General features: G+C 50.6%; 3 protein-coding genes across 3 annotated transcripts; 2 read left to right on the top strand and 1 right to left on the bottom strand.

The window, feature by feature from the left end:
• The first annotated feature begins 21,203 nt into the window (after window positions 1–21,203).
• On the top strand, window positions 21,204–31,690 carry RND1 (Rho family GTPase 1). The gene is made up of 5 exons (XM_022572336.2): window positions 21,204–21,648; window positions 22,423–22,510; window positions 25,143–25,252; window positions 26,119–26,253; window positions 26,934–31,690. Exons 1-5 carry the CDS (start codon window positions 21,529–21,531, stop codon window positions 27,177–27,179), a joined length of 699 nt encoding a protein of 232 aa, XP_022428044.1. The 5' UTR covers window positions 21,204–21,528; the 3' UTR covers window positions 27,180–31,690.
• Window positions 31,691–31,775: 85 nt separating this feature from the next.
• DDX23 (DEAD-box helicase 23) lies at window positions 31,776–46,778 on the top strand. The gene is made up of 17 exons (XM_022572271.3): window positions 31,776–31,858; window positions 36,166–36,374; window positions 36,782–36,886; window positions 39,381–39,474; window positions 39,585–39,650; window positions 40,177–40,315; window positions 40,601–40,734; window positions 40,871–40,983; window positions 41,228–41,371; window positions 41,467–41,692; window positions 41,949–42,094; window positions 42,431–42,608; window positions 43,346–43,588; window positions 44,029–44,180; window positions 44,384–44,492; window positions 45,278–45,452; window positions 45,890–46,778. Exons 2-17 carry the CDS (start codon window positions 36,166–36,168, stop codon window positions 46,111–46,113), a joined length of 2,457 nt encoding a protein of 818 aa, XP_022427979.2. The 5' UTR covers window positions 31,776–31,858; the 3' UTR covers window positions 46,114–46,778.
• Window positions 46,779–47,619: 841 nt separating this feature from the next.
• On the bottom strand, window positions 47,620–57,136 carry CACNB3 (calcium voltage-gated channel auxiliary subunit beta 3). Its single transcript, XM_022572312.3, has 13 exons — window positions 56,626–57,136; window positions 52,861–52,983; window positions 52,516–52,638; window positions 51,939–52,054; window positions 51,598–51,662; window positions 51,378–51,397; window positions 51,099–51,179; window positions 50,829–50,887; window positions 50,551–50,660; window positions 50,097–50,248; window positions 49,788–49,883; window positions 49,524–49,673; window positions 47,620–49,045 (listed from the first exon to the last, which is right to left on the bottom strand). Exons 1-13 carry the CDS (start codon window positions 56,668–56,670, stop codon window positions 48,731–48,733), a joined length of 1,455 nt encoding a protein of 484 aa, XP_022428020.1. The 5' UTR covers window positions 56,671–57,136; the 3' UTR covers window positions 47,620–48,730.
• Between the last annotated feature and the right edge of the window lie 12,129 nt (window positions 57,137–69,265).

Genomic DNA, 69,265 nt, shown 5'->3' with positions numbered 1-69,265 from the left:
TCCCTTCAGGAATGTGGCATTGCTTTTTCTTTACTATCTTCCTAGGTAGAGGCAGTTCTAGTGGCTTCCACTTGGCCTTTCCCACCATAATAGCCCTCAGTCCACAAGTCAGGGAACTAATGTCGGTATTCTGGCAGCTGCTGAGTATATGTCAATAATGCATTGCAGAACTGGGAAAATACCCCTAGGATGGGTTCAGGGACTCACTAGCCCACTGTGAGATAGACCTGATTGATCATCTTATGATCTCCGGAAGCCCCTACTCTGATTGGTGGACCACAGTGACATTTTGGGTCTCCTGGAATTAGTGTCAGTTCAGAGACAGTGTTCCTGAAAAGTCTGATTATTTCCTTTTCCCCAATGCACAGTAACCCTGGTAAAAGGCCTTTTGGGAAAGGCTAGGATAAAGATTAACAGTGTCCTGGCAGTGTACTGGGGTTCTTCCTCAAGAAGACCCAATCTCTTCTTCATTCAAAGGGCTCTGGGTATGTAAAGTGACTCAAGTCTGGGAATTGACTGAGGGGTTAAGACTCTGTTTTTATGATTCTGGTTAGAATTTTGTTCCCTTGACCTAGAACTTTTCTGCTTATACGGATCAAGTAAGAATTTAGTAGGCTTCCTGTTTAGGTCACTTCTAGGAACACCATGACCAACGTCAATCACTGTCTTTGTGAGTCAGATATTCTGATTTCTTATTTTATTTTGTTTTATTTTATTTATTCATTTATTTATTTATGGCTGCATTGGGTCTTCGTTGCTATGCACGGGCTTTCTCTACTTGAGGCAAGCAGGGGCAACTCTTCATTGTGGTGCGCAGGCTTCTCATTGTGGTGGCTTCTCTTGTTGTGGAGCGTAGGCTCTAGGTGCACGGGCTTCAGTAGTTGTGGCATGTGGGCTCAGTAGTTGTGGCGCACAGGCTTAGTTGCTCCGCAGCATATGGGATCTTCCCAGACCAGGGCTCGAACCCGTGTCCCCTGCATTGGCAGGCGGATTCCTAACCACTGTGCCACCAGAGAAGTCCTGATATTCTGATTTCTGCTTTGAATCTGCTCTCTATTGAGGTAGCCACTGTCACCTGACCTTTGATGGTTGAGTGCTGCTACTTGGCCCTTGCAACCCTGGGATCTTATTACTCCCTTGCATTTATACTTTCCAGTTCAGTGGTTTACCTTTCCACTTTCTTTACTTTTTAAAAAAATTTAATTTATATACCATAATATTCTTCCTTTTCCTTTTCATCACTTTAATGTTTTGCTTGTTTTTAACCAACACAATATTTAAAAAATTTAACATAGTCAGGGGCTTCCCTGGTGGTGCAGTGGTTAAGAATCCGCCTGCCAATGCAGGGGACACTGGTTCGAGTCCTGGTCCGGGAGGATCCTACATGCCGCGGAGCAACTAAGCCCGCACGCCACAACTACTGAGCCTGTGCTCTAGAGCCCACGAGCCACAACTACTGAAGCCATCACGCCTAGAGCCCGTGCTCTGCAACAAGAGAAGCCACCGCAGTAAGAAGCCCGTGCATCACAACGAAGAGTAGCCCCTGCTCGCTGCAACTAGAGAAAGCCCGCGTGCAGCAGCGAAGACCCAACACAGCCAAAAATAAAGAAATTAAAATAAATAAATTAAGAAAAAAATTTTAGAACACTTTCAACACTCCAAAAAGAAACCCCAAACCATTAGCAGTCACTCCCTTTTTGTGGCAATGTTTTTAATTATAGATTCAATTAAGAGTTTTATGCTTCCTTCATGGTCAAACCCAAGGCCCACACTTCAGGACTAGCTTTTCCCAGAGACTCCTGCTCCAGGATCAGTGTCAGCAAACAATGAGGCACTGACCATCTGTGTCACTGTGCTGGGATGCAGAAAGGATATGAGTGAACAGGGCAACGAACCCAGGCTCTATAGAGCCCTGAGTTTTAGCACCAGGTTAGAGCTGAGCTTTTGAACAAGCTTAAATTCTGAATCTGCATCTTTGCCTATCAAGTGGGGAGAGTAATCTCCTCTCTATTTTTCTGGATCGGGGTGGGACAAGTGAGAGAAATGTGTGCAAAAGTACTTTAAAAATTGTGAAGTATTCAAGTATTATTGAAGGGCTGGCAATTTAGCTAAGGAGACACAAATAATAATTATAGGGGGACTTCCCTGGTGTCGCAGTGGATAAGACTCCACGCTCCCAATGAAAGGGGCCCGGGTTCGATCCCTGGTCAGGGAACTAGATCCCACATGCATGCCGCAACTAAGAGTTCACGTGCCACAACTAAGGAGCCCACCTGCCATAACTAAGGAGCCCACGGAGCGCAACTAAGACCCAGTGCAACCAAATAATAAATAAATAAGTAAATATTTTTTAAAATATAGAATAGGGAGGGTGGAAGGGACATGCAAGTGGGAGGCGATATGGGGATATATGTATATGTATAGCTGATTCACTTTGTTATAAAGCAGAAACTAACACACCATTGTCGAGCAGTTATACTCCAATAAAGATGTTGAAAAATATATAAATATATAGAAACATAAGCGTGTGCAACAATACATTTTTGAGCACTCACTGTGTGCTAAGCACTATATTGAGTGCTGCGTATGCATTACCTCATTGGATTCTTACAAGAACCCTGTGAAGTAAGCGCTGCTATTATTTTTATTTTACAGATGAGAAAAGTGATGCTTAGAGGGATTAAGGAACTCACTCAAGATTATACAGCTACGAGGGACAGCCCGTGGAGGGATTGGTTAGTTTGAGCTGACCAGTAGCGCATGAGAGGACTGCCTTTATGGTCTGTCAAGGAAGCTGCTTCTCTTCACAGGGTACAAGTTATTCCAGTAACCCTTATAAAGCAATCCCTCCACCACCCTGATGTCTCTCTCCCTCTCCCCACAATTTTTGTGAACGTTTTCTCTTTGCCCTTCCTATGCACCCCACCCTGAAATTCAGATTCTTCTCTTAGCTTCACAAATCAGTTCTGGGATGGATGCAGAGGCTCCTGTTTCCATGGTGATGTGGGGAGGCTGGTACACCACACGCCAAGTGTAGGCGATGCAGAGAATTGGCTCCGGATCCCAAGGTGTCGGCAGTAGCCAGGCTCCAGGAAAAGAGATCGATGAGAAAGCCAAGTCTGAGTGACTGGACCTCCCTTTGAGCTCCAGAAGGACTTCCACCCCCATGGCAGCCCCTGCCCTCCCCAAGCTCCTAATTTGGGAGTAGACTGTAGGAGCCCTGAGAGGGGAAGCGGTGGGCGTTTCAAAGCAGAAGCTACCGCCCCTGACTTGTTTGAAGACAGAGCCTAATCTTGATGGGAGAGACTGCCCGGTTGGGGGGCCGCCCCCTCCCCTGGCCCCTCTGCCTCACCTCGCTCCCCTCTTCCCTGCTCTGACCTCATTCTTTGGAGGCGCGGCCGGGCGGCTGAAGGGGAGCAGGGCAGCCAGCAGGGGGCAGAGTCTCCCTCCGTCAAACCTTCTGTAGGACTCTGCTCCTGCCACCCCTGTTCTCACCAGGATTATTTTCAGCTGACAGGCTGCAAAGGCGCAGTAGGTGGATTTCAGGACAGGAGATGAGTTCTGGCAGGGGCTGTGAGCCTCTGAAGCTTTAGTCTTAGGCTGTGCGCCCGGGGAAGGGAGAGGGGGTATTTAGGGCCACCGAGTCAGGGGCTGAGGCAAGGGCACTTTAACTTTTACTGGCAAAGGTTTCTTCGGAGGTTTTTCTTGATCCGTTGAAAACATTAAAAGCACCCTAACCCTGAAGAGGAGGCTTAATCATCCATTCAATAACTGTTTATTGAGTATCAACGATTATATTCACAGATGAATGCATCCAATCAAAAACAAGCCTTTACGGAATGCCTACACAGTGGTTCTTAACCTTTTGCGGGGTGAGGGGATGACATTATATATCCTTTGAGGTTATGATAAAGAATACAGACTCTCTCCCAGAAAGAATCCACTACAAATCTACAAAAACTGCTATATGATTTGGGGAGCCTCATGAACTCCTGGGAGCTCATCTATGGGCCCCAGGACTTAAACTCCTGGCTTATTATGAGCCCTGCACTGGGCACTAAGGGTACGATACAAATTAGGTAAACATGATCCCCACCCTGCCTGAACTTGACAGGCTAGTGGGAGACACAGATGACAAAAGACATTTTCACATGTTGAGGTACGGGGAAGTCATTCTGGCTTATACGTGAGTTAACTTGAATCTGATGCTAACCAGAACAGTGTGTTTATGGCCTATCAAACATACATTGTACGTCTGCTTTAATTATTAAGGAAAAGGGCACATTGACCAGAAGTAAAGAACGTCCATGTTAAAAATAAAGATGAGGGAGGGTGGGAGGGAGGGAGACGCAAGAGGGAAGAGATATGGGAACATATATATATGTATAACGGATTCACTTTGTTATAAAGCAGAAACTAACACACCATTGTAAAGCAATTATACCCCAATAAAGATGTTAAAAAAAAAAGAACTAAATGGGAAATCAAAAAAATAAAATAAAATAAAATAAAAAATAAAGATGAAATACCTCCCTTCCCAGAAAGCCAATGCTGGTACTCTATCGATGATAAAGACTCCCTTCCCACGTGCCAAGGCCATACTGACTCACTGTGTATGTGCTGGTCTGGGTTTTTGTTTTGAAACCTTCAAGGAATGTATCCCTGACTTGTTTGATGTTCTTTGTTCTGTGCTGTAAACTATGCTTTTCTAGAACAGTTCCTCAGAGTTACCTGAGAGGCTGTCTTCCTGGCTCTAGTCCTCAGTTTGGCTCAAGTAAAACTTTATTCCTATTATAGATTGTTTATTGATTATTTTCGTCGACACAGATAAGTAAGGAAATGCTTAAAATACAATGGGGAAATGCAGGGGCTGGGAGACCCACCAGGACCTAGACCGGGGCCCTGACGGAAAGCTTCCTGGAGAAAGTGACAGGTAAGCTGAGACCTGAAGAAGGAACAGGGGCTGGTCAAGCAAAGGCCTGAGGAAGAACACGTTAGGCAGGGCGAAAAGCACACGGAAAGGCCCTGAGGAGAGAGAACAGGAAACCTGAGAAGCCAACAGCAGGGCTGTGTGGCTGGCTCAGAGATGCCAGGTGGAGAACTCATGAGAAATGGGGCTAGAGGATAAGTGCCATATGTAGCCCCTGGGATGCAACAGAAAACAGAAAACAGGGAGACAGCTGCCTCCCTCAAGGACACCGGCGGGAAAGCCGGTGGTTATGCTGTAGAAGTGCAAGTGCAACCCTGAGAGTGAACCTAGGGCAGCGTGGGAGCACTCGGGAGTAGTTTAACGCTCAGTCTTGGGGATCAGGCCTCGGGCCTAGGACACGAGGCTCAGGGATACATTCGGTGTATCCAGAATGCCCTCAGCCTCGGGAGACAGCTGGAGGATGAATGCTGAGGGAGCAATCACGAGCGCACCTGGGTTTGACTGCAGCTTACGGTTAGGAACGTCTTTTATTCTGGGGGTTAGAACGGCTGGGCTGGAGTGAGCTGAGCTCTGCCTAGTTTTTTAAGTACTGGAGTTGTGGCCAGAAGCAGCCCTGGCTAGAAAAGCAGGTGAGGAGAGCAGTAGACTTGGCCCCCGGATCCCTGCTGTGGACTTAGGGGTGCAAGTGGAAGAGCACGGGATGAGACAGGGAAGCAGATGTTGCAATGATTTATTGCCAGTGATTTATTTTATTTAACAAACACTCATCTAGTACTTACTACAGGCCAGGCACTGTTCTAAACGCTTAACAAATTTTAATTCCTAGCACTCCTAGGAAATAGGCATGATCATCAGTGTCATTTTACACATAGGGAAAATGAGGGACAGAGCAGTTAAGTGCCTTGGCAAGATCAAACAGCAAGTGACAGAGCCACCATCAGAACCCAGGCAGGCTGCCTGCAGTCTGTGCTCTTCACCACTGAGCTATGCTACCTTCCTGAAAGGAAGGCAGTGGCAAGAGCTAAGAATTGAACCTGGGCCTCCCACATAAGACAGGTGAGAATTCTACCATTCCACCTCCTAGGACACTGATAAAGTGCTAGGAGGCCTGCTCTGTGGGGGTCCCAGGGCAGTGGGAGGAGCCACGGGAAATGGTGGGCACTTGCAGCTTTGGGGAGCTGCTAGACTAAGGCCAAGGCTCCAGGACCAGGGAAGGGCAACTAGGTAAGCGAGAAGGTCAGGGGACCAGGTAAGATGTGCCAGCCCCTTCCTCCCTTACCAATGTCATCCCTTGCCATTGTCTCCTCACTCACGATGTTTTAGTCACACTGTTCTTTCCTGCCCCAGGCCACTTGCTGTGGCCTCTGCCAGAATGACCCCACCCCCTGCACACAGATACACAACCCTCGCCTTTTCCCAGGCTGACCCCCACTCATCCTTCAGATCTCAGCCTCACTGTGGGTTCTTCAGAGAGGCCCTCTTGGATCCCACCTCTGAATTAGATCCCTTCTGTTATTCTCTCATAGTAGTAACCGATTATTTCCCCTTATAACCTATATTATAGGTTATAGATCCAGTTGTGCTTAATGCTTGACTCTCCGATTAGACCGCAAGCTCCCTGAGGGCAAGGGCCCCACCCTATTCTCACTATAAATCTTGCTCCTAGCATAGTGCTAGGCACATATAGACACTCCATAACATTTTGCTAAACGAGTATACGAATTTAGAGGCCTTTCAGAGATCTACTGGTCCAACGCTTCCTTCCATCTACCGTGTGCCGAGTAGGCAGTCATCTACTTTCTCCTTGAATACTCCTAGTGTCAGAGAACACACCACTTCACCAAGACGCCCATTCCATTTTTGAAGAGATTTAATAGTTAGAAAGTTCTTCCTTTTTTTAAAAAAAATCTGACTCCCTGTTACAACTTGGTCCTAGTTTGGCCCTCTGGAGCTAGATGCAATCAGGACAGTCCTTTAAGCAGTTGTAGAAGCCATCCTGCTTGCCCCTCCACCCTCAAGCCTTCTCTGTGCCACTCAAACAGTTCTTTCAGCTTTGCAAGGCTTGGTTTCTTAACCCTCTCCACCCTGGGCCGTTTTCCCAAGAAACACCCACTTTGGTCAGCACTCAGAATGTAGCCTGATTTATGAATTGTCACCCACCAGCCTCAGCCACTCCATCAACTGGGAAACAGGTACAGCAGGATGATGGAGAGGGTGGACAAAGTGAGAACAGAAAGCTGTTTCTTTCTCTCCAGTGAACTGGGGATGTGTTTCTCCAGGAAACAATAATATTTAACTATGGTTGGGGCCCCAGGCTAGTCCTGAACCAGATGTACTTGTCAGCTGCATTCTAGGTCAAGTGGCCTTTCTGGACCCATTTAATACCTTTTCTCTGGGAAAAAATATGTTTGGGTTCCAAACAACCAAGTTATATATAGACCCTTTAGATAACCAGCTTACAAATTGGGAATTGCTTCCGGAGAAGTATTTAGGTAACACCGAGTGGGAGAGCGAAGGGACGAGAACAGAGTGGGCTTGTTCAGAAAAGTTTCCAAGAGGTTTTTGAAGCAAAGGGGGGGGGCAAGTGGGAAGGCACACGGGCTTTAGAAGCAGACAAACCTGGGTTCAAGTCCCAGCTTTGCTGCTTCCTGACTGCTGTGAGGCCTGCTTTACTTAACTTCCCCTCAGGTTCCTTTCTCTAGGAAAGGAAGACAGTCATTGCAGAGTTGCCTGACACGTAAGTGCCGATTAATGGTAGGTGTTGTACTGTTTTCAAACTGGGGATCTTTTCCCTCGACGTGTGGTAACAAGATCCACGACCCACTGAAGACCCTGACCCCAATATGCTGCTGCCCCACGTGCAGGAGGCCGGGCTGATTACAGAGGGCTGTCCACTGCCTTCCCTATGGAGACGCTCCAAAGGCCGGGGGTGAAGAAAGGGCTCCAGAGGGGAGCTGGGGGGACAAAGGCATTGGGGGTCTGAGTGTCCCCAAAGGCAGGTGCTTCAGTGCACACTGTTCCTGTAGAGGTGTGTGTCTGCGCGGGTCCCGTGTGGCTCTAGCGACTGTGTATGTCCAGATGACAATATATGCCAAGGTTCTGCCTGTCAGTGGGACTCGGGAACTTCCCCTCTGTCTCTCAGGCTCCCTTACTCAGCTGTTCGCAGTCCCCAGCCTTATCGCTTAGCTGTCTGCCCTCTGGCCTCTTCCCTTTGTTTACCAACTTGGCTGGCCTTCTCCTCTGGGAACAAAGGAGGTGTTCAGTTCTGGGCAGTGCCTGGCTCCAGCTAGCTGCCCCCATTCCCTTCCTCCCTCCCGGAGCCATGCCCCCACCCCCCACTTCCTCCATCTCAGGCAGACCCCTCGGTTCGGAGAGGCCCCCTCCCACAGTTCCACGGAGAGGGGAGGCTGAACTCCTTGGCTGGCACCCCCTTTTTCTCACCCTCTGGCCCCCATTCCTTTTCCCGACGAGGTCCCTGAAGCTTCACTTGTCTAGGCTGGAGGCAGCTCCTCTCCCCATTGTCTGACCAGGATTTGGAAGCTCTGGTTTCCATAGCAACCCCTGGGCATTTAATTAAGGGAGGAGGCCTTCATCTCATCTAGTCTGGGCAGTTCCAAATCTCTACCCGAAAAGGATACCCTGAGGGGGTGAGGTAAGAGCATTGTCCTCCAATATAGCACAATTCTGGCTTCTCCACAGAGCCCATTATAGCATTCCCAACCCCCTGGCCCTACCAGCCCTCTCCCCACCTCACACCAGAGCAGGCTGGGGAGACCTCTCAAAACAGCCAGGGCAAACCCCACGTCCCAGAAGAGCAGGGGTTGGGGCGGGCAGGCAGTAGCTATAAGCCACCCCCTCCCCTGGCTTTGTTTACTGGACTAGTGGATTGGAGATGGGATGGGGTAGAGTGGGAGCTAATTCAACACTGGCCCTACGACCCAACTGCTCTTCGAAGCCCCTGAAATTGAATATAAAATGTTGTATATAAGTTCATTTTAAGCTTTTTTCCTGGGTACTGGGTACTTAGCTTTCCTCAGATCCACAAAAGGGATCTGTGATTTCAAACTCCCTAGATCTGCCATTTGCTAGCTGTGAGAGCTTAGGCAAATTACTTAACCTCTCTGAGTTCTCACCTGTAAAGTAGGGATCATAATTCTTACTTCCTCCGCAAGATTGTTGATATCTGGTGAGCACTTGGTAAGGGGTTATTCTTGTCATAGTTATTACTACTATGAGAGGGGGCTAAATGGAGGACCCCACCCCCTTATTCATTCCACACCCACAGCCCCTCAAAGTGACAGGTCTGCCCTCTCAGTAGGAGGCACTCACCTCCTCCTTCCTCCTTCTTTCTCTGCCTGGCCCCAGGCTGGGAAAGTGCTCCAGACTCTGATGGGAAGCTGGCAGCTTTCAAGAGCTTCGTCATGAGGTGGAATTTCCAAGCTCAGGTCACCAAGTTATGCCAGTTCCTGAAATTCCTAACTCCGATTTCTCAGCTGTTGCCATGACCACTTTTTCCCGTTTCTGGTTAGGTTAGTCCGTGTGTGTGTGTTTCCTTTTCACTGTATTTTTAGACTTCGGAAAAAATAAACACAGTTCACACACTAGCACCTACCTGATCTTTTGTTTCTTCACAGGCATGGGGGTTGGGGCACTTCTTTCCATGACCATTCTTCAACACTGCCCCACCCCATCCATTCTTACCTTCTGTTGAAAATTTCCAGACTTATCCCACCCATCTTTCATCACTGCCTCTCCCATCCCCTCAGCACATATAAATGTCGATTTTAACATGATTCTGAACTGTATGTGTCTCTGGGTCTTTCATCCTTTCTATACTTTTGTCTTGTTTCCCTCCTGGAAACTTCTCCCACTCTGGCGTTTTTTTCCCTCCCTTCAGAAGAGGCAGCTCTATTTCTGCAGTTCTATTTCTGCAGTTCTTGGCTTGTCCCGCTGTGACAGCACCCTGATTCAGAGGAGGAGCTGGGGAGCCAGATGAACCGAGGAACCTGCACCCCACCAATTAGGTTTAGGCTTCGTCATCAATAAAACAGCATTTACCTAATAGAGTTGTAGAGAAGTTTAAGTGAAATAATGCAAGGGAAGTACTGAGCACAGTGCCTTGTAGGTGGCAAAGGCCTCCTTGATAATGGAGCTGTCATTCAATGAACCTGAGGGTCCTCCAGGACGCGGGGCTATTTCTCAGCCCTCTTTCATTCAACTCCATCCACATGCCAGTCCGAGTCCTGGAGCTGGACTTGGTGCCGCCAGTGTCTGAAGACACAGGTGATATCGAGAGGAGGCAGAGGAGAGGTGTGGGAAGGGCTGAGAATTAGATTTGCAAAGCAAGAGAAAAGGATTTGCATTATTCAGTCTGGAGAAAATCGGAAGGAGGAAGGCAAGCCTCTTAATAATAACGGACTTCAGGGCTCTCTGTGTCAAATTCTGTTTTCTCTCCCTCAGGGAAGAGGAAGTGTTGGGGTGGAGAGACTAAGATTGGTGAGCAGAAGAATGTCGCAGCTGTGGATGAAACCCTGGCTCAGGAAATCCAAAATCCCTGCCAAGGAAACCAAGGCTCACAGAGGTTGCCTAAGGTCACAAGGTAGTAAATGCTTGAGGTCTTGGACACAGACCTCAGCCCACTGGACACAGAGCCAAGGCTTTCAACCGGCTTGCTGTAGCCAGAGGCCAGGAGTCCCAGGGGGTCAGATGGGATGGCAAGCCCAGCGGAGACTCCTAGTTTGCTTAAGATTCCCAGTCCCCAGGAAGTGCTGGAAAGGATGTGAAGTAACGCAATTACTGGAGACATGAGAAATCTCACCCAGTTCACATAACTAGGAACTGCTGGGAACAGGATTCAAACCTGGGCCACGTGGCTTGAGCCTGGGCTCTCCACCTGTGCTGCCTCTGGAAGCATTGAGTCAGGTTTTGTATCTGGTGGGGCTGACTCCTGAGCGGAGGCGCTAATGAAGTCCTGTACCACCTCTTGGACGCTCAGAGGACTGAGGATTGAGTGAGACAATGCAGACAGGGCACAGCACACAGGAAGGACCAACATGCTTGTTCTCGTTATGTCTGGCTGGCTCCGGTTCTGCCTTTCCATGTTTTGCTCTGTGCCTGGGTTTATACCTTTGACCTTCACTAACCTAGAAGCAAGTTTCTGTCCTTCTTCAGTATCTGTCCTCAATAAACAGGATCGTGGGCTAACAGGTGACCGCCTGACCCTCTCCATCCCACCCACTGCCAGACTCTGGTTATCTGGAGCACATCCTTGGCGTGCCCTGGAAGACTGGACTGTAGGTGAGCCGGAAGGCATCCAGAGAGTAAGTCCAGCCTCGCATTTTGTAGATGAGGATGCTGGGGCCCAAAGAGAGAGAGAGGCTGGATCAGGGTCATTCCTTCGTTCTATTAACATTCACCGAGCACTGCCGTGCTCCAGGCACCATTCTAGACACTGGGGATACGGCAGGAAACAGTAGCGAAAAGACCCCACCAAGTCCACTTTATCAGAGTGGAGGAGAAAGACAGTCAAAAAAAAGAAAGATAAAAACATAGGCCAGAAAAATATCATAGCGACAAGTGCCAGAGAACATGAAAGGGAATGGGCAAGTGGCTACTTCAGTCGAGTTGACCTCTCTGGGCAGATGCCACTAAACCCAAGAACTAAGGGATGAAATGGTACCAGTGGGGATAATCAAAGAGCAGGGCACTCCAGACAGAGGGAATGCAGCGAAAAGCCCCCAAGTACAAGTAGAGTACATTGTACCCGGTAAAGGTGAATGTTTTGGGGAACTTTAATTTCAGCATGAATGTGTGTGTGTGTGCTGTAAATATGTATTTATATGTAAATGTATATGTACATAAATTGTGAGTGTGTATATGTTTTAGGCTGTGATGTAACATGTATTTCTTTTTTTTTTTTTAACATCTTTATTGGGGTATAATTGCTTTACAATGGTGTGTTAGTTTCTGCTTTATAACAAAGTGAATCAGTTATATATATACATATGTTCCCATATCTCTTCCCTCTTGCGTCTCCCTCCCTCCCACCCTCTCTATCCCACGCCTCTAGGTGGTCACAAAGCACCGAGCTGATCTCCCTGTGCTATGCGGCTGCTTCCCACTAGCTATCTACCTTACGTTTGGTAGTGTATATATGTCCATGGCTCTCTCTCGCTTTGTGTAACATGTATTTCTGACTATGACTTGGGACAGAAAAGTTTGAGAGCCATGATTGGAGGAAGCAAAAGTTCAGCATGGCTGGAGCATAGTAGGAGAGGGGAAAAATGCCAGGGGGCAAGGCAGGTCATGTATGGCTCTAAAAGAAACTGGACTTTATTCAAAGTGAACCTGACCCCACAGGAAGACTTAAGCAGAGGATGGACATGACCTGTGTAGTTTCTTGGTTTTGTTTTAATCTTAACATTTAGAAATAGAGAAACTGAGTCTCCTTACTTACAGTCATTTTCCCACCAAAACAGGTTTGCCTTGCTTTTGCAGGCAAGAAATTTGAGGGCAGGCAGAGGAAAGTTATACTTCTGTCCATCTTTGCCTGATCAAGGACCTCCTGGAGGAGCCTGGGAGAGTGGACACACAAAGATCCCCAGGGAGAGACTTCCCTGGTGGCGCAGTGGTTAAGAATCTGCCTACCAGCTCAGGGGACACAGGTTCGAGCCTTGGTCCGGGAAGATCCCACATGCCGCGGAGCTACTAAGTCCGTGCGCCACGACTACTGAACTTACATGCTGCAACTGCTGAAGCCCGCGTGTTCTAGCCCCCGCGTGCCACAACTACTGAAGCCCATGCGGCTAGAGCCTGTGCTCTGCGACAAGAGAAGCCACCGCAATGAGAAGCCTGCGCACCTCAAGGAAGAGTAGCCCACACTCGCCACAACTAGAGAAAGCCCGCGTGCAGTAACGAAGACCTAATGCAGCCAAAAAAAAAAAAAAAAGGAAAAAACAAACCCCCCAAAACAAAGGTCCCCAGGGAGGCTGTAAATGAAGGAGGAGCAGAAGGAACTGAGAGACTAGAGGAGGGTGAGGGATTTGCCACACTGGAGGATGAGGAAGTGGCTGGACATGGGAAACTGGACAGGGAGTATGTCTGGCTCAGGGTTCACATCATTTCCCAGCTGACTCCCATGTTCCTAAGGTCCTCTCCCCCCATAGAATTCCCCCTAGTATGAGGGCTCCCTACCACTCACTCAGCAAGCGGCCACCTTGGTCCTGACCAAGCCCTGGTGGTGGCAAGAGAAGGCAGGAAGCCCTACGTGCTGTGGTCTCGCCACTGTCCTGTGCTCTGAGTGCCTATTCCATGTATGGCAGCTGCACTCACTTTGGCCACATTCTGCTCCTCTGTTCCCCACTCCCACCCCCCAACTCAGCCCAAACCAGGCAGAACAAGGCTTCTTCAGGACCACTGTCCTTACCGCCTCCCCATTTCCCCTCCTGCCCCATCCTCAGCCGTCTTTTTCCTCCTAATTCTTAGTCTAGTTCAGGTAGCTTTTTATTTTTTTCTTTCTTCTCCTATATAAGCCTTTACACACACACACACACACACACACACACACACACACACACACACACACATGCATTCACTGGTTGTCTTCCTCCATTTCTTGCTTCCATGCCATCCCATTCCCCTAGAACATTGCCTATACCCTGGCCCACCTCTCAGCATCTTATTCTTGTTTTACATCATAGCTCAATGCTACTTCCTCCAGGAAGTTTTCCTAGAAAATTCTCTTTCCTTTTGTTCTTCCTTCCGATCTCTCACCAGATTCATATAACACCACCCAGCTCCCACAAAGAGGAGCACAAGAGCACAAGAAAGAGAAAAGCCCCAGGAATAGGCCTGGCCTTCATAGCTAGACTTTGGCTTTCTCCTGTAGAACGTAACACTTTCACAGAATACCAACATCAAACGAGGCCACCCAATGCCCATGACAGATCAAGAATAAGACCTTTTCATAGTCGCATCCAAACACAGGCAAAAACAAGAACATTGTCCAAGCCACAAAAATGAACAAACAGGGACTTCCCTGGTGGCGCAGTGGTTAAGAATCCGCCTGCCAATGCAGGGGACACGGGTTCGAGCCCTGGTCCAGGAAGATCCCACATGCCATGGAGCAACTAACCCCGCACCACAACTACTGCGCCTGCGCTCTAGAGCCCATGAGCCACAACTACTGAGCCCATGTGCCACAACTACTGAAGCCCGTGCGCCTAGAGCCTGCGCTCGCAACGAGAGAAGCCACTGCAAGAAGCCTGTGCACCACAACGAAGTGTAGCTCCCTCTCGCCGCAACTAGAGAAAGCCCACGTGCAGCAACGAAGACCCAATGCAGCCAAAAACAAACAAGCAAATAAATAAATAAATATTTTTAAAAAAAGAACAAACACCCCCCTATCCTAGCTAATATGAGTGGCTGCTGCTCCTTTACCAATCACAGTGTTAGCCCTGCTTCATTCTTTTTTTTTTTTAATCTGTGTTGGGTCTTCGTTGCTGCACACGGGCTTTCTCTAGTTGTGGTGAGTTGGGGCTATACTTCGTTGCAGTGTGTGGGCTTCTCACTGCGGTATCTTCTCTTGTTGCAGAGCGTGGGCTCTAGGTATGCGAGCTTCAGTAGTTGTGCCGCACAGACTCAGTAGTTGTGGCTCGCGGGCTCTAGAGTGCAGGCTCAGTAGTTGTGGCGCACGGACTTTGTTGCTCCGCGGCATGTGGGATCTTCCTGGACCAGGGCTCGAAACAGTGTCCCCTGCATTGGCAGGCGGGTTCTTAACCACTGCGTCACCAGGGAAGTCCCCCTGCTTCATTCTTATTTAAGGTACCCAACTGTAGAATCCTCCAGCTTCCTGACAGCCTCAAATCCAGAGCAACCTCGCTTTCCTGACCTCTCCCCCAATCAGAAAATATAAGTCCAAATCCTAAGCCCTTTTCCTGGATGCCCCATAGTTCCGCCATGGTGTAAGTTCTTATTGAAATGAGTCCACAAACCCAATTTTGTTCAGCTACAAGTGTCTGCTGGTGGTCTTTGGCTGGAGGGCGTTGACAATCAAGAACAACATACAGGGACTTCCCTGGCGGCGCAGTGCTTGGGAATCCGCCTGCCAGTGCAGGGGACACGGGTTGGAGCCCTGGTCCGGGAGGATCCCACATGCCACGGGGCAACTAAGCCCGTGTGCCGCAACTACTGAGCCGTGCTCTAGAGCCCGCAAGCTACAACTACTGAGCCCGCATGCCACAACTACTGAAGCCCGCGCACCTAGAGCCCGTGCTCTGCAATGGGAGAGGCCCCGCAATGAGAAGCCCGCGCACTGCAATGAAGAGTAGCCCCTGCTCGCCACGACTAGAAAGGGACCGCGCGCAGCAACGAAGACAAAACGCAGCCAAAAATAAATAAATAAAATAAAATAATTAAAAAAAGAAAAACATACAGGTATACTTGTATGTATTTTTTAAAACTACAAACTCCTATATTTCAGATTTTAAGTGTAGTTAATGATATTTTAGTACCAGATTTCCTTTCCTAATTATGTTCTCAGGCAAACTGCCTCACCCCCCCCAAATCACCTGCTCTAGCTGGTTGCACTGAGTATTCAGTCCTTGGGCACACTTAGCATTTTCCTGCATCTATCCTCTGCCCTCACCAATCTTGTATCAAAATTGAGGTCCAGGGACTTTCCTGGTGGTCCAGTGGCTAAGACTCTGTGCTCCCAATGCAGGGGGCCCGAGTTCGATCCCTGGTCAGGGAACTAGATCCCACGTGTATGTCACAGCTAACGATCCCACACGCAGCTGAAACAAACAAACAAACAAATAAATAACATTGAGGCCCAGGTGAAACCACCCTCTTGGATAAGCCTTCCAGGATCACCTAAGCAGATCTGACCCTTCCCTCCTCAGCACTCCTACTGCACTTGGTTTCAATTACCCACCAGGCTTTTGCTTTATCTCCCCATCATTGCTGTAAACTCCGTGAAGACAGGGACTGAGTCTTTTTTTTTTTTTTTGCGGTACGCGGGCCTCTCACTGTTGTGGCCTCTCCCGTTGTGGAGCACGGGCTCCGGACGCGCAGGCTCAGCGGCCATGGCTCACGGGCCCAGCCGCTCCGTGGCATGTGGCATCTTCCCGGACCGGGGCACAAACCTGCGTCCCCTGCATCGGCAGGCGGACTCTCAACCACTGCGCCACTAGGGAAGCCCAGGGACTGAGTCTTGAAAACTTGGTTAACACTGTAGTGGCTGCTCCAGCTAAACAGCCCAAAGGGTCAGGTATTCCCATGGCCAGGAGCCAGGGATCCCTGAGATCATGAGAAGTTATGGTGTAGGACTGAGAAGTGGAACACCTGAGTCATACTAAGGAGGGGAGAATGGGCCTTGCCCTGCTAGACCCCTGGCAGGGTGGCAGGGTGGCAGGGTGCCTGGGAGTTCTTTGTAAGGATCCCTAGGGCAGAGAAAGTACTGGGTTTGTGTATGCTCTGGTAAGAGTCAGAGTGGATTTGAATTTGCTACCACACTGAACACCTTGGTATATTATGCCACTGTCCCAGATAAGGACCTTATCACAGTAATCAGAGCCAAAAAAAGATAGGGCAGCCCTGAGCTTTGAATGTGTGGCACACACACACACACACACACACACACACACACACACATTATCCAGGCTAGTGGTTTTTAAACTGTGTTCCCTGGAGTTTGTTCCTTAGAGGTACGCCAGGAGGGGAGAGAAGGCTGAGTGAGCCCCACTGCAAGTCCCTAATTCTGATTCAACCACTGCAGTTTTGTTTTTCATCTTTTTTCACATTTTGGAATACTGCATAAGACTTAATTTGTAAAGGAGTTTACTATGAATACATGTTAACAACACCATGGAGATGCAATCAGCAAAATCCAGAATGTGGAAAACACTATAGAATAAACAACCTGGTTTCTTCATCAAATAAATTGAGAGGAAAAAAAAAGGAGATGGAACCTATGAAATAAAAGACACTTAAGAGCCATATCAATGAAATTCAACGAGTGGACCTTGTTCAGATTCCGATTTAACTAAACCAAGGTGTGACACAATTGGGGAAATTTTAGCACTGACTGGATATTTGGTGATATTAAGGAGTTACTTATTTTCAGTTGTGACAATGGTATTTTGATTATGTTAGTGAAGAATCCTTTTCTTTTACAGATGAGTACTGAAATCTCTATGGATTAAATGATATGATGTTCAAAATTTGTTTTAAAATCATCCAGGGCTTCCCTGGCGGTCCAGCGGTTAAGACTCCGTGCTTCCAGTGCAGGGGGCATGCGTTGGGGGCGTGGGTTCGATCCCTGATCCAGGAACTATGATTTCACATGCCACACAGTGTGGCCCCCCCCAAAAATCCTTTAAAAAAGTAAATAAAAAATAGAATCATCCAGTGAGGGGGCGTAGTGGGGAGAAGTGGCTGGGGGGATAGATGAAGCAAGATTGCGTGGATGATTATTGAATATTGAAGCTGGGTGTTGGTTACCTACGGGTTCATTGTATTATTCTTTCTACCTTTTTAAATGTTTGAACATTTCCACACAAGTTTAAAAAACAAAAAAAGTTAAAGGAGGACTTCCCTGGTGGCACAGTGTTTAAGAATCTGTCTGCCAATGTGGGAGACATGGGTTCAAGCCCTGGTCCGGGAAGATCCCACATGCCGCGGAGCAACTAAGCCCATGAGCCACAACTACTGAGCCTGTGCTCTAGAGCCTGCGTGCTGCAATGAAGAGTAGCCCCCTTTAGTCACAACTAGAGAAAGCCCACACGCAGCAATGAAGACCCAATGCAGCCAAAAATAAATAAATAAATGAATGAATTAAACAACAACAACAACAAGTTAAGGAGATTCCATAAAGAATATTTGGAATTATAAACTTATTTTTAAAAAAGTAACAGCTTTATCAAGATATAATTCACATACCATACAATTCACCCACTTAAACTGTACAATTCAGTGGTTTTAAGTATATTCACAGAGATGTACAATCATCACTACAATCAAATTTAGAAGTTTCATCACCCCAAAAAGAAACCCTGTACCCATTAGCAGTACTTTCCATTCCCCCAGCCCCCAGAGCCCCAGGCAACCACTCATCTACTTTCTGTTTCTTTGTTCTGGACATTTCATACAAATGAAATCATATAATATGCGGCCTTTTGTGACTAGCTCCTTTCACCTTAGGATAACACTTTCAAGTATAACCTTGTTTAAGATTTTTCTGGTCTTGGTGGGAAAGAACAATCTTATAAATTTATTACTCTGGCTTTGGATTTTCAAATAAAGACTCTTGGAAGAGGTTTGAACAAACTTGGGGGAGGGAGTCTAACTGCAAAAAAAAAAAAAAAAAAGGCTAAAAAACCCTTCTTTAGTCCAAAGCCCTCACATTACCTACAAGGAAACAGGGGCCCAGAGAGAGAAGAGACTCCCAAACACACACAGCTTGTTAAGGGCAGAGCTGGTCCAACACCCAGACCAGCTGAATTTTGGCTCCATCCTTTTTTCATGTTGCCACGCTGCCTTCTGAACACACACACACACACACACACACACCACAACTCATAAACTTGTGACCCACAAAATACCTTTGGAGACACATCTTGAGAATCAGCCATGATGGGGGCTGCTCCATCTCACGGCTCAGGCTTTCTGCTGCTCTTCCCTGAAATGCAGCCACTCAGGGAAGAAGCAGTGTTAGCACCAGCTCCCAGAATTTCTATCTCAGTGGACCTTATGAATGGCAAACTTATTAGAAGCCAGAGGAAGCTGTTTGCAGGGCAAGAACAGTTTTTACTTATTTGAATGTTTATTTGAAGTGGCTTGGGCGGGGGTATGTGTAGGCGCAGGCTGGTAGAGAACATGGGGGAGGGAGAGGGCTAAAGCCTTTGGGGCTGCCATTGGAGGGAACCCAGTTAAGGGTTAAGAGGCTGTATGGGAACCCCACTGATGCCTCCAGAACTGAGTCCAGATGAGACTGAGGGAGGAAGACACCAGGAAAAAGGCTGAGGGAGGGGACTCCAGGCTGAGGCAGACCGTGATCTTACAGCTGTTCCTGGAACGCTCCCAAACCATATTTATGGGCAACTCAGAGAAGCTGTCAGCCTGCTGGGAAAGGGCAAGAAGAGGACAAATTCTATAGGCAGAACATTACCTGAGGGCTGAGGATGAGGCCTGGGGAATGGTAGGGGGAAGAAACTTCCAGAGAGCCTGCCTGGGAAAGGAGGGTAACCAGCCAATGGTAGCACCTGGATAACTGTCCTTCTACCCTGGAGGTTCCCTGAGGTGATTCCTGATCCCTGGAAGGGGAGCCTTAGGAGATGGGCAGAGGACACTGCAGGACTTAGCCTCAGAGCCCTTAGCCAAGCAACTTGGACTTGGATGCCATAGGCTTTGATGGGAGGCACACTGGCTAGGCTTCATTCTCAAAATACTCTCCATTCTCCTGTCTATCGAGGGCATTGCAATCTTACCCTTAGAGATCTGTCCCTTTGGGTCCAGGGAAGATTTTTAAATTAATTAATTAATTTATGGCCGCATTGGGTCTTGGTTGCTGCGTGTGGGCTTTCCCTAGTTGCGGCTAGCGGGGGCTACTCTTCCAAGGTGTGTGGGCTTCTCATTGCGGTGGCTTCTCTTGTTGTGGAGCATGGGCTCTAGAGGCGTGGGCTTCAGTAGTTGCAGCACGCAGGCTCAATAGTTGCAGCACGTGGGCCCTAGAGCACAGGCTCAGAAGTTGTGGCACAAGGCTTAGTTGCTCCATGCATGTAGGATCTTCCCGGATCAGAGCTCGAACCCGTGTCCCCTGCCTTGGCAGGCAGATTCTTAACTACTGTGCCACCAGGGAAGTCCCCAGGGAAGACTTTTTTTTTTTTTTTTTGCGGTACGCCGGCCTCTCACTGTTGTGGTCTCTCCCGTTGCGGAGCACAGGCTCCGGATGCGCAGGCTCAGCGGCCATGGCTCACGGGCCCAGCCGCTCTGCGGCATGTGGGATCTTCCCGGACAGGGGCACGAACCCGCGTCCCCTGCATCGGCAGGCGGACTCTCAACCACTGCGCCACCAGGGAAGCTCCCCAGGGAAGACTTTTAAACATCCTTCGAAACAGGGAAAATACCCCTGGGTGGGGCAGCAATGATGGTGAATTAGAGTAAAGCTCAGATGGAACAGGACCCCGGCTATGCTCCAGAGGCACTGGGCTTGACGAGGTGAAGGGACCTAGAGAAGTCTGGAGTGCTCTCACTTTTGTCCAAGGTCAGTCTTACTTCAATCCCTTATCCCCAGGAGGCCTCGTCTGGGCTGTCTTTGTTCCTGAATAATCAGTGGGTTATTCAGGCTGTGGACGTACATCCCATGGGTCTGTCTAGCAGAGAGGCAGTAAGATGAAGGCCCTGAGGGCTGAGGGCTGGCAGGCAGCTACGTAGCTCATCTCAACCTCATCTTGCCCTCCAGCTTCCTAACCCCAAAGTCCCAGTCCCAGTCTTCCATTCTGGACTTTAACCAGGTGACACACGCAGTACCTCAGCGTCAGTAGGTGTCACCCTGAAACTGGACCTGTGCCTGATTCATCCAGGAAGCTGAACCCAAGCAGCAGAACAAACACTCCTAAAGCAGTTCCTGCCAGGCCTGGAGTGAGAGGTTGTCTGGCGGAACAGACAGCGACTTTGTTTGTTTTCTACTCCTTGCTCCCATCCCCACTTGCCAGACTCCCTCATTCCTTTCTCTCTGCCCATCTGTGGGTCAGGAGCTCTGTGGGTTTTTTCCAGATGATGCAAGAAAGTTTCTTAACTTATTTATTTTTGGATGAAGGTGATTTCTGAGAAAGAGACGGGAGTTGAAAGGGGTCCAGCAGGAGCTGATAAAGGGGTCCAGCAGGAGCTTCTGTGGGAACTGGTTTGGGTGGGGATTAGATAGAACAGAGGGGTCAGAAATTTCTGGGACCGCCCCTTCCCCAAGGGGTGTCACCTGTCTACAATTTAGGCAAGTCCTGTTCTTCTCCTGGGACAACTCCAGCTTGACCTCGCTATCCACATTCTTAGCTAGTTTTTGTTTTTTTTTTTTAACATCTTTATTGGGGTATAATTGCCTTACAATGGTGTGTTAGTTTCTGCTTTATAACAAAGTGAATCAGTTATACATATACATATGTTCCCATATCTCTTCTCTCTTGCGCCTGCTAGTTTGTTTTTGACACTAATTGGTGGCCACACAAGACCATTAAATTTTGCTTCATTCCCCCTCCTACTCCCAACCCCAATACAAATGCAAAACAACGTGGGAATCCCCTTTCAGAGGAAGCAAAGGTGCAGCTTTAAGAGAAAGGGAAAGAGCTTTAAGAGAAAGAGAAAGTGGGCTCTGACTCAGAACCTCCTGCCATTGGCTGCTGGAGGGGATCCCACCTCAGGGATTGGCTGTGGCAGAGTCCGCCCCCTCTTGTGATTGGCTCAGCCAGGGTGATATAAGGAGGCTGTGCCGGCCTCTTTTTCAGTTGGAGAGACACAGGGAATCGGGCTGGGTCGTGTGCTTAGACGCACCTGGCGCAACGTTATCCTCTCTGTATCCGAGTCCAGGTCCCGCGGAGGCTGCAGCAATGAAGGAGAGACGGGCCCCCCAGCCAATCGTGGCCAGATGTAAGCTCGTTCTGGTGGGGGATGTGCAGTGTGGGAAGACAGCTATGTTACAGGTGTTGGCGAAAGACTGCTATCCCGAGGTGAGTTGCTCGCCCGACGGCTGGCCAGCTTTCCTCCTTGCCCGCATGCCTGCTGGGGGTAGATTCCCACCCGCCCAGGGGAGCTGTCTCACCCCGCCCCACCCCTCCCCATCCTCAGCCGCTTTCTGGCTGGAGGACCGCCCTGCCTTAGCTTCCCCTGAGACCTGTTCCACTTCTGCCGCCCCGAAGGCTCCTCCTCACCTCTTCACCCATAGGTCCCCCCATCAAATCCCCTCCTACCTCCCTTCATCCTGGAGTCTGCTCTTGGGAGAGGGAACTGGAAGCATTTGAGAGTCTGGGGTTTTTTCTTGACGTAATACCTGTCCGTCCCTTCACCCATCCTCAAAGGTTCTATGCGCTTGTCCCCAGGCAGGCTTCTGCTGCTCCTTTCTGCTGCCCTGCTGGTCCAAGGGGCTTGTGGGGAAAAGATAAAGCGCTAGAATTGGCTTGTGGCTGTGACATTGGAAGACAGACAAATCTGGGGACAAGAGGAATCTTTGTGTGTGTCTCCGTGACCATCTAGGATATGGGGGGCTTGTCCCTGGCAGGCAGTCATTCACATTTCTTACCCTGATGGAGCAAACTGTCTGTGCCTCTACACTCCCCTCCCTCTGTCCCATGTGGTCCCTCCTGCCCCAGGTATCCCCTCCTCTCCTGATCTCCTGACACTTTAGCGTATCACTAGGATGAGCGGCTTCTTGTGTAGCCAGCACTAACTGGAGGGTTACAAGGGTAGGGACGCCCAGGGTGTGAATAGTTCCTCTCTTTTCACAGACGTATGTGCCCACTGTGTTTGAGAATTACACAGCCTGCTTGGAGACAGAGGAACAGAGAGTGGAGCTCAGTCTCTGGGACACCTCAGGTAAGACTGCTGGCCCCAAGTCCCCGCCTTCCCACCCCTACTGGTCTGCTGCAGCTGCTGTCTTTTAGAAATTGTTTCCCTCTTTGATGGGGAGAAGGAGTTTGGTGCTTGCTGGAAACTGAAAGAAGGGGACCTGAAGATTCTTTGGTTGGGGTTGTGGGGAGAGTTTGGCCAACTCAGTTGGCTGGTCCAGGGGTTCAGAGTGGATAAACCCCTGAAGCTACTCACTTCTCTGGGTCTGGCTCCATCCTTCAGAGGGCTGAGATGGTGAGGTGGATGGACCCCGGAAGACTACTGGAGGAGGCAGTTAGGGCTTCTCCATTTCCACTCCCTGCCACCCAGCACACGCACACACAGGCTTTACTGCCCCAGAGCAAAGCCAAAGAAGAGGCCGGAGGCAGTGCTGCTGGAGGCCGTTGTGGGTGAGGCAAGGAGACAAGCCTGCTTTGGGGGAAATATTGCTCCTGACTCAGTTTTCTCTCCTGCATTCCATCTCAGGCCACTGCTGCCTGCTTGCCTGCCGCAGCTCAGCCCCACTGTCATACCTCTGCGGCTGAGGGATGAAGCGATGCATCGTCAGTGTTTTGGAGGGTGGGGGCTTAATACGGGGCATGGTCACGTTGTACATAGCTGGGGGGGCTGTTGGCTCTGACTGGGCTGAGGTAGAAGATGCTCTGTCTTTCTGGATCGTAGAAAGCAATATGTTTCAAGCCTCTCATCCCTAAACCTTCAGTGCTAGTCTATCCATTGCTTTGATTCTGACCCCTTCATTATCTCTTTAGCCCAGCCCTTTTTTTAATAGACTGAGCTCAGAGTCATAATTAAGGACTAAAAGCCAGGAATAGGAGAAAGAAAATAAAATCCACTTCTCTCCAAAAAATGCATATTCAGGCTGAGTTTAAGAGGAACTATAAATCACTAGGGGTTTCCTGTTACATATAAAGATGCCATCCTACTCCTCCAAAGAGCTGTTATTCCCAGCATCCAGTTTTGAGGTCTCGAAAGATTGGAGGTAGGGGATGGGTAAACAGAAAATGAGACTTCCTTTTGCTCCCCACTCCCCGAAACAAAACAGAAATTCCTCAACCTCAACGGAGGTATGCTTTCCTCCGTTGCAGTTCCAGGGGCTGGGAGGCAGGATTCTGGTTATCCTGGACTGCGCTGTGCTGGCTGGATTGGACTGGAATGCAGCTTGGCTGCATGATGTATGGTTTTTCGTCTGCTGTGCTCTGCCCACCTCTCAATCTTCCCAGAATCTTACTGCAGCTCATCTCTTTTCACTACCACCACCCCAAAGAGCCCCTCCTTCTCCTCCCACAGTCAGAATGCAGCCCTTGAATCCCAGTCCAGATAATGGAAAGTCAGCAAGGTGGTCGCTATTCCCTGTGTCGCATCCCCCCAACCCGTCCCCCACCCCCCCAGTTCTGGAAGGATGCAGGCTATCAGTCATCCTCAAACTCCCTCTTTCAAATGAAGTGCCCACAAGGGAGAAGGAGAAGCACGGGTGTGTGGGATGGGGCTTCCCAGCACTGGGGCCAGGGTTGAACCTGTTCCCATTATTCACTTGCTGGTCTTAGGGGAGGGGGATCGCTTGGAGCCAGAATGGAGGCCTCCTCCCCTCCCCCTTCCCCAGTGCTGCAGTGCTCCCTTTGCTCAGTGATGCTGTGATAAGACCCCACCTCAGAGAGGGATGGGGACCAATTGCTGAAGGAGCAAGCAGCTATCCCAACTCCCCTTTACTCCTTTTTTTTTTTTTAACAACTAACCCGCCCCCCCCCCACCGCCTCAGCTTGGATTCCCCCCAGTTTCCATGGCAATTGCAGTTCAGGGAGAGGGGCTGCTTGCTATTCTGAGCACGGATTGTCTGGGTTCCAAATCTGCTACTCTTCCTTCCCCAGGGTGGAGGGGGGCAGGTTCAACCCCTAGCATTCTCCCGTATTGGACCACCTGAGTCTGCATTGCCTACTTCCCTCCCAGTGAAGGACCCTTATTCAAGCCTCTAAATCCCAGCTGTTGGTGCTGCTGTCTCTGAGAACGCCTCCCTGAGATCTTGGGATAGGGGCTACAGCTTTCCTTTTGCCCTTTACAGCGTAAGCTGATTTGGGTGGGAGGAGTGGGACACTGAATTCTTGATGCTCTCCCTCCCCTGCCAGCCTCCTAGAGCTCTGACCCCACGGCAAAGAAGCAGGGCAGCCACTTATGTAACAGGCAGATTTGTTCCTTCACTGGGGAGACCCTAGAGCAGAGGTTGGGCAGCAGGCAGACTCTAGAAAAGAGACCTTAAACAAGGCCTGGTCTCTCTGTAGGGGTAGGAGCAGCTTCCCCTGGGACTCAGAAAACTGGCGGACCTTCAACTAAGCCCACTGTAGGAGATCCAGACAGGGCCAAATTATACTCCACCTCCCTTTTATTTTGCCCCCTTTCCCTTTTTTAGGACTAAGGAAGATGATATTCTTGTACCGCAGAAGGCGGTCAGGTCCCAAGCTTCGCACTGGAGCACATTCCCCCGGGGCATGGGTGGGGCCATCTCACCTAAGGGACCAAGCATGGTATTCCCAGGGCCCTTTTGGTTTAGGCCTGTAGGGAGGGAGAATGCCATGGCTCACCATCAGCTCTCTCTCCTCTCTACCAGGATCTCCCTACTATGACAATGTCCGTCCACTCTGCTATAGCGACTCAGATGCAGTATTACTATGCTTTGATATCAGCCGTCCAGAGACAGTGGACAGTGCACTCAAGAAGGTAAGGCTGGATAAACTCTGCTATCTCTAGCTCAGCCTGAGAACAAAAAGGAATCTTGGGGACCTTGTCATCTAATCCCCTCTTGTGTAACAGGAAGAAACTGAGGCCAGGGAAGGCAGAGATTTGCCTGAGGCCACATTAGCTACAGCTCCAGGACTAGAACCCAGATCTCCAGTCCCCTCTGCATCCTGCCTCTGCCCCTCTCCTGCACTGCTCTGTCAGAGGCCCAGCAAGGGAGGGAAGTGTTGAGACTCAGGAAGTGAGGGATTGAGAGTAGAGAACCGTCTGGTGATACGGTTTGAGGGTCGGGGACGGGGCCTTTTGGTGGCAGCTTTCATTGACCTTGATCCCAGGCCTTCTGGACTGGGCAAGCCAGGCAGGCCTGAGCTGAACTGCTGGTAGGAAATGCCTTGGTCCGAGTAGCAAGGTCTGCCCATACTGAGGAGTCCCAGGAAAACTTGTGGAACTAGCCTAGTTTCCCAGAAGACTCTGGGATTATTTCCTTCCCTTGGAAAGAGACCGGTTGGCTTCTTCTTGGCTTTCTGGACTTGTGAAGCCCTTTGGGTTGAGGGGGCAGACCCATGCCCCATACGCTTGGCAGAGAGTGGGAGATTTGCCTCTGTGCTCTCTCTGGTGACTGGGCTGTTGAATTTGGGGACAGACTCTTGGAACAGCATTCCTGTGGCCCCAAAGCCCTCATGGGCAGGAAGATGATGTAATTAGTGCAGTGGTGGTGCTGTGACTCAGAGGGAGGGCTGAGCTGGTGGTATACTGGATGGTGTGTGTGATGTTGCCAACTGGGTTTCTCCGGGTGTCCGTCAGCCACTGACTCTCCCTCCTTCCCATCTTCTTGCACGGCTCTTCAGTGGAGGACGGAAATCCTCGATTATTGTCCCAGCACCCGCGTCTTGCTTATTGGCTGTAAGACAGACCTGCGAACAGACCTGAGCACTCTGATGGAGCTGTCCCACCAGAAGCAGGCACCCATCTCTTACGAGCAGGTGTGTGGGTGTGGTGTGGGGGGGGCCCTCGTGTGTGTTGGGGGCTGAGTGGGGGAAGGCTACAGGAGAGGCCTTGGAATATGGCCCCTGCTCACACTCGCTCACTATGGCAAGAGAGAATTGGCGTTCTGTGGGGCCATCTGTAATCAGGAGACTAGTTACCTGGATAGAGGTGCTGGGTGCCAGTTTACCCAGATTCATGCTATAGTTTGGCAGGTGAGCCATTCCTGTGTGTGCCACCTGCATTAGAATCACTGGAGGTGCTTCTTAGAATTCCTGACTCCTTATCTATAGAGTCACTCTGGGAGAAAAGTACGGGGATTGCATTTTTAATTAAGTCCCTGGATAACTTCTTATGCACATGGGAGTGTAGGGATCGTTTCTTTTAAACCAGTGTTTCACATTACAACCATCTGGGGAGCTCTTGAAAATCCTAACGCCTCGGCATACCCCCAGAAATTCTGATTTACTTGTTCTGGCATCCGTATGGTTTAAAAAGTGTGCCAGGTGACTTAAGGTGCAGTCAGGCTTCACCTTCAGAAGATAATCAGCAGAGGGTGGTGGTGGGAGGCTGGCAGTTGGGTCCATCGGAGCAGCCCTGGGGAGGACCACTAACCTTAGAAGGCAGAGTTTCAGAGCCATTTTGGGTCACTGCATTGATGACCTCACTCCTCCTGCAGGGCTGTGCAATAGCCAAGCAGCTGGGTGCAGAAATCTACCTGGAAGGCTCGGCTTTCACCTCAGAAAAGAGTATCCACAGCATCTTCCGGACGGCGTCCACGGTGTGTCTGAACAAGGCCAGCCCAGTGCCCCCGAAGAGCCCTGTCCGAAGCCTCTCCAAGCGACTGCTCCACCTCCCCAGTCGTTCCGAACTCATCTCTTCCACCTTCAAGAAGGAAAAGGCCAAAAGCTGTTCCATTATGTGAAGTTGGGGTTGGAGAAGGGAGACAACCTCCCACTTCCCCCCTTGGGTTGCAGAGGCATGGGGAGAGGGAGGAGGAGACAATTTAGGACACTGGACGTGAGGTTTTCAGACGGCCACGGTGAGGGCTTGGAAGGAGACAGGAATGGGACAAGGAAAGAGCCAGGCCCAGCTTGAGGACCTGACACTGCGAAAGAACCATCACACCCCAAGCCAGGCACTAGGTGGTGGAGGGGCCGGCTGCCCCAGTGCCCTCCGCTCCAGAGGCAGGAAAGGTGTGGGGCTTTGGGGGGGCATGCTGGCCTCATGGCTTTGGTTGGGGGCCTACAGGAGCCTCACCTTCAGCATCATGCCTCTTCCACACAGCGTTTCCATGCAGGCCAGGGGATGGGAGGGGTCCCTGAGCCCTTCCCTTCCCCTCCGAGGAGGCCACAGAGGAATGGAGAGTGGGGAAGCCAAGAGGCAGCTCCTCTGGGAGCTGAGCCCAGGTGCTTCGTAACTGGTAACTGAAATCAGAAGAGCAGGAGCTGGTCAGAGCCAATGAGAAGGAAACCTCATCTTTGCATAGCCCATGCCTCACGGAGAGGTGACATCATACATTCACATGCTTCTCACCTAAGTCCCCAGGGCCCAAGGGAGAAGCCCCAGACCCCCTTCTCTTGCAGCATGGGGGTGGTGGTGCTGCAGGACGCAGGGCTGGGTGGGGGTCACCAGACTTTTTCTGCCCTTAGGGCAGTATAGCTGGCATTTGTTTTATAGACTCTTGTCTTTGGAACCGGGGGGAGGGGGGAGTGTTTCAGTCTGTTATATGTTCTGTGTTTAAAGAAGAAAACCTATTTATTACTGAACAATATAGTACATATAAAGAAGTTGGCTCCGTATTCTTAGTTCCTGTCTCTGTTCCCTTTGGTCTTCGATAATGAGGAAAAGCTGTCTTGAGGTCCTTTCTGTGGGTTGCAGAGTGGCTGCCTCCACTGTTCCCTGGCACTTGCAGCAAGGATCTCCTCCCTCTGCCCCACCCCCTGCCTCATCCCCTTCCCCACCCAAGTCCTGCTAAGCCAATGAAGATCTCCTTAGCCCTAGAGCAGGGTTTCTCAACCTCAGAACAAATGACATTTTGGACTAGATAATGCTTTGTTGTGGAGGCTGTCTTGTGCATTGGAGGATGTTTAACAGCATCCCTGGCCTCTACCAGCTAGGTGTCAGTAACACCCCTAAGTTGTCACAACCAAAAATGTCTCCAGATATTGCTAAATGTCCCTCAGTGCAAAATCACTCGTGGTTGAGAACCATTGCCCTGTGGAGAGTCTAGAGGAGAGAGACAAGGTTCAGTGGAATCATCAGGAGATCCAAGCTGCTGAGATCCCAACCCCTGCAGAAGATAGACAGACTGAAGCCAAGGCTGGGAGGTTCCAAGGGTTCTGGTCTCCTCTGAGTTCAAGGCGAGGTGATGCCTTCTGCTTTCTGCAACTTCCAAGTCCATGGCCTGTTGATGGCAGCTCAGGGGCCTTAACATCCCTTCTCTTCAGCTGCTTACAGCTCTTTTTTCCAACTTTCATAGTGTACTGGAAATAGTTACTGTGTATTGAGTACTTACTATGTCCTCAGTATTGTGCTGAGTGTTTTACCTACATTATCACATTTTTTTCAATTTAGTATTTTAAAAAAATTTTATTGAAGTATAGTTGATTTACGATGTGTTAATTTCTACTGTACAGCAAAGTAATTTAGTTATACCTATACATATATATATATATATATATATATATTCTTTTTCATATTCTCATCCTAAACTGCCAATCCCAAACTCCCGATCCTCTCTACATTATCACATTTAACCTCATAAATGAAAATAGCTAACATTTGTTAAATGTTTACTATGGGTCAGGGCTGCTTATAAGTTCTTTATATGTTACTTATTCCTGTGATAACGCTATGGGGTACTACTGACGTCATTCTACAGACAGGGAAACTGAGGTTCAGAGAGATTAATGTGCCTCAGGTCATACAGCTAGAAAGTGATAGAACCTGGATACAAATCCAGGCAACCTGGCTCCAGAACATGCACTTTTTTTTTAAGTTTAACCATTTAATTTTTTTTTCACTTTTTAAAAATTGAATGAGTCTTCACACTCTATAGCGCTTTACAATTTTCAAAAATTTCACACACATGATTTCATATAATCCCATAATAACTCTCTTTTCCCCCTACCCCTATATTGCCCCTTCCCTCTCCCCACTGGTAACCACTAGTTTGTTCTCTACAGAACATGCACTTTTTACTGCTCTGCTATCCTAGCCTGTGTGGCAAATGGTATTATTATCCCTCTTTTATAAAAGAAGAAATGGAAAAGCCAGAGATTCCACATAACTTGTACAAGATCATACTCTGGTTAAGTAGTAGAGTCGGGATTCAAACCCAGTCTCAATGTTAACTGTAATTCCATGGGCCCCTTACTGCTAGCCATGTGGTACCTAACTAGGAGACTCTCTCCCTATGGTCCTTACTAGAATGTAGTCCCTCTGTCTCCATCTCCAAAGATGCATATTTGTGAAAGAACTAGCAGGGTAGGAAAAACCATGCAAGTATCCTTTAAGCTCAATGTCTTACATGTGCCGTGAGAGAGGTGTGCACCAGTACTAGGGGAACTCTGCCACTCTGAACTTGGACAAGCTTCATCAACTTTCTGGGTCTCAATTTACTGATCTTTAAAGACGATTGAGAATGGTAGCCTGGAAATGGAGAAAGAGTATCTACTCTGAAATTAAATGAACTTGGAGTTGAATACTGGCTCCATTCTTTTGACTATGTGGACTTAGAATCTTTCTGGGCCACAATCTCCTTATCAGTAAAATGGAGATAATGCCCATCTTACACTATTAGAAGAACAAGTAAAGTTAGGGCTTCCCAGGTGAGGCAGTGGTTGAGAATCCGCCTGCCAATGCAGGGGACACGGGTTCGAGCCCTGGTCCAGGAAGATTCCACATGCCGTGGAGCAAATAAGCCCATGCGCCACAACTACTGAAGCCCATGCGCCTAGAGCCCGTGAGCCACAACTACTGAGCCCGCGTGCCACAACTACTGAAGCCCGTGTGCCTAGAGCCCGGGCTCCACAACAAGAGAAGCCACTGCAGTAAGAAGCCCGCGCACCGCAACGAAGAGTAGCCCCCACTCGCCACAACTAGAGAGAAGCCCGCGTGCAGCAAGGAAGACCCAACGCAACCAAAAATAGAAATAAATAAATTTATTTTTTTAAAAAAAGTAATGTAAGTTAAGTGTCCAGCACAGAGTTGGGTACTAGGAGGTATCAGTACTTAGTAAATACAACTGCAGCTCTACACCTTTGGTCTGATTGTTAGCTCCATTCTGTGAGCGGATAGCCCTCCGGTGTTCACTAGGTGAATTACACCCAACAGACCTGAGACAACTTTTCCATTCTCTCTGTGAGGTCCAAGTGGGCAGCTCAAAGGCTGCAGAGTTCTAAGAGCAGAAATGTGCCTATCCCAGGGTTAATTTGGGCCTTTATGCTTGAGGCTCAGAGCTTTAGGATTATCTGCGCCTATCCTAGGCTCTGCTTCAGTAGAACTGAACACATTCAGAGAGAAAAACCAGAACTAAAGCTATGTGGGATTGAAACCAAAAAGCTGGTGATGGGAAAAAGGGAAGGAAAGAGGCGTTAGTTACTTCCTGGTATCTATCTAAACCGTCCTAGAAGTTGCCAGAGTTTTTGTTTTTGTTTGGGAGGAAGGGGGGTAGAATTATGAGCCATATGACCAAAGAGAAACAAAGTGAAAGTACAATTTTGGGGGAAAAAAATCTCATTGGAGGACTGAAAAGAGGGAACTAGGAGAAAGAAAGAACAAAAAAGTATTAAGATAACCCAAACAACTGGCCAGATTCCAAACAGCCAAAGAGTGAAGAAGGCAAGTCCTATCTGGAATGTTGAGAAAACCAGGTGCCACAGCCCAGGAGATACCATCCTTCCAGGAGGCCTTTGGAATCCATTGTGTGGGCTCATTTTGAGTTGTCACGCTAACCAGGGTGCTACCGCCTGGCCAGGGTTGCTAAAATGTCCTCCTAAACCTGGGATAGTCTCACACCGCGAATTGTCCTACCCTCATTGGGAAATACTAGGCTGCTCCTGTAACTTAACTTTTAGTTTGTCCACCCGTAAAATAGGGCTAATAATCTATCTCAAAGATTTTTTGTAAAAACGCTTTTCCATAAACGGTATTTATAGTTGTCACTGTAGTTGCCAGTTATAATTACGTGCTATTGCTATCTAAGGAAGGCCTTAAATTTCTCCGTTGTAAGCCACAGGCTATGATGTCATTAACTACAGTTTCTAGGAAAACCAGCATATTCCAGGAGGACTGCGCCCGCGGAGAGAAAAACCTTTTGAGAAAAGCCGGCCCACGAAAAACTCTTCCTCCCGCAGACTCAAATGTTTGGCGAACCACATTGCCCAGCGGCCCCCGCGGCCAGGGGCCGACGCTCTCACCGTGCGTTCTGGGATTGGTAGTTTTCAGGCCCTCGCTCTCGGCCTGCGCTGCCCAGCACCAGGAACTCGACTTCCCAGCTTGCCGCGCGGCCTGGGGAGCAGCCCGGCGACCAGGAAATGGGGAAGATGGCGACTGCTCGGCGACGTTGAGGCCGCGTTGGGCGGTTCGGACTCAAGAGTGGTGAGTCTCGGGCGATGGAAGCGTTTTCCAGGAGCTTGCAGAGAAGGCGAGAGTGAGGGCACAGCGGTGGCTCCTGTCTCCGGGATAAGACGGGAAGAACGCCTCAGGGAAGGGGCACGAGCTTGGAAAGCTCTGGCGGGCAGGAGCGAAAGGGCGCGGGCCCCAGCGGGAGTGTTGGCTCCTGGGGGCACAGGGCAGGTCCCTGGACGATGTTCCAGGTCAGACCTTTTCCCACGCGCACAGCACCTGTGATACCCTCAGTCCGACTTTATTCCTTCATGTTTCGAGTAGCCCTTGCTCCAGCCAAACTGAAACTCTGGTTTTTCTCCCAGAACCAGTCATGCTTTCCCGCCTCTGCGCCTCCTGTATTATTTCTTTTTCCGGGAATGACTTCTTACTGGCACCTTCAGTTATACATCTTCAAATTCTACCTATATTTCAGTGCTCAAGAGCTACTTCCTCTACAGTCTTTCCAAATTCCCTTTTACAAGTGAAAGTAAACTTCTTTGAACCCTTGCAATAATTCATTTGAGCCTGCATCTTGCTATGTGTCTCATAACCCTCTATTGTTTTGTAAGCTTCCTGTGGACAGGATCTTCCTGATTTCCTTCTGTAACTCACACAGCGCCTAGCATGGTGCCTTGCATATAGTGGATGCTTGATTAGTACATAGTTCATTGAATGAAAAAAAGACTCTGCCCCTGCCCTATAAGAACTGAGGAACTCAAAGATGTGGAGGTTTGTGATAAGTGGAACCTATAATAAAAGTTTCCTACGTTTACTTTCTTCTTATTTGCACTTCTCATTCTCTTCTAAGCTCACTCCACTCAGCCTTCTACTCCCTCCATGCCACTGAAACAGCTCTTGTCAAAGGTCGCCAAGCCATCTCTGTTCTTCCAAATGCAAGGGTCACTCCTTTATCTTCTAGTCTTTCTCCACTTGACACAGGTAACCCCTCCCTCCTTGAAACACATTTTTGACTTCTGTGATGCTGTACTTTACTATTTTTTCTTATTTCTCTCTGGCTGTTGTTTCTTTCCAGTTTTTCCCTCTGGCTCCTCCTGTGCCTGACTTCTAAATGTTACAGTGTTCCGGAGGTCAGTCCTGGGTCCTCTTCTAATTTCTTCTTTAACTAGAATGCCTACTTAGGTAATATCATTTAGCGTCCCATGGCTTTAAAAGCAATCTATATATTGATAACTCAAGTTACTGTCTCCAGACTCTCTCTCGAGTTGCAGAATTACATTTTCAACTGCCTTTCTGGAATCTCCACTTGGTTTTCTTATTGACATCTTACACTCAATATGGTCAAAGTGAAACTTTTGATTTCTTCTAAGTCTTTTCCTTCCCCGGTCTCCTCTGGTCAGTAATGGCACCGTGAACCATTTAACCAGTTGGTCAGACCGTAAATTTAGGAGTTACGTTTGTCTCTCCTCTTTGTTTCCTCCCTTCATCAGTAAGTCCTATCAGCTCTGCCTTCAAAATGTACCCTGAAGCCCTCTACTTCTTTTCATCTCCATTGCCACTTTCCTAGAACAAGCCACTGTCATCTCCTGTGTAGACTACTATAATAGCATTCTCAGTGGTTCTGTGTCCACTGTTGCCTCCCTACCATATATTTTCTTGCAAGTCACCAAGTAATTCTTTGAAAATGTAAAATAAGACCACATCACTTCCTGTTTAACACCTTTCTAAGGTTCCCACTGCAGTTAGATTAAAATCCAAGTTCCTTTACCCTGGCCTGAAACACATTTCCATGATCTAACCCCTGCCTACCTCCCTGAACTCATCGCGAATCAGTCTTCCCCCTTGGTCACTGCCACTGAGCCACATGAGTCTATTTGTTTTGGCCCTGCTGTGCAGCCTGCAGGATCTTAGTTCCCTGACCAGGGATCAAACCACGCCCCAGCAGTGAAAGCGTTGAATCCTAACCACTGGACCACCAAGGAATTCCTCACACGAGTCTATTTTATTTTTTTTACTTATTTTTTATTTTTATTTTTGGCTGCGGTGGGTCTTCGTTGTGGCACGCAGGATCTTCGTTGCGGCACGTGGGCTTCTCTCTAGTTGTGGTGCACGGGCTCCAGAGCGCGTGGGCTCTGTAGTTTGCGGCACACGCGCTCTCTAGTTGAGGCGTGCGGGCTCAGTAGTTGTGGCACACGGGCTTAGTTGCCCCGCAGCATGTGGGATCTTAGTTCCCCGATCAGGGATCAAACCCTCGTCCCCTGCGTTGCAGGGCAGATTCTTTACCACTGGACCACCAGGGAAGTCCCACACGAGTCTATTTTTAATTGGCAAACATGCTAAGCTAGTTCTTGCCCCAGTGCCATACTGTCCCTTCTGCCCAATAAATTCTTCCTCTGATTTTTGCAGACTCTATTTCCCATCATTCAAGTCTCAGCTTACATGTCATCTAAAAAATTCTTTCCAGAGCCTTCTATCTCTTGTTCATACTGCTCCCCATCATGTCACCCTGTTTTACTCTCTTCATTAGCACTCATTACTGTTTGAAATTCTCTTATCTTTCTGCCTAACTGTTGTCTGCTTCACTGGAATTTAAGCATTATGAGATCAGAGACTTTGTTTTGTTTACTGCTGTATCTCTAGTACGTAGAATAGTTTCTGGCACCTACCAGGTACTCAGTGAATATTTGTCGAAAGAATGCTGATGTCCAGGATGCTTTATAGAGAAGATGGCCTTTCCTCTGGATTGTTTTCTTTTTTTCTTTAATAGAAGAGGGCTATTTTATTTTATTTATTTATTTTTATTTTTGGCTGCGTTGGGTCTTCGTTGTGGTGTGCGGGCTTCTCGTTGAGGTGAAGCATGGGCTAGAGCACGGGCTCTAGGCTCATGGGCTTCAGTAGCTGTGGCTTGCGGTCTCTAGAGCACAGGCTCAGTAGTTGTGGCCCATGGGCTTAGTTGCTCTGCGGCATGTGGGATCTTCCCAGACCAGGGATTGAACCCGTATCCCCTGCGTTGGCAGGCGGATTCTTAACCGCTGTGCCACCAGGGAAGTCCCTGGATTGTTTTCTTAGGGCTATAAGTGGACGAGACATAAGTATAATTTCCATGTGATATGCATGATGTACTGGCAATTTTGAGGTAAAATGGGTTGTCTCTGCCTTTCGAAAGTGCTACTTGTTCATTTTTTTCCCTTCTTTACATACTCTCCCTTCTTAAAAATATATGGCAGGAATTACATGGGAAAGGGGGACCGTAAGCTAAAGCTTAGGGAACTGTTATTTCCTTGGAACCATTTGGGGTTAAAGTAAGTTCTGAAAAATATATCCTGAGGCTTAGGGATGGTGGTGGTGATGGTGGAATAGAGGCAGATTCAGACTTGCTGTCTGAATTTAGCACCTGGCTGAAGTAGATTTTGTAGTCTGAAGGACAGTTGACAGTGTGGCATGGTGTTCAGTGTCCCCTAGGCAGTATGGGGACAGAACAAATTCCTGCTCAAACTTTTCATGGGACTGGATCATAACCAAGCCTGTGAAAATCTGAGTAGGGAACATGAGTCAGAACGTCTGTGATCTCTAGTTTCTGGTACACTTCTTCCTCCCTCTTCCCCTCCTTCCCTCTCTCCATTCCTCCCTCCCTTATTTTAAATTCTAAAATAATTGTAGATTCACAGGAAGTCGTAAAACCAAAGTGTAGGGAGTCCTATGTACCCTTCACAAAGTTTTTGCCATTGTATAACTAGAAATACATTTCTTTTAATCTGAGTAAAAGTGAGTTTCTCTATTTGAATTTAGGTTTCCTTGAGGTGCTGATCATAATCCCAAATCTCTAAGTCAAACTCCTTTTTTCTCTTTTGAGCTTTCTTTGTGAGCTCAGGAGAACTTATCTCCCTTAGATGTATATACGTTGACTGATCCTGGTGGGCTGGCAGACACAATAGACTCCTAAGATAAGCAAAACAAGATGTTTCTAGAGATATAGCTAGTATACTATTCATTAACTAACATTTCTTTTAATACTCTTGCAGTCTAATTATAAAAATAAGGTATATTCATTGTATACTTTTGGAAATGAATATATACAAAAAGAAATCCCAGAGAAATAACATAGCATCAATGAATAAGAATGGGCCTCTGGAGCCAGACTGCCTAAAAGTCTGACACTTAACACCCATGTGTCCTTAGGCAAGTTACTTTATACATCTGAGCTTCAGCTTCTTCATCCATAAAGCATGCATACCAATATATATCTACCTCAGAGGGTTGTTTTGAGATTAAGTAAATTATTTGTAAAAAGTTTAGAGCAGTACCTCGTACATAATAAATGCTCCTCTTACCCATGACAGATGGCAGGAGAGCTGGCTGATAAGAAGGACCGTGAGGCATCACCTTCCAAGGAGGAAAGGAAGCGATCTCGGACTCCTGACAGAGAACGGGATAGAGACCGAGACCGGAAGTCTTCCCCATCTAAAGACAGGAAACGGCATCGTTCAAGGGAAAGGCGTCGAGGAGGCAGCCGTTCTCGTTCCCGTTCCCGTTCCAAGTCTACAGAAAGGTAAAGTAATTTTCTGTTTGTTACGTGAAAAGGGAGTGTACATTTCAAACTCCTTTATTCTTGGTTCCTCTGATGCCTCCATATTAGGGCGTTAGTCTTTCATACATTTCTCTTAGTTCTTAAAGGTTAATAGGAACTTGTAAGATGAAGGTCCAGATGATCGAGGAAAGTAGTTCATCTGTTCACATAATCCATGGCCTGTCATTGCCACGGATACTTAGCACTACAGCTCTGAGCTCTTAGACCTTCTTAGAATTCCCTCATAACTTCTTGGGAAACACATTTTCCAATTTGTAAAATATTACTTTGGGGAGAAAAGAGCATGGGAACCTTCTTAGGGCTGCAGTGAAGCAGGATACTCAGGACTCAGGAAGTGTCATGTAATTTCCTAAATGTGCTGTCTTCAGAGAACGCCGGCACAAAGAACGAGAGCGAGATAAGGAGCGTGATCGGAATAAGAGGGACCGAGATCGGGATAAGGATGGGCACAGACGGGACCGCAAGCGATCCAGGTACCTGAGGGAGTGGGAGTGGGCTTTAGGGCAACACTCTGGTCGCTTCCTCTCTGCATCTCAGCTGGCTCAGCTTCGGGGGAAAGTAAATTTTCCATAGCAAATCCTATTGGCAGTTAGAGTAGAAATGTCTTTTTTAGAAGGCACACACCTTCTTTAGAAAGTATAACCAGTTAGTGAAGTCACCACTTCTTGAGGGTCAGCTTGTTCGTAGAATTTAGTTTGAAAAGGTTACCAGCCAGCAGAACAGCTCCATCGGACCATTCAGTTTTCTAACCAGAATGTACAACATATATTTGTTGGGGTAGCTTAATGCACCAGTATCTTGATCTCTTTGTTCCGGAAATTTTTATTTTTTTAATTTTTTTTATTTGTTTCTTATTTATATTTTGGCTGCGTTGGGTCTTCGTTGCTGTGCGTGGGCTTTCTCTAGTTGTGGTGAGCGGGGGCTACTCTTTGTTGTGGTGCGCCGGCTTCTCATTGTGGTGGCGTCTCTTGTTGCAGAGCACGGGCTCTAGGTGTGTGGGCTTCAGTAGTTGTGGCACGCGGGCTCAGTAGCTGTGGCTCGCAGGCTCTAGAGCGCAGGCTCAGTAGTTGTGGCGCATGAGCTTAGTTGCTCTGCGACATGTGAGATCTTCCCGGACCAGGGCTCGAACCCGTGTCCCCTGCATTGACAGGCAGATTTTTTTTTTTTTTTTTTTTTTGGTACGTGGGCCTTTCACTGTTGTGGCCTCTCCCGTTGCGGAGCACAGGCTCCGGACGTTCAGGCTCCGGATGCTCAGGCTCAGTGGCCATGGCTCACAGGCCCAGCTGCTCTGCGGCATGTGGGATCTTCCCGGACCGGGGCACGAACCCGTGTCCCCTGCATCGGCAGGCAGACTCTCAACTACTGCGCCACCAGGGAAGCCCCTGGCAGGCGGATTTTTAACCACTGCACCACCAGGGAATCCCTGGAAACTTTCTATACAAAGTTTTTATTAGGCCCTGAATCTGTAGATTAGAATTCAGGGCAAAGAATAGAATTCTTGCAACAAACGCAGTGGGGTTGAGATCTCTTGCATATTAAGCTTATAGCAGGTGTGGGGAAAGATTGCTGGGGCTGGTAGGAAGGAGAGATGAGGAAAGGACATATATAGCAGTATCTGGGAAGGGTGTATGTGGGTGGCCATGTTGGCTAAATTTATTGTGTATTCTAAAGTAATGCAGGATTTTTTTTTTTTCTACTGACATGCATATGCTGTTTGGAGGAAATATTTTTTTAATCAAAATATAGTTGATTTACAATATGGGGTTAGTTTCAGGTGTATAGCAAAGTGATCCAGTTTCGTGTATGTGTATATATATATATATATATATATATGTATATACACATATATATACACACACACACACACACACACACGTGTGTATATTTTCTGGTTCTTTTCTATTATAGGTTATTACAAGATATTGAATATAGTTCCCTGTGCTATACAGTAACTTCTTTTTTTTAAGAAATTTTTTAATTGTATGTTTTTTATTTTTTAAAAAGTTTAATTTATTTATTTTTGGCTGCGTTGGGTCTTCGTTGCTGTGCGCGGGCTTTCTCTAATTGCGGCGAGCAGGGTCTACTCTTTGTTGTGGTACGTAGGCTTCTCATTGCCGTGGCTTCTCGTTGCGGAGCACGGGCTCTAGACGCACGGGCTTCAGTAATTGTGGCACGCAGGCTCAGTAGTTGTGGTTCGCGGGTTCTAGAGCACAGGCTCAGTAGTTGTGGCTCGTGGGCTCTAGAGCACAGGCTCAGTAGTTGTAGTGCACGGGCTTAGTTGCTCCGCGGCATGTGACATCTTCCCGGATCAGAGCTCGAACCCATGTCCCCTGCATTGGCAGGCAGATTCTTAACCACTGTGCCACCAGGGAAGTCCCTACAGTAAATTCTTGTTGTTTATTTTATATATAGTCATGTGTATCTGTTAATCCCATACTCCTAATTTAGCCTTCCACGCCCCCCTTCCCCTTTGGTAACCATAAGTTTGCTTTCTGTGTCTGTGAGTTTGTTTCTGTTTTGTAAATAATTCATTTGTATTATTTTTTAGATTCCACGTATAAGTGATACCATATATTTGTCTTTCTCTGTCTGGCTTCACTCAGTGTGATAATCTCTAGGTCCATCCATGTTGCTGCAAATGGTAATATTTCCTTCTTTTTTATGGCTGAATAATATTTGGAGGAAATAATTTTTGGTATCAGTAGTGAAGATCCACTTCCCAGAAGAGAATAGTCTCAGAAAAGGAGATTCAGGTAGAATGGGGCCAAGATAGGGCCATCGTTAGGTTTCAGAGCAGGCAGAGTGACCATGTCTGCAAAAGGAGCTTCAGGACATGTTGGATGACTGTGGGCCAGTCTTGCTGAGTCGTGGGAAAACTTCCATCCTCTTTTGGCAAGCTCAGTCTGAGCCTCATCCAGGGGCTAGGCTAAGAGTGATATGGACTTTTCCTGTTCCTTTGCCTTTAAGTTTATCTCCTGGCCGAGGAAAAGATTTTAAATCTCGGAAAGACAGAGACTCTAGGAAGGATGAAGAGGATGAACATGGTGATAAGAAGCCTAAGGTAAAAAGAGGAAGGATTTTTTTCCTCATCTTCCTCTTCAGTTCAAGCCCAACTTTGTTCTTCACAGGGAGAGAGCCTCTATGGACTGAAGTCCTGTGTTTTATCTTCAGGCCCAGCCATTATCCCTGGAGGAACTTCTGGCCAAGAAAAAGGCTGAGGAAGAAGCTGAGGCTAAGGTAAGAGCTTGAAGGTCTGTATTAGTTGGCTAGGGCTGCCATGACAGAACACACGGACTGAGTGACTTAAACAACAGAAATTTATTTTCTCACAGTTCTGGAGATTAGAAGTCTGAGATCAGATGGGGTTGTTTCTTCTGAGGCTTCTCTCCTTGGCTTGTAGATGGATGTCTTTTCCATATTCACGTGCTCTTCCCTCTGTGTGTCCAAATTTTCTCTTTTTATAAGGACACAGTCAGATTGGTTTAGGGCCCAACCTTGGAGCCTCAGGTTACCTTAATCACCTCTTTAAAGGCTCTGTCTCCAAATACAGTCACATTCTGAGGTACTGGAGGGTAGGGCTTCAACATGTGAATTTTGAGGGAGACACAGTTTAGCCCATAACGGGGTCCTGGGCCTATCTATGTTTTCCTTAACATGTTTAATGCCTGAGCAAATATTTTTGGGCTCCCTGCCATCTTGCCATCAGTGGTTTGACTATAGCTTGTTCCTAGATCGTTGTTTACAGTTGTAATCTGTTTTGTAGCCCAAGTTCCTCTCCAAAGCAGAACGAGAGGCTGAAGCCCTAAAGCGACGGCAGCAGGAGGTGGAGGAGCGCCAGAGGATGCTTGAGGAAGAGAGGAAGAAAAGGAAACAGTTCCAGGACTTGGGCAGGAAAATGTTGGGTTCGTTTTCTTACCCTGTAGCCCCTAGACAGGGTAGGGAAGGGTGGGAATGGGATTGTGGTGTAACTTAGGAGAGCTAGAAAGCTGTTTGCTCTGAGTTTGGAAGAAGGAAGGATGGGGCAAGTTTCTGAGAAAAATATCTTTCTGTTAGGTCTCCATTTCCCTTGTATCATAAATCTCCCCCCCATTTTTTTACTCATTTGGTGTCTGTTGTCTGGATCTCCTCCATGCCCTCTTTTTTCTTCCACTGAGTTCTTCTGCAGCTTTGCTTTCTTTGGTCTACAGAAGACCCTCAGGAACGGGAACGTCGGGAACGCAGGGAGAGGATGGAGCGGGAGACCAATGGAAATGAGGATGAGGAAGGGCGGCAGAAAATCCGGGAGGAGAAGGATAAGAGCAAGGAACTGCATGCCATTAAGGTGCAGGCCTCAGCTCTGTCTTCGTGGCCCCACGCTCGTCACACACTAAGGAGGCTTGGTTGTTGGGCCAGTCTGATCTCTGTATATGAGATTTGGGCCTCCTGTTTGATGGGCTTTGTGTTCTGTGCCCGGGCAGGAGCGTTACCTGGGTGGCATCAAGAAGCGGCGCCGGACGAGGCATCTCAATGACCGCAAGTTTGTCTTTGAGTGGGATGCATCTGAGGACACTTCCATTGACTACAACCCCCTGTGAGTGTCTTCAGGCCTCAGTGCTAGGTCTTTTAAACTAGGCAGTTGCTAGAGAGAACCAGTGACTACAGAGATAGAAGTAAGATAGGCTGGGATGAGGAGATGGGTAAAATAGTAGTTAGCCAGCCCTCTGGGCGATGAAGGACCCTGGCTGGAAGGGGAACTGGTAATGTTGGTAGTCTGCACCTCCATCCTTGTGCTTAGCAGCTCCTTCTCTTTTCCTCTTCCTCTGTCTCAATCCCAGGTACAAAGAACGGCACCAGGTGCAGTTGTTGGGGCGAGGCTTCATTGCAGGCATTGACCTAAAGCAGCAGAAACGAGAGCAGTCACGTTTCTATGGAGACCTAATGGAGAAGAGGCGGACGCTGGAAGAAAAGGAGCAGGAGGAGTGAGTTGGCAGGGCTGCGGGTGGTTGGGCAGAGCCGAGTCTACAGGAAGGAGATGGAAGATACGAACCCCTTCATTCCCCATGTCCTGCTCCAGGGCAAGACTCCGCAAACTTCGTAAGAAGGAAGCCAAGCAACGCTGGGATGATAGGCATTGGTCCCAGAAGAAGTTGGATGAGATGACAGACAGGGACTGGCGGATCTTCCGTGAGGACTACAGCATCACCACGAAAGGTGGCAAGATCCCCAATCCCATCCGATCCTGGAAAGACTCTTCTCTGCCTCCACACATCTTGGAGGTCATCGATAAGTGTGGCTACAAGGTATGAAGGAGCAGATTGGCCCAGAAGGCCTTACGTGTTCCCAGATTCTAGGGGGTATGGATTTAATTTGAGAACAGAGAACTTTGTTCCTAGACTGTTCGGTGCCTTCTCTGCCAGTGGGCACCAAGGTGACGTCTCTCAGTTTCTGGTGGAAGTATTGTTTGTTGATTGTGTTTCTTCTCGGGTCCCGTTCCTGTTCACTGTGCTTGGTAGTATAATTTTGCCTGTACACGTTACTGTCTCTGGGTCACTACAGGAGCCGACACCTATCCAGCGTCAGGCAATTCCCATTGGGCTACAGAATCGTGACATCATTGGAGTGGCTGAGACTGGCAGCGGCAAGACAGCAGCCTTCCTCATCCCGTTGCTGGTCTGGATTACCACTCTCCCCAAAATTGACAGGTGGCCTCAGCTGACACCAGTTGGTGAAAATGGCACATGCGCGTTTGGTTTTCTTTTCAAGTCTATAATCAGAAGCCTTTAGTCTGGGTCAGATATTAGGTCAGATATCATGTATCATGGTATCAAAGAAGTGTATGATTTTATTGCTGGCAAGGACCACTCCCTGGAGAGCTTGGCTATCCCGGAGTCTGATTTTTAAGAGCAATTGTTACATTCTTTTCCCACCACCCTCCTCATTCCCTTTAGTTGCCCTTAAGAGTGACTTTGTCTTGCTCCTGTTTGTGGTTGGATGAGAACCAGAGCTCATGAAACTGTGGAATGTCCCATTTACCACAGGATCGAAGAGTCAGACCAGGGCCCTTACGCCATCATCCTGGCCCCCACTCGTGAGCTGGCTCAGCAGATTGAGGAAGAGACCATCAAGTTTGGGAAGCCGCTAGGCATCCGCACTGTGGCTGTCATTGGCGGCATCTCCAGAGAAGACCAGGGCTTCAGGCTGCGCATGGGTTGTGAGGTTTGTTCACCTAGCCAGCATCCAGCCCGCCATTTGGGAGGGCTCTCTGTCTGGGGGCTCTGTTTCTAGTTTCTGCCATAGATGTACAGTAAATGAAGAAAGGGGCTGGTATGTATATATGTGCCGTTATTTATGGAGGACTTATGCACCAGGGATTGTACTCTCTATATCATTAATTCTCACAACCACCTTAAAGAGAATAGATAACGGTATTTCCATTTTACAGGTGAAGCTGAGAATCAGGTTAATAACTTGCCCAAAGTCACAGCTGGTGATGGGCAGAGCTGAGATTCATATGTGAAGGCTGTGCTCTTAATCGCTCTGAAAGACCATGTCGTTGATTTTGTGTTGCCTTCTTCTTAGGGTAGGGGAGGAGAGCTTTTTACAAGAAGTCTGCTGTAGGAATGAAGTCTTCTGCAGGCTTCTTAGTGCAATCCCTTTATCCAACCCCCTCCATAGTATTGCTTAGTCTCTCTTCCGTCTAAGAAAGTTCTGTTGATGTTGCCTCTTCTGTCTAATCCCTGGGCCTTACTCAGAGACCCCATTCATTCCTGAAAAAAATCCAAGGTAGCAACAAGTGATTTCATGCCACTTCTCAGGAACTTTCACTACCAAACATAACTGGAGGTTGGGGTCAAAGTTCCTTAGCATTGGGGATCTATTGGGTGGATAGTTCACAGAAGAGAGAAGAAAGGGGTACCTGCTGGGGCCACACATGATTCCACTGTACCCCCCAGATAGTGATTGCTACTCCAGGACGTCTGATTGATGTGCTGGAGAACCGCTACCTGGTGCTGAGCCGCTGTACCTATGTGGTTCTGGATGAGGCAGACAGGATGATTGATATGGGCTTCGAGCCAGACGTCCAGAAGATCCTGGAGCACATGCCAGTCAGCAACCAGAAGCCGGACACAGATGAGGCCGAGGACCCTGAGAAGATGTTGGCCAACTTCGAGTCAGGAAAACATAAGTACCGCCAAGTAAGGCTGCTTCCCTAGGCTGGGAAAAGTTGGGCAAGTTGCCAAACCTGCTCCAGGGCCCTTCTTGCCCTAGGCAAGTGCATGTTTCCAGAATGGTGAGGCATGGCTCACCATGTACAGTCCTCTCACAGTCCTAGCAGTGTAGCCTCTTAGCCCTGGAAAAACGATTCCAAACAGTCATGCTACTGCCCGCCACAGGTGCTGGCAAATGCTCTCAGCCCTTCCTGTTAGCATAAGATGTAAAGTACTCTGCTGAACAGGCACTGAGGAAAAGAAGTGGGAAGGCAAAGGACAGTTCTCTCTCTGTCAGGCACTATTTCTGTCAAAACTCACACCATGGCTCATTTTCTGTTCTGCAGCTTGGGCTGCGCTGCCTGTGCTGATGGCGGGATGTGTGATGTGTCTGCCTGGGCCCAGGGCTGAACCTCTTATTTTCATAGACAGTCATGTTCACGGCCACCATGCCCCCAGCGGTGGAGCGCCTGGCCCGGAGCTATCTTCGGCGACCTGCTGTGGTGTACATTGGCTCTGCCGGCAAGCCCCACGAACGTGTGGAACAGAAGGTCTTCCTCATGTCAGAGTCTGAAAAGAGGTATGGGGGCAGCTGAGCCAGGGGAAACAGAATGGAGAAGAGGCTTTTTTTAGTGCGAGTGGTGGCTGGAGGGCGACTGTTCTGCCATGTTGAAGAGCTGGGCTTTGGAGATCCTGGAATTGGTGTTTGTAGATCAGTGTTGGGCATTTCACTTGGAGTGGAGGGTAGTATGCATCTCATTTTTCTCTTCCTCTTCTCTCCAGGAAAAAGCTGCTGGCAATCTTGGAGCAAGGCTTTGATCCCCCCATCATCATTTTTGTCAACCAGAAGAAGGGCTGTGATGTTTTGGCCAAATCCCTGGAGAAGATGGGGGTGTGTCTGGGAGGGGAGAGCAATGCCTGGTCTCTTTGGTGCTGCTTTCTGAAACTAGACGGGCCCCGTAGGCTTCTGCTTTCAGTGCTTACCTATTCTTGAACCTCTCCAATATTTAACAAGCCAGGGTCGGAGGGAAAAGGGTGGTTGATGGGGATAAAGAGGACTTGGTCAATTGCTATGACTCCCTGTCCATTCCAGCAGTGCCAGCCACAGCTGCCTTGGGTCTTCCTCCAAGTGTGCTGGGGCCAGGGAGAGGTTATGAGACACATCCTGGCAGGATCTGAGGATATGGAGTAGAGTGGGTCAAAGTGTTTCGTGTTTATTTATGTTTGGGAGAGAGGATGGTGTAGTCAGGAGGGAGATGTTAGTGATGAGTGTCCTTTACTCCTGATACTGGTGTTGGAGGGGAAGGGTGTGTCCTTTCCACTCAGGCTTAAACTTCCTTAAATTTCTTGGTCCCTGCTTTCCACCCTCATCTCTTACCCTCATTCTCTCTTTCACTACTTCTCATCTGTCTGGCTCCACATCTCACCCCTGATTGCTTTACCTTTGACCTTGCCCTGTCTGTGTCTCCCCTCACCCCCCCCCAATCTCTCCTATCCCTTTCTTCAGCTCATCTGTTCTCTCCTTACTTCAGTTGCCCTTGTTCTCTTCTGCCTCCTTCCCCTTTCCATCTCCCCTGCTGCTCTCTGCAACCCTCCCTCCTCCCGGTCCACTCCCTCCTAACTTCTGTCTTTCCATGATCCCATTGCTCTTTCTTCACCTCACCATTCTTCCAACAGTACAATGCTTGTACGCTGCATGGTGGAAAAGGCCAGGAGCAGCGAGAGTTTGCACTATCCAACCTCAAGGCTGGGGCCAAGGATATTTTGGTGGCTACAGATGTGGCGGGTCGTGGTATCGACATCCAAGATGTGTCTATGGTTGTCAACTATGATATGGCCAAAAACATTGAAGGTAAGTGCAGGGGAAAGCAGCTTCAATCCAGGTGAAGGGAGATTCCTTGCCCGTTTCTCCTCGAATAGCTCCACTGAGGAGGCTACTGCTGCCAACTCTCACAGCTCTGAGCCTAGGGCTGCTTGTCCCAGTGAGAAGAGCTCCTGCCCTGTATCTCTCTTGGGTGTGTTGTCCCAGCTCCTGGGATTGCACTCTGTCTTCTGGGTATGGAGAAGAACGGAGCTGGGCCACTCCGTCTTAATGTGGTAGGATGGCCACCATCAGCAGTGCTAGCGGGCAGAGCACCGTGGGCGCTGCAGATTCAGGCAGCACGAGCTGTGTTTACTGCCCTCAGAGGTGTGGTGGCAAGGATGAAGCCTTTAGAAGTGGAGGCTTCACGCACTGCTCACCAGGGCATCTGGCCTGGCGCCCTGAGTGACATTCCTCCCCCTCCCCAGATTATATCCACCGCATTGGCCGCACGGGACGAGCAGGCAAGAGTGGTGTGGCCATCACCTTCCTCACCAAAGAGGACTCTGCTGTGTTCTATGAGCTGAAGCAAGCCATCCTGGAGAGCCCAGTGTCCTCCTGCCCCCCAGAGCTAGCCAACCACCCCGATGCCCAGCACAAGCCGGGCACCATCCTCACCAAGAAGCGCCGGGAAGAGACCATCTTTGCCTGACACAGCACTCTCCCTGCGGTTCAAGGCTGTGCCCTGGAGCCTGTTCTTCAGGACCCTCACATCTCTTCCCAGGTCCGCACTCTTACGGGGGCTTAGGAAACAATCAGACTCCCTGGCCCAGACCCTCAGTTCTGAAGGCCTGAGTGTGGGGCTGTAAGAGGAGAGGAAGCTAGGAGGCAAGGAGAACAAATTACCCTAGGTTTTGGCCCAGCCCTGCCCCTCCGGCGGGCTTTGGGATTGCATTGGGCCATCAGCTCTTGCCAGGTATGGGGGCAGCCAATTGGCACTGCCTCCTAGACTGAACAAACCTGGCTGCCGGGCTGGGACTTCTTCGGCACAGACGTGACTGTGTAAGCTGCAGCGCCATCGTTGCCCTAGGTGACCCAGGGGATCTGGCACTGAGGAGTATGGATCTTGGACTCTTATTGTCATTTTGACAGCTGTTTGCCCTTTCGGATTATAAAACAAGTGGAGAGCCTTGTTAGAGTTGTGCATGGCCCCTGTGCCAAGGGGTACTGTGCACTCTAGGCATCCCTCACCCGGGGAATTTTTTAGCAGGTGTGGGGATGGGGAGCTGGCTGAGTCCTTGAAGTCAGAGTGAACTTTCTGTTTTCTATTCTCTGAGAAGAGTTTGTATGTTCTGAGAATAAATACACGAATATTAAGGCTGTGTCTTAGTTCTAGCTAAACTCATCTCCCAGGTCCTCCCTGGTACCACAGAAGACCAGGAGGACAGCATCGGGCACAGTGGATTCACTTGGGAGATGAAAGAAAATCAACATTCAAAGAAGAGCCTAGGGTCTGAGCTGATAGTTTAAGTCTATAGGAGGTGCCTGAGGGGAGATGGAAAAGGCACCGAGAGCAGGACCGCGATGCATCTTCCCTCCCCTGCTCTGGCTTCACAGAACTTGTAGCTCTGGCCTGGACACCCTCCAGGGAGCTTTGCACAAGGGTGAGAAGGGAAAGCAGTTGTGAAACTTTGGCAGGTGAAGCAGTCAGAACCACTCCTCCACCCTGGTGCAGTGTGCTTGACGCCAAGTCTTCAGGACCTGTGCTTGTGGCTCCCTAACTGCTGAGCCCGCTGCTCACGGGAGGTTGTGGAGACAGGCACCAGAGGCGTCACGGAAAGGTGAGCTGGGCCCAGCTGAGCGTAGGTTGTGGGGAGAGGGCTAGAGGGCTGCACGGCCTGGGTCCTCCCCCAATACTCTTATCACATGCTCTTCCTTACCCATCAAAGAGCTGGGCAAGTACCTGGAGTTCAAGTTGCAACTACTTTAGGACCTTTTTGGCCTGAGGTAGGGACCGTGTAAGGCGACTAAGCCTCTTCTCCACCTCCCCAAACAAGTCCCTTCTGTGCCGCTGAAAGTTTCCCTCCAGGCCCTGGGCATGAAGGGGTACCTGGGAATATAGTGCCTCCCCCAGCTCTGTCCTTTTCCCTTCCCAGTTAATGGGTTATTTGTGAGAGAGAGGAGGCCAGGATACTTCTTTACCTCCTCCAGACTTGGGCCATGCAGTGAGGAACTTGGCTACTTGAGCCAGCAGACATACACCAGGAGCCCGAGGGATGGTGCATGGTGTTTATTAGTGATGACGGTGAGGTGGGGCAGGGTCCTGTGGAGCATGCTCTGCAGGTCACACACTAGAGCCTTAAGGTGGGTACACAGGGCCTCTGGGGGCTGTCCACTGGGTCCTGTCTCTCCCCCCTCTAACCCTAACTTAACAAGCAGCTGCTATGAATCAGGGAATAGAGTCTGAGGCCCACATCCCCCAGGAGGCATGAAGGCCAAGAACAGAGATGACAGGATGCAAGAGCAAAAGAATGAGTGGGGCAAGGAGGCCCCTGAAGCTGTCCATACGTTCTCTGCTACACACGCCCTCCCTTCCCAAAGCCCCAATCCAGGTTGGCTCCCGTCTGCCATTTGGCCTGACCATGTGCCTGGTCCTTCAGATGTTAGGAAGCTTCCTGGCAGGTGAGGAGAGCCCTTCCCTTCAAGGGCTTCAACTGTGAGGCCTTTGGCCCTGGCCCAGCCTGCCTGTGCTCCAGCCTCGTGTGTGGATGCCCCCCCCAGCTGATGGATCGGAGTGCCACCCTGTTGGGCTTTGATTGTCTCATTTCTAATGTGTGGCAGTGAGGCGAGTGGAGGCTCTCAGACCCCAAAGCACAACCCCTGAGTCCCTTGGGTTAGGATAGTAGCTGCTCAGGGACCTTGTTTCTTCCTCATGTCATGCTGCCCACACCCCACCTTCTTGTCACTTTGAGGGGGCATCCCTTCCCTGAGTCTGGTGGGAAGGCCCCTGCTAAGGGGATCCTGGCCTGAGGGCACTGCCCAGTGGGGCAGCTTCTTGTGCAGGAGGAGAGGAAGGTGCCAGGGGTGCAGCACACACAGCTAGTACCTGGAATGGAGCCTAGGGGGGGTCACTGTGCCCAGGAGGTGAGGGGGCCCCGTGCTTCTCCCAGAACCTTGGGACTGCAGGCAGCCCTGGAGCTGGGGCTGGGCAGGGGGTTTTGGGGGCTGAGCCTAGTGCCAGCCTAATGCCAGTCTAACTCCAACCTGCCTGGAGCGGGTGCCCCAGATAGCTGTGCCTGTGCATGCCAGGGTCGGGCAGCAGGAGGCTGTCAGTAGCTATCCTTGGGCCAGGGCCGGTTGCGCTGCCAGTTCCGGTCATTGTGGTTGTGCTCCGAGTCCTGCGCCAGGAGCCGGTCTTGGGGGTCGTGCCCGTTAGCACTAGGCAGCCCCGAGGTGTGTTGGCGGTGAGGCTGGTACAGGTCCTGATAGGCATCTGCATAGTCCTCCTCCAGGTGGCGGGAGCTGCGCTGCGAAGATCCTGTCCAGGCTTGGCGGGAGCTCTCGCTGGCCTCATCGGAGGGCATCAAGCTGTCCCGCTCGAGGGGTGAGTGCTCCTCGCCACGCTCCCCTAGCAGCTGCTGGTTCTGGGGACAAGACAGAAGCTCTAAGTGAGGCCATGCGGACCTCGCCTTGGCCTTCCTGCCACCTCTAGCAGGGTGGGGATTTCTTCCCCCTCAACTCTCAGTCCCTGGGTACACGAAATAGTGCAAGGAAGGAGAAGCATATTGGAGCATTCTCCCACTTCAGACACGGAAAACTGGAGCTTTTGACTCCCACAAAATTCAAGCTCTGCCTTCAAGACAGACTAAGGAGAAGGGTTTGGAAAGTGTGTTTCTTTGGAGTCCTAAAAAAATAGCCTTTGGAAAAAAAAAAAATAGCCTTTGGTCACGCATCTCATTGCTTTATTCCCTCTCATCAGGAAGTGCCTTCGCCCATATGCCCTAGCTCTGCTCTCTGACCCTTTGGCCTTCAAACTGGAGGCCAAGGGTGATCCTCCGGGCAGGGAGGGGGCATTGTTTTGGCTGGCTTAGCCTGAGCATCTGTGCCCTTCGAAATGGCTACCTGAAGTCCAGGTATGGTACTGGGAGGGCCGAGAAGTCCAGGGCCGGGGGCTGGGTGGTGGGTGGCCCTCCAGTAAACCTCCAGGTACTCAGCCAGGTGCTCACAGGCATCCTCCAGCTGGTTCTCATCCAGAATCACATCAAATGACTCCTGGAGGGAAGGAAAAGGGGGAATATTGGCTTCTTCTCAGCAGGAGCCCTCCACCCATCTCCATCACTCCCCCAGCCCTGGAAAAGCAAGAGCGGGCACAGGAGTAGCACTCACTGGTGGGCACTGAACCAGCTTATCATATGCCATCATCTGTACAGTCAGGTGCTTCATCTGTGACTTCCCCCGGGAGCGGATGAGACGCTGGAGTACCTGAGGGAGAAGGGCAGAGCTGGGCCTACAAAGAACTGGGCATGTCCCCGACCTGCGATACTGCATGAGGAGCAGGCGAGGATGACTTAGAATTGTGTTAAGGGGCAGCAGGAAAAGGGGATTCAGGAGCCCTTGGGCAGGGACCAAGCAGAGTTGTACCACATTCTAGGAGGGCGGCCCTGTGGGCCTTCTCCATCACCACCACTGACTTACCTTCGGTGAGGATACTTTGACAAAGACGATGATGGGGGCCAGTGAGGTCTTGGCCAGCTGTGCTGGGTGGTTGATGGTATCAGCATCCAACACTACTAGCTGCAGGGACTTGGCCAGCTCGAATATGCGCTCGATCTCACTCTGCACTTCAGCTATGGAGGGAGGAGGGAGGGAGCGAGCCGCAATGCTCACCAGTGGCTCCACCCCATCTGACTCCAACAGGGCTCTGGGGGCTCCCAAATGGTGGATGGGAAGGGACTGGAGGGAGAGCGTGTTCATCAAAGCCTGGGCAGGCAGAGGAACAGAGAATTGAGACTGGGTTCGGTTCCTGCCAATCCTGGGGCAGGTGGAGAAGAGGTTGGGCAGGAATGCCGTTGTCGGGGAAGAGAAAGGTAGGAGAAAGGTTCTCACTAACGCTTGAGTGGGCAGAGAAGCAGGAATGGGGACTTCTCACCAATGCTGGAGCGGGCAGAGGAACGCTCAATGATGGTCCTTTTGCCGGGATTGTTGAGCACAGATCGCTTTGCCAGTGAGAGGTCCGCTGTGACTCGGGTGATGGAGATCCTGGGGTGGGCATGGAGAAGCACAACCCACCTTTAAATTTCAAGCCTAGGCCCCTCCCTACCCAGGTCCTACCAATTTTCACTTTAGAGAAGCCCTTGCTACAGGCATCTGGAAAGAGACAATGATTTCTCCCTGGTTCTCATGCCTCCGCAGGCCAGGGCAGCTTACCTGCCATCAAACCTATGTTTGAGGAAGTCGAAGAGAGCCTTCTGCATCATGTCTGTGACCTGGGTGGGAGGGGTGAGGGGAAAGGCATGCAACTGACTGGGGGCCGTCTTGGAGGGGGGCAGCATCCCCAGGTGTGGCCATGGAGCCCAGCCCCTCCACACCCAGACCTTGGGGGATGGGGAGGGGGGAAACATCCCCTCCCACTGTCCCTGGGCCCTTCCTGTGGCAGGTTTGGTAGAGGCAACTCTGGGGTCAGGGACCTCTTCTCACCTCATAACCTTTCAGAGAGGGTCCCACCAGCACCACAGGCCGCATGGAGGGCACCACATCATAGGGGGGAATATGTTCCGCCTGCAGAATTGACCTGAGTTCAGGCAAAGTCATGGCTGTGTGGCCTGCCCTTCACCTGACTGGGGTGGGGCAGATTCAGAAGTTCTGGGCCCCCTCCCCTCTGTGTTTTCTTGCCCCTCCAACAATGATTGCCCAGAAACCTGTCCCCACAGCCAGAAGCCATGAGCCCCCCAAGCCCCAGTCCCTTCCTTGACTCACCTGCTTTTGCTTCTGCTTGGCTTTTTGGAAAAGGAAATAAAAGATTAAAGTTGGTGAAGCGGGGAAAGGCCCTGGGGGCACGGTATTCCCGTCCCCAGGGGAGACCCTGGGCTTCTCCCAGCTCCAACCCCTTCCCACACTGTTCACCTGGGAGACTCTCCCTTCCCCCTGTGTCTGAGTTACCCACCTACCCAAGACAGGTGGGTTGAGGGGAGGCTACCTAGAGATGGAGGAGGGGAGCGTCGGTTGCCAATGTCACTCAGGCTGGATGGGTTCCCAGATCTCCTAAGAGCAGAAAGGGAGGTCAATAAGCGTCTTTGTGTGTCTGTTCTAGACAGTATTTAATAGTTGTATACGTCTCCTCACATTTTAGCTAGTGAGGGAAGTGCATGTGACGGGAGCGTTTGTGTGTGTGAGCTTTGATGTGTGTGCATTTCTGAATGCATACGCTAGGTGTGAGTGTGCATATTTTTGGGGGGGGGATGTGTGTGCATGTGTGGACTGTGGGTAAAGTGCACACGTCTGGGGTGTATGTTTATTGAGTCACAGCCCTGCTCTCACCTGGCCTTCTGCTCCTGCTTGAGCCGGATGCTCTCGAGGCGCTGGGGGCTGGGGATGAAGGCGATGTCCCCACCCTCTTTCACTAGCCGCCCGATCCACCAGTCATTGCTGTACTTCTGGGGGTGGGGTGGAGCGGAAGGGGCGGTGAGAGGAGGTGACCCAGGCCTCAGTCCTGGCACTTCAACGTGAAGGAGCCAGGGAGGCATTGGGACAGCGGGTCTGAGGAAGGCAGCGCGAGGGGAGGGGGGCAGGAGAAGGTACCAGAGGGAAGGGCAGCCAGGTTTGAGACCCCCAAGACTTCAGCGTGAGGCATCACAGCTGTCACAGGGAACCTAAGATGCAACTAATCTAATGGCTTACTTTTACAGATATGGAGACTGAGGCCCAAGCCAGGCCTTAGGAGGATGGAGACCCTGAAGATTAGGTCTTGGATATGAGGGTTTTACGGGGGTGTGTTAAGCATAAGAGTTGAGGAGCTTGGGGAACTTGTTTATAAATGAGGACCGAAGCAAGAGGAATGGGAACTGGGGCAAAAGCAGAGAGATTAAGTGGCTTCTATTTGGAGGGGGGTGGTCACCTCTTTAATGTGCAGGAAATCTTTGGCCTCAAAGTTGACTCCAGAGCCCTGGACTGGGCATTCCTCATCCAGCACACCACAGTAGCTGACATTGGTCCTCACAGCAAACGCCACGGGTTTGTGCTGGAGAATTTGACCATTGGTGCAAATGAGGGGAGCCTCAGAGCACCCCTTCCAGTTTCAGTGCCCCATCAGCAGAGGGCGGAGGCCCCATCAGTCTGCCCATCCACACGCACACCCTTTCACACTCACACACATCCTGCCCATTGACCCCTCGAGACTTAGGACCTAGCACAAGTTTCCACCCAGTCTGGCCTGTCCTGCCCTCAGCCGGCAAGATGATACCTTGGCCCTTTCAAGCTGCTGCTGAGCCTGGCTCTCCACTTCACGCCGGGCACTCTCCCGGTCCTCCTCCAGGGATACGTCTGAGTCCAGAGATGGGCGGCTGGTATAGGAGCCAGCTGAACCCTGGCATGGGGGAGAGGCTGTGACCCGTGGGCTCAGGTGTGAAGGGCACTAGAGAGGCACCTCCGAACCCTACAGTGGTGCCTCCGCTAACCTCAGCCTCTCCAGCTCCACGGGGGTGGCTGGGCCCGCCAGTCCCTCCTGTCTCCCCAAGAAGGGCCCCAGTGCCTCTGGGGCTGCAGAAAAGCCGGCCCAACCCATATGTGCTATGATCTGGGCCCCTCCCCCCAAGCCTATTAATACTGCAGCCTCGAATAGAGCTTTCCCTTCCCTCCTTCCTCCCTTTTCTCCCCTTGACCATGTCCTGTTAGGCAGAGGGAAGTGAGATGTACTGAAGATGATATATTGGAGATGATTTGGAATCTTCGGAATCCAAAGACCCAGCCCTCTTGTTCACATCAGCCTGCAAAGCAGCTTGGAAATTATTTCCTTAAAATGCCTGGGAGGAGTACAGCCAGCCAGGAACAGTCAGGAGACACTGGTTGGCAAGGCACTGGTCCTGAGTGTCAGGATATAGCCGCCCACCCCCTTAGATCCCATCTCCTCCAGTCCCTACTCTTCCAGGGTGAAGAGGAGGCCACAGGGCTCCCAACTCCGGAAAGTTACTCCCTCTCTACTCTCCCCACCCCCACTTTCTTTCCTCTCACACCCGCTGGGACAACTGGCCAGGTGTGGGCAGCAAACAAGACAGACTGACCAAGTGACACAAAGCTATCTCCCTAAGCCTGGGTGAGGCGGGGCCACACCTACCACCTGGCCTACATCTCCCCACCCCTTGCCCAAGGGGATATCAGCCCTGGAGGAAGGCTGAGGTGGTGCCAGGCAACCCAGCCAGGAGCAACCCTGGGGATGCAGGGAAAGGGTCTTTGGTAACCTGAACCAGGAGAGTGTCAGAGTCCTGCCCATTGGAAGGGCCTTTGGGCAATGAAGGTGCATTTGGAGGGTTGCCGAGCTCACCTTCAAGGCCCTGAGGGAGATGCATAACTGAACAAAGGAAGCTGGACCTTAGGGCAGGAGGACAGAAGTCAGGCTGGCTGGGTTTCCCCCTCAGTCTAGGGAAATGGGAGCCTTTTGTTTCCTGCTTCAGTTTCCCCTCTTTATGGGCAGAAGTCTGAAAGTGACACTTCCATCAATTCTGAGGGGCAGGTGGCAGAGATAAGGCAGAAGCCTAAAGGGTCCGTGTGGGAATGTGTATGTGTATGTGTGTTTAGTAGAATGTTCTCAGGCTGAGGAACATTCCTTCAAGCCTACTGTGCATAAAGGCAGCGGAGGCCAGATTCTTGGTGGGGAAGACAAACTCACACACCTGCCCCAGCCCCGCCATGGGCAAGAGGACTGGTCAGACTGATGTCAGCGCAGGTCCTAGAGCGTAAGCGAAAGACAATGTCTGTGGTAGACCCAAGGCATGAAGATAGCACAAGGAGGGAAAGTCCTGCATATTACAGACAATGTTCCCCATCTCTCTTGAGAACCAAATAAGGCTGGCTTGGCAGCAGGATAAAGAGCAGCTGAGCCCCAGGAAGAACCTTTGCACTGTCAGTCGAGTGGGGGTCCTCCTTCCAGGGGCCTGGGGCACAGGAGACACCTCTGTGGGAAATGGCTATCTGAAGTAAATAGGGGCCAACAGGCTAGGAGGCAGGAGGCAAGGCAGGATGACCACTCGCTTTGATAAGCGTACATCAGATGCCTCCTAGTTGCCCAGACCTGTGCTGGGAGAGAAGTCTGATCTTTACCCTCTGTTCTCCAGGATCTCAGCCTAATTTAGTCATCTTTGTGTCCCTGCCTGGGGCACCTGGGTTACCTGGCCTCTCACCCTAAGACGGGAATGACAGGATCTCTCCCTAAATGTTTAGTGAGTCATGCTCAGACTGAAATCCCCTCTCCGTTATTCCCAAGTCCTCAGAGCTCACCCATCACTCCGGGAACAGGGCTGCCCTGCCAAGCATACTCTGGGGTCTTGCCTCCCCCAGCCCTGTTATGCCCAAACAGCCAGAGCCTCAGTACTTGGGAGCTGCCAGGAGTTGGCACAGTGCCCTGGTGGTGCCCCCCTTGCCTGGTGAGTGTGTGGGCAGGCTGCAGCTCCACTCTTGCCTGGCACGGGGGAAGGAGAGGAGGGAGATGAGCCGTTGGATTTATTTAGAGCCTGATTTCCCTCCTACTGCTTCAGAGGGGGCCCTGGGGAGAGCAAGGAGCCAGGCAAGAGAAAGGGAAGTGGGGGAGGGTAATCCAGGAACCAGAGAAGGGTGGGGAGCGAGCGATGGGTTAGCAGGCTGCCCCCAACACCATCCACACGTCAGGCTTCACCTTGCAACAGTCCTAGCCTTCTCAACCAGGGACAGGAAGAACCTTCTACGGCCCTCCAGCCCCACAGAGAGGTTCATTCTCAAGCTCACCTTGGCACCCTGGGCTGTGCCAGCTGTCCCTTCAACTGTCAGAAAGAGGTGTTCACCACAGCCTTGAAGATCATCTGCTCTAGCCGCAATGTAATTAGCCCCAGAGGCCCAATCAATGGGGAACTGGGCCCCAGCAGGAGCCCAGTCCCAGGAAAGGACTGACAGCTGCCTATTCTGAGCCCTAGGACTCATCTATCTTGGACTTCGCAGCAAGAGATGGGAGAAGACTCCAACACTCCCCTTTCGACTCTGGAGTGCTCTACCCTCCATACCTATCAGGGACTCCTTCTAAGCCATCTAGTTGCTCTCATAAGGAGGTCTTCTTGTAGGATATTTGAGAGAAGGGACTGAGCTGCTGCTGCCCATCCTTGCCCCCATCCTTCCAGGCACTCTCCCTGCGCTCTGAGCTCCGGGAATCACTGCCTAATGAGCTGATTTGTCTCAGTGGGTCAGGAGATAAAAGCAAAGAGGAGAATTAAATATTTATCAGCTGCCTGGTTCTCTGAGCGAAGAGCTTCCTCTCCATCCCCAGGCCCTCCATGCTGAGCAGGAGCTCAGGATGCCCGCTGCTCTGAGGATGCCTCAGCAGGAGGAGTGGAATGGATGGGGCTCAGTCAGCTGGCTCATCCATGTGCTGGGTGCCCAGTTTTCAGCCTGGGAGAGAAGCTGGGCTGGAGGCAGGGTGAGGAGATAAGGCAATGCTCAGGGATGGACAGCAGAAGGGGATAATGGAGGTCCTCAAGTTTTATGATCCGTCTGTCTGAAGAGGCTGGTATCGGATTCTCTGCTGTTCTCCAGGCTCCCTAATTTGTCCTTTACTTGAGGCACAGGAGGTCTGGACTGTCCCCCTCTGCAAGGGCCCCGGCTTCTCCTGTAGCTGTTGTGTTCAGACCCCATAAATCCTCCCTTGGGAACTCCAGACGTTGCATGAGGCCTCTCTAAAGCCTCTGTGCCCTCAGCCTCCAGCCCCTCCTCCCTCCACCCTTCTGTCCTGGGCTGTGGAGCCACCTGCTCTGAGCCTTTCCCCCACGCTGGCCCCTCTTGGCACACACCCGATGCCCCTTGCTCTAGGACGGGGGCACTGGGGAGCCTCTGGCATGAAAACCCATCTCCCCACTTTCCTGGAGCGCCCTCCTACACGCCCTGCCCCGCCGCAGAGGCGTTTTTCAAAGTCCTGAACTGGGGTAAGGGTCCAAGGGAGATGAGGTGTCACCCCAACTTCCCCACCCCCACCCTCCCCGTGGGCACTCACCGCCTCCGAGTCCTCAAACCCGGGCACGTAGGAGTCGTCATACATGGGGGAGTCCGGGTGGGGGGAAGCGAGCGGCGCCAGGGGCGGGGGCGGCCCGGAGGCAGGGGCGAGGACAGCGGGCCGCGCCCGGGAGATGCCACCGAGCCCCGCAGCCCTGCGGGCGGCGGCGGAGAGCGAGAGCGCGAAGGAGGGAGCGAGTCGCGAAGACCAGCTGCTCCGAGCTCAAATCACCGCTCCCCCCACCTTACCCCCCCCCACCCTGCCGGTCCCACCCCGAGCGCGGCTGAGGAATCTGGCGCCGGCTCCGACAACAATAGTGCCCGCCCACCTGCCCCCCCTCCCCGGGGGCGGGCGCGGGGGGCGGCGGGGGGCGCCGGCCACCCCCGGAGCCCGAGACCCGGCCGGGAGAGGTGGCCGACGGGAGCCGGGTAGAAGGTGGGTCCCCAAGCACCTATGGGGCAGAGGGGCGGCGGAGAGGAAGGGGAGGAGAGACTGCGGGCGGGGCGGATCCTGGCTTGGAGGAGGCGGGGCGAGGAGAGATGCGGAGACAGAGACATACGGCAACCCAGGAAATACTCCGCCGGGAAACAAAGGGCTGGAGCGGGGGGAGGGGACGCGGAGACTGCTTGGGAGACGAGACCCCACCGAGAAAGGAGAGGGCGCAGGTTAAGGAGAGACAGGAGAGAGAGAGAGAGAGAGAAAGGAGGTACAGAGGCAGAGGGAGGAAGAGGGGAGGCAGGAAAGTGGGAGACTGGGGGAGACAGAAGAGGCGGGGCGGGGGCGGGGGGGCAGACGGGGGAGGGGCGGCAGGTGAGAGGGCGGGGTGTCTGGGCCCTGGCGGCACGCGAGACTCCAAACGCAAACCCCGCAATGGTACTGGGGAGGAATGGATTTAGCGACCCCAGGCCAATGCCGAGAAAGTAGCCCCTGCCCTCCCTCCGTCCCCCGCCCCCAGGCGCTTGGTCCCCTCAGTGCTGGGACTCTTGCAGCAAGGGACCTTGTTGCGCAACCCGTGCGAAGGGGGAGGATTGGGGCCCGGCCACCCTACACCTGTTGCGCGGGCAGATTTCATCCTAGTCTGGGCAGGATGGGGGTTCCCTTCCTCACTTCCTTGCCAAGGACTGTGCCAGGCATTGCCAAGGCATCGTGGGAACTGGCGTAGGGAGGGGCTGTTTTAGGCGAGCCTAAAGGGAAGAGGAAAGAAACCAGAGAGCCGAGGTCGGGGGATGGTCGTGGCTTGGACAGAAGGTGAGAGAGCCTGGCCACGCGGGGGTTGGGAGGGGGAAGGGCAAGTGTCCCCAGAGTCACTAGTGTAAGGCCAGATCCCCTCCTTAGCAAAAGGATGAGGCTGGGCTGGGGTGCCTAGTATCTGGGTTGGAGCCACGTGTACTGCTCTACCAGTCAGTCTCCTTCAAAAGGGGCACCCAGATTTGACGTTGGAGACTGAACAGCAGCCCTTATCTTGAGGAAACTTCCTCAAAGATCCACCCATTTGAGCTCCAGAGCAAAATTATTCCTTTGAATTTTGATGGCCTACCTACCCCTTCATCCCCTCCCTCCCCGTCCCCTGGGGGTGGGGGTGGATGTGAGGTAGACAGAGGGTTACACTTGGAGAGCTTCACAGCTCAGTCCTTCTCCACTCCCAGTGTCTCACACCCACGAGGGTGAATCCGCAATTTGCTCATCCCTTTTCTTCCTGGGCTACAGGGGAATTAGTAAACCAAAACTCTGACAGGGTTGGGTGAGATCTACAGTAGGAAGCACTGTACGTGGGAGAGAGAGGAAGACCACCCGAACCAATTGGCTTCCCACTTATGTCACTGGTTCATGTTCCCTTAGCAAGAAAAAGAGAAGGGGCCTCATCTTAAGACTATCTTTAGTCTGCCTTTAGTCTGTCACCATCCTGTGAGTGGTGCATTCCAGCCCTGCCCAGCATCTTCCTCCTGCTGAATTTGGTGAACAACTTTGTTGGAGCCCCTATGGCTCACTATTGGGGGAAGCAGTCTGCTTTCACGGTTCCCTCTCCTGAGGCCAGCACCATTTGGGGTTTGGTTATATGTTGGATTCTTCTGTATTGGAAGTTCCCAGACACTGTCTTCTCACTTTGTGCCCTCTCCCAGTTCCTCAGTATTCCTTATATCCTCTTTTATTCTCTGTCTCTTCAATTCCTTCTGTCCTTCCAGAGGGGCAGAAAGGAGGCATGAAATGTGAAACTCTCTCCTGGGAGATGATTCTAATGAAGAATACAGCTACTGGGGCTTCTGATTCTCCCCATCCCTCTATTTACTCTCCTGGCCTCTCCTTTAGGGACTCTCCCCACCACCAGGGTGTCCATGGGATTGTAGGTAACAGTGGATCTGCCATCAACCTCACTCCTTCCTTACACACCTTGTTGTCTTCATCCCCATCTGGGACAGTGGTGTCTAAGTCTGCTCACAAAGCATGAATTACCATGCTAACCACCCCTACCCCCGGAGATGTGTTCAGGTTCCTCATACCTGGCCCATCCCCTGGGTCCTGCAGGAGCTTCGGAGCCTCTCCCTGGTTCCCTTCTCTCTGAGCTGCTACTCACTGCCGCCTTCCATTTCTCACCTTACCCACACCTGCCTGCTCTAGTTCTCATGTAACAAGACATGTGCCTGTCAGTATCCATGTGGTCCCTAACCCCTTTTCTTTTCCCTGGCTGAGCATAAGAAGAGAAAGCTGAGGGGCGGGGAGGGGAGAAAGGATTCAAGGAGAGGATTCCTCCTGCCTTCCTCTTTCTTAGGAGAGAGTCATTAGAGTGGTAGCTGGCAGGTACTCAAGGCATGCAAGCAGGACATGGGGGTCTTGGTGGTGGTGGTGAGCCTGAATAACCAGGTTTGGGAGTTGGAATTCTTGGGAGCCTCCAGAATGCATTCTGGCTTCTCCTGTAAGTGCACCAGGAAGCGGGACTGATCCCAATCCCTGAGTGTTGAATGGGGAAGCTGAGGCAGGAGCTAGGACCTCTAGGAAGTCCTTCTCCCCAGCAGTATTTAAGATCTGGACAAAGCCAAAGCCCCTAGCATTTAGCTGCTGGGCTGCCCCCAGGGAACCCAGGGAGGGCGCGCGGGGGGGGGGGGGGTGCTTGGCAGAGTCCTCCTCAGTCCTCACATCTAGCCCCTTTCCTGGCTCCCCAGACAGTCCTCCCTCCCCCCGCCCCCACCCCATCCCAGTCCCAGTGCTTAGAAGCTGCCAGCACTGGCCGCTCCCTCCTTTTCTACCTGCCACCTCTACCCTTAGCCTCACCTACTCGGCCTCCCTCCCTCCCCATCGCTGCAGTGTCCCCCAAATGCGGGCCCTCTTCCTAGCCCGCAGTGGGGCTCTCCTCCCACCCACTGGGGAGGGACCCTCGCGTTTACCTCATTCAGCAGGAAGGTTGCACTGGAGTCAGAAAAAGACATAGACCGGGCTGGCGGCCTCTCCCCCTCCCCCGGGCCAGGGGCTCCGAGGCAGGAGCAGGACCGGGCCGCTGCTCTGCACACTGGCTCCCGCCTGCACGCCTGGCCTCGCCCCACGACCGCCAGGCTCCGACGGCTGCTCCCTTCCCTCTCTCCGGGTTCCCTCCCCCTTTCCTCCTCCCTCCTTCCCTCCCTCCCTTCTCTCTTCCTTTCTCTCCGCCTCTGTCACTCTCTCCCTCCCCTGTCGCCTTTCAGTCCTGCTCTCTCCATTTCCGTCTCTTCCTCCTCTCTACGGTCCATGTTCTCTTCATCTGGGTGCCTGCTACTGTCCTTCCCTCCCTATATCTCGCCTCCCTTCTCCGACCCCCCCTCCCCCATCTTCTTCCTCAAACCCCTCCCTAGAAAAGATAGGGACTCCGGAGCTCCCACCGCCACAGGCAGAAGGGCGGCAGTAGCTGGGGGGCTGCCTGGACTCCGGGGCTTTAGGCCCCTGCTCTGTGCGCCCGGCGCCCATCCTCCAGCGCCCGAGGAAGAAAGGCGCCGCGGCCCCAGCGACGGCTTCGACCTGTCCTCAGCAGAGGAAAGGATCGAAATCGCTAGCTCCAGCGTCAAGCGCCCCCTCTGGGTTCCGGGGAAGCTGTCCTGTCACTGCTCTCTCCCGGGCTCCGGGGCCGCGGGACTCAGCCCGCCAAGGCGAAGAGCGAGGCGAAGCGGCTCCTCTCCGACCGGCTGCAGCGCCCCCTGGGCTCATTCACCCGGAGGTCGCACACGCCCTCCAGGTGGTGGCACCCGTCCGGGGTCCCGTCTGTCGGCCGGCAGGGGTCCGGCCCTGCCAGCAGGAGGCGCTGCCCTGGGCAGAGCAGAGGCGGCGCAACTCGGAGCCAGACCCCCTCCGAAGCCTAGGACGATCCCCTCACCCGTTCTTCTTTCCAGGAACTGCGGTCCCACCTCCAGACCCCTAGTATGGGACTCCAGGCTGCACCCTATCGCCACCCCCGTGGGGCTCCTTTGAGATCTTTGGATCTTCTGGGGCCCTGGCCGCTCCTACCTCCATCCTGGTCTCCAGGGGCGCCCCCTCTAAGCCCGGCAGCGTCCGGGCCGGGCCTGGGTAGCAGGGAGTACGGAGTCGCGGGACCGGTACCCCCTCCCGCCCCGTTCGGCGGGCACATCGAATAGGACAAGCCCAAGTTCTGGCGGGGGAAAGGGGGAGCAGGGGTGTAGCCCCAGCCAGCTCTCTCCCTGCACCCTTGTGAGCGGATCAGCTTCTCATTGGTCCCTCCAAACCCCCAATACCCCCAGGCTGGACACTCCTCCATACCAAAAACGGCGGCTGGAGGGAGGCGGCGGCCGACTCCGTTGCGGAGACAGATTCATCCTGAAGCGGAGTGACCCGGGGTCCTCAACGTCTCTCTCGGCATCAATTAGAACTCTTCCCTTTCAGATCGAGGGCGTTCCACTCTCCTCCTTGGCTCTTCTCTTAAGTCCTTTCCCCTGGGGGTTTCCGGCCCTCCCCCCCCCATCCTTCCACCCTCTGGGGATCTTTGGAAGACTTTCCTCCCTCTCTGTTCAGCTGACCCTGCCCTTGCCCCTATTCCAGAGGGAGGTACATTGGGGGAGAATCAATTCTCCTCTTTCCACCCCCAGCTCCTCCTCAGGGTTAACCTGAAAAGTTCTTTGGGAGGGCATCTCCTCCTCTCCCTCTCTGGTCTAGTCCATGGATCCCCTACCGCCCACCTACCCCCAAGTTACTCAGCTTCATCTGTTCAGAGGAGATAAAGAGGTTGTGTGTGTGTTTTTAAAATGTGCGTGGAGCATTTTTGTTTTGTTTTGTTTTGGCTCTAATAGAGGGAGCAGAAGCTTTGCCTGTCATTTGGCAATAAGACCCGGAGGGAGAGAGGCCCCTCCCTACACCCCCGCTGACCACAGCTAATGGACTAGCTCCTCTGGGCCTTGGGGCAGCTTAAGTTTCCATAGGAGAAGTGGGGGAGGGAGGTGCTGGCCAAGGCAAGCAATTGTCCCTGGCTTCCCCCTCCCTCCCTCCTCTGCAAGAACTTACAGCCTAGAACACCATCGCCCTCCACCGCTTACTTTAAAATAGAAATATCAGTGACTTCTCTCTGATCCTATCAGAGGGAATCTAAGTGCATAGGGGCAGCTCTGCACCCTTCATTTTTTCTCATTTCCATTCCAGCTGCTGGAGCACACAGCCCTCTCTCTTCTGCCACTGAGAGAAGGTAGGAACCTCAGAGCTAGAGCCGGGAGCCCAGCCCCCGTGTCCCCAGAACAGTCCTCTCCCAGCCCCTTCCATGTGAGATGACTGGCAGGAGTATCCCTCTCTGGGCCCTGTCCAGAGAGTCTTCCTCCCCACTTTACCTCCCTCAGTACCCCCATTTCTGGCCCTGACCTCACAGTATCTGGCACTCTGTTCAGAGGGGCCTCTAGCCTGGAGGCACTCCTGTGAGCCATACCTTAGCTTGGCCCCTTCAGCTGCAGGCCCCCAGGGCTTCCCAGGCAGCCTTCATCCCTTCTCCCTAGGGTCAGCTCCCCCTCTTCTCTAACCTCCTAAGTTGTCAGGACCTCAGGATATTTGACAGGGCCTCTGCTAGCCCTTTTGTCTAGGCTTTGTGCAGACGCAACTCTGCATAGGTGGTTGCCCTACTGATCTGGAGTTGGATTTCAATCCCCACTTGCCTTGTCAGCAAGGCATAACTCGCACAGCTGTACTCAGTGGCCCCAGCATTTGAAAACCTGTGTACCACAAAGGACAGAGAACAAAGATCACCATGTCCATCCCTTTGTACCTACTCTACCGTGAGCTTCTGAGGAAGCTCTGTGGAAGTAGTTTCCACATGGAATCCCCATTGCCAACTCCAGATATTACTCTGGGGAAGTTCCTCTAACATCAAACCTCAATCCCTCCTGCTGCAATCTCTGTCTTCTTTTTCTGGGCTCTGCCTCTGGGCCCATGGTGATGTTTGATGCTTCTAGGCACTTTCAGGCTCCATCCCCTGATGCAGCATTTGCTATAAATAAGTCTGAAGAGTTTATTGCTGACAGTGCCCAGCAAGACTGCAGCTTCCTTCCCACACCAGGCCTCTCTAGAGGGACTGGGCTCTCAGCTGTGGCTCCAAGGCCCAACTCTTGCCTGCTCCGGGGCAAGTGGTGTGACTGCTCTGTGGATTAGGGGGTTCCTTTTCATACCTGGGAAGGAGGGAAGGCGAGAGGGCTGAGATGCTTAGTTCTCATTCTCTTTCTGCCCAGAGTCTGGTTCAGCCTGGCACATAGTAGGTGCTTGACATATGTTTATTTTAGTCTTAGATCTCAGTTTCCATTGCATGTGATTGGTGATTCCAACTCCACAAAATGCACTGGAGAGAGGAACAAGGCTGGGACAGGAGCAGTACTCTAGGGCTGCCCCAGGTGGAGGAAGGGGTATGAGAGGCAGGATCCCCAGGGTGGCCTTGGGAAGGGGGGCTGGCCTCGACTTTGCCTCCTTCTCTCCTTTGCTCTTGCCAAACTCTTAACACTTTCGGACCCTGAATCACAGCACGGCCCAAGGGGCCAGTTCAAGTCCTTCCTCCACTCCCACATATTTACAGGCTTTGTAAACATCAGAGGTTAGGCAGGGAAGTTGGGGTTGAAATGAGATGGGATTGGGGTGGGGAATCCCCGGGAGGGGTGTTGAGAGTTGGATTACTGAGGCCTAAGTGGGGGCAGAGTTCCCCAAGTGGGGGCAGTGGAAACATCCCAGGGCTTCCAAAAGCTGGGACAGAGGAGACTTGGGCCTCCTTTAGGAAGGTGGCGCTGCTGACAAGAGGCTGAGTGTGGCTTCAAGAAGGCTCAGAGCAATGGGGATAAGGCTGACCCTGATGTATAGCTGGAGTGAGTGGGATGAGGCCCTGAGTTTGTGTCCTTCCTCTCTGCCCCTCTGGCTCGCTGCAGTTTCTAGGCTCCTTTATCTATCACGGGACCCCTGACCTCTGTTTGGATCCGGCCCCTCTCTAACAAGAAGTAGGGGGAGAGGTGCCTGTGGTGGGGCTGGAGACTGGGTACCCTTCTACTTGCTTGCCCTGGCCTTCCAGCCCTCCTGATTCCCACCACTGTCATTTTAAGGATCTGAGCTCTGGTAGCCATCTCCAGCTCAGAATGAGGGCATGGTGCCCGCAGCCTCCCCGGGAATGAATTATTGAAGGGAACGTTGTGCTAGCTGCTTGGGGCGGCTGCCCCTTGGGCTCACCATTGCCTCTTATTCTGCTTCTCACTGCTCCTTCACCAGCTGTGCGGGGGATGAGGTCTGGGCACCTGGGAAGGGAGAGGCCTTAGGAACTGGAGGTATTAAGCAGAGGCTGGAACTGGATAGGGATGGGGAAGAGCTGACTCAGGCCTTGGGGACAAGCCTCCTAGGGAAGAGGGAAGAGGACTGGTGAAGAGTTGTGGCCCCTCATCATGGATCAGGAGGGCAGAGGGGGCTGGCGGCCACCCTGGAGCCAGGTTGGGAAATGAGCCTGGAAGACCCTTGACTGGAGGAGCTGCCCAGCGTTGGAGGTGTGAACTCCTACATGCCTCTGGAGTAACACAGAGCCGAAAGGAGTCTGGATCCTTCTTTGAGTCAGCACTAGGTCATTCAGGGGAGCTCTGTGTAGAGCCCTCTGTCCCTCCCTGGGAAATAAGGCCCTGCCAAGAATGCACGAGAACCACAGAGCTGCTGGAAGCGGGTGTCAGCAGATGGGAAGGGTGAGGGGTGGGTATAGTTAAGTGTCAGGGTCCTAGGTAAGCCATTGGTGGAAAGAATGCAGGATTCGGAGTCCAAAAACCGTCAGGCAAGTCCTAATTCTATCACTCACTAGTTCAGGCAAGTCACTTAAAAACAGTTTTCTTACCTTTAAAAAGGGGAAAGGGGCTTCCCTGGTGGCACAGTGGTTGAGAGTCCGCCTGCCAATGCAGGGGACGCGGGTTCGTGCCCCGGTCCGGGAAGATCCCACATGCCGCCGAGCGCCTGGGCCCGTGAGCCATGGCCGCTGAGCCTGCGCGTCCGGAGCCTGTGCTCCGCAACGGGAGAGGCCACAACAGTGAGAGGCCCGCGTACCGCAAAAGAAAAAAAAAAAAAAAAAAAAAGGGGAAAGAACAGTGCTTGCTCAAGAGGTTCTGTGAGAATTCAACAGGAATATTTGTGTTTCATAAAACGTAAATTCCTATGTAAAAGTTAGTTTGTCATTATAAACAGGGAAGCAGCACACAGTGGAGAGAACCTGTCTGGAGTCCGTGGCCTGTGGCTAACCCATAGTCCTTCCACATCTGCAGTTAAATGACTTTTCAAAGGCCACAATCAGTGGCTGCATCTGGTTTCAGACCCAACCAGATCTTCAGATTCTCTCTCCTGGGTTCTTTCCATTCTACCGTGTGGGCCGGATACTCTGGTCCACCCTGACCTTTCACCCCGTGCTCAGCACAGGGGACTTCCCCTGAAAAGTCCTCCACACCCGGATGCCACAGCGATTAGTACTTCATTCCTCTGTCTTATGCTTGGCCACACCCCTGTCTCCTTCAGGAATAACACAGCAAGTACATTTCTTGACTTTCCCCTGAAGCAGCATAAATGATATTATTGAGTATTTGGAATGTAGTTTAAAAATAACTTTTTATTATTACAGAAGCAGTGGTTATGTATTGGAGAAAATTAGAAAATACAGACAAGCAACAAGACAAAACAAATCAAAACATATTAGTATTCTCACCACCCAGACATTACCACCATTACCGCTTTTGGTGTAATTCTTCTGGATATCTTTTTTCTTAAAAAAATTTTTTTAAAAATTGAGATATAACTCAATTGTATAAAGTGCACATGTGTTAAATGTACAATTCCGTAATTTGGGGGCACATATATCTATATGTCGATATCTGTGTAATCACATCCAAATTAAGGTCTATGACAACCCTCACTCAAAAGTTTTCCTTATGCCCCTTCACGGTCAGTATCCAGCCTCTTGTAGTGATGGCTGTTGAGGCTCTTATCACCGTAGATTACATCTGCCTGTTTTTGAACCTCATATAAAAAGGATCGTACAGTGTGTACTCTCTTGTATCTGGCAGCTTTCCCACAATATTACATTTTTAAGATTCATCTTTGTGGCATTTATCAGCATTTTGCTCTTTTATTAAAAAAAAATTGCTGTGTGGTATTCCATTGTTAGAATATACCATAATTTATTTATCCATTCTCCTGTTGATGAACACTTAGGATGTTTCCAATTTTGTCTATAATGAATAAAATTACTATGAACATTCTTGAACATGTGTCTTTTGGTAGACATATGAACACTTTTCTCTTGGATATATATACCAAGAGATGGAATTGCTGAGTTATTGGGTAGTCTGTATCATTTTTTTTAATGCACACCCACACATACACACAAATGAATGCTCTTTTTTTTTTTTTTTTGCGGTACGCGGGCCTCTCACTGTTGTGGCCTCTCCCGTTGTGGAGCACAGGCTCCGGACGCGCAGGCTCAGCGGCCATGGCTCACGGGCCCAGCCGCTCCGCGGCATGTGGGATCCTCTAGGACTGGGGCACGAACCCAAGTCCCCTGCATCGGCAGGTGGGCTCTCAACCACTGTGCCACCAGGGAAGCCCAATGCTCTTTTTAAAAAATATTAATTAATTAATTTTTGGCTGCATTGGGTCTTCGTTGCTGCACGCGGGCTTTCTCTAGTTGCGGTGAGGGGGGGCTGCTTTTTGTTGCATTGCGGTGGCTCCTCTTGTTGTGGAGCACGGGCTCTAGGCGCGCGGGCTTCAGTAGTTGTGGCTCGTGGGGTTTAGAGCACAGGCTCAGTAGCTGTGGCGCATGGGCTTAGTTGTTCTGTGGCATATGGGATCTTCCCGGACCACGGCTACGAACCCGTGACCCCTGCATTGGCAGGCGGATTCTTAACCACTGCTCCACCAGGGAAGCCCCCTCGTTAATTTTCTTTTTTTCTCATCCCAGTCAATGTTCACATCTCCCCAGCTGGACCCAAAATGTCTTCTACAGCTGATGTGCTCTAATCAGTATCCAATCAAGGATCACACATTGCATCTGGTATTGCATCCTGTGAGACCTCACCTTAGGTTCCTGCTGGCTGGTGGCTGGATACGTCAGTTCCTTGTCACGTGGACCTCTACATAGGGCTACACACAACATGGCAGCTTCTGAGAGAGAGAGAGAGAGAGAGAGAATAGAAGCCGCATTTTCTTTTGTAACCTAATTTTGGGAGTGACTTTTCATCATTCTTGCTGTATTTTATTCCTTAAAAGCAAGTCACTAGATCCAGCTCACACTCAGAGGGTGGGGATTACACAAGGGCTTGAATACCAGAAAGTAGGGATCATTGGGAGCCGTTTCAGAGCTGCCTACCAATATGTTATAGATGGGAAGATATATAGTAATTTAAAGGGCACTTTCACATATATATACGAAGGCAAATACTTCTACCTCCATTTTATGGATGAGAAAACGGCCTCAGAGAGAGCTTCCTTTTTCATCCTATCTAAAGTATGTCCCTCCAGTTACCTTTGATTACGTGTTAATTTCCTACAACACACTTAAAAAAACAGACTATTTTTAGAGCAGTTTTAAGTTCACAGCAAAACTGAGTGGAAGGTAGATTTCCCATATACATGCTGGCTCTACACATGCACAGCCTCCCCCAGTAACATCCCCCACCAGAGTAGTACACTTGTTAGAATCAATAGAGTCTGATTTTGACACATCATTGTTCCTGGAAGTCCATAGCTTACATTAGGGTTCACTCTGAGTGTTGTACATTCTATGTACAACAATTGAACTCATTCCATGTACAACAATTCTATGGGTTTTGACAAATGTGTAATGGCATATACCCACCATTACAGCATCCTGCTAGAATAGTTTCACCGCCCTTAAAACCCTCTGTGCTCTGCCTATTCATTCTTCTTTCCCCTGCAGCCCTTGGCAACCACTGATCTTTTTACTGTCTCCATAGATTTTTTTCCCAGAATGTCTTATGGTATATTCATACAATATGTAGCTAGATTCTGCAGTACACTTTCCATGATATATAATTTTCTTATTCATTTGCCTGTTTGTTTATTATCTGCCTCCCTGGACTCGAATGCAAGTTGCATGAGGGCAGGAACCTTGTCTGTCTTTTTTACTTACCATTGTATCCCAGTACCTAGAATTGTGCCTGCTACCTAGTAGGCATTAATGAATATTTGCTGAATATGTTTTGAGGTTTGTCCGTGTCACATTCTGATTGGAATCCAGGTCCCGCTGACTTCGCAGCTGGATCTGTTCATTACACTGTACTGGGAAGGAAAAACGATGATGGGACAGGGAAGGGGAAGGGCAGGAGGAGTGAAGGCAAGAAAGGAAGAGGGTAGGGGGCAAATAGCTTTTCTTCAAACACACTTAGTTAAGGGGGCAGCTCTGGAAGGCTATCATTTCCCCTGAGAGCCCTGCCCCAGCAAGAATCCTTGTTCCGGTTCTTCTCGACATGGTTGACAGAGGCTTACGTTTGTTTTTTGTTTTTTGCTTGGATGTTTGTATTTTACTTTTATTTACATTTCTAGAACTGTTTAAAATACAGAAAAACACAAAGGATAAAACAATAAATATCTGTATCCCTATCATCCAGAATTAAAACTTTTTTTTGAATTTTATTTTATTTTTTTTACAGCAGGTTCTTATTAGTTATCTATTTTATACATATTAGTGTATACATGTCAATGCCAATCACCCAGTTCATCCCACCACCACCCCTCCCCTCCCCCCGCCACTTTCTCCCCTTGGTGTCCATACGTTTGTTCTCTACATCTGTGTCTCTATTTCTGCCCAGCAAACCTGTTCATCTGTACCATTTTTCTAGTTTCCACATATATGCATTAATATACTATATTTGTTTTTCTCTTTCTGACTTACTTCACTCTGTATGACAGTCTCTAGATCCATCCATGCCTCTACAAATGACCCAATTTTGTTCCTTTTTATGGCTGAGTAATATTCCATTGTATAAATGTACCACATCTTCCTTATCCATTCATCTGTCGATGGGCATTTAAGTTGCTTCCACGACCTGGCTATTGTAAATAGTGCTGCAGTGAACATTGGGGTGCATGTGTCTTTTTGAATTATGGTTTTCTCTGGGTATGTGCCCAGTAGTGGGATTGCTGGGTCATATGGTAATTCCAGTTTTAGTTTTTT

Source organism: Delphinapterus leucas, chromosome 11 (assembly GCF_059928025.1).
Source record: "Delphinapterus leucas isolate spDelLeu-1000000601 "Yukka" chromosome 11, BTC_Dleu_Yukka2, whole genome shotgun sequence".
Lineage (NCBI taxonomy): Eukaryota > Metazoa > Chordata > Mammalia > Artiodactyla > Monodontidae > Delphinapterus > Delphinapterus leucas.
The sequence above is the reverse complement of the archived record's forward strand: the minus strand, read 5'-3'. Positions and strand labels throughout refer to the sequence as shown.

Bases quoted from the DNA above. Each gene is read 5' to 3' on its own strand.
- RND1 (XM_022572336.2), top strand. From the start codon at position 21,529: ATGAAGGAGAGACGGGCCCCCCAGCCAATCGTGGCCAGATGTAAGCTC. The intron at 22,511-25,142 runs GTAAGACTGCTG...CCTCTCTACCAG, and splicing joins CAGTCTCTGGGACACCTCAG to GATCTCCCTACTATGACAAT. The intron at 25,253-26,118 runs GTAAGGCTGGAT...ACGGCTCTTCAG, and splicing joins TGGACAGTGCACTCAAGAAG to TGGAGGACGGAAATCCTCGA.
- DDX23 (XM_022572271.3), top strand. From the start codon at position 36,166: ATGGCAGGAGAGCTGGCTGATAAGAAGGACCGTGAGGCATCACCTTCC. The intron at 42,095-42,430 runs GTGGCCTCAGCT...CATTTACCACAG, and splicing joins ACTCTCCCCAAAATTGACAG to GATCGAAGAGTCAGACCAGG. The intron at 43,589-44,028 runs GTAAGGCTGCTT...TTATTTTCATAG, and splicing joins GAAAACATAAGTACCGCCAA to ACAGTCATGTTCACGGCCAC.
- CACNB3 (XM_022572312.3), bottom strand. From the start codon at position 56,670: ATGTATGACGACTCCTACGTGCCCGGGTTTGAGGACTCGGAGGCG. The intron at 49,884-50,096 runs GTAAGTCAGTGG...CTTCTCCCTCAG, and splicing joins TCAAAGTATCCTCACCGAAG to GTACTCCAGCGTCTCATCCG. The intron at 49,046-49,523 runs GTAGCCATTTCG...TCTTGTCCCCAG, and splicing joins GTACCATACCTGGACTTCAG to AACCAGCAGCTGCTAGGGGA.